The following is a 71,457-nucleotide window of genomic DNA, read 5'->3' as shown; positions in this document are numbered from 1 at the left end:
TGTGATTGCTTCTGTAGCTCTGTGTCTCTCTGTAGTTATTTTGTGGTTGATTTGCATTTTTGCATCTTGTCATTTTATGCCACTTTATCAGAATTTAGAGTCTCTCTGTGGTCATTTTGCATCTTATTGTAGATGTATGACTGACAAATGGTAACTCTCTCCTCAGACATAGGCTCTGGCCCAGGGACCCCCTGACCTTTTGGGCCCCTGTGCCTGTTACACTCATGCAGTAATCTATCCATCTCTCAGGACAACTGAGAGGTGGTGAGATTGTTTGTCATGTTTAAAATAAAAGTTCCAAAATGAAACACTATAGTTCGGTTCTTGTCAGTAAGTTTCGATGTATCCTTTCATCTGTTACAGACTATTTCTGTGTCAGAATAGCTGTGAGCTTTAAATGTGCCTCCTCCTGTGTGAAGTGGAAAACTTTATATCACTCATTCACTGACATTCAGTGGTTATTTGATGAGTAAGAAGAACAGCGGAGAAAGAACAAAACAGTACTTACATGGAGCTCAGTTCTTCAGTAGGTCTTCTCTACTGCTGCTTGGGCAGGTCTCGACCCTGATGGTGTGAGTGACCGTTGTTACTGGAGCAGATTTCACAGGTGAGTTTGGCTGCAGAGGCATGACTCTCTTTGTTGGGGTGGAGCCGCTGTCGGTGTGTCCAATCCCACTGCAACAAAGAGGAGGATGCAACTTGACACCTTGTGGAGGAATGAAAAAAGTAACTTTGGTGCACATAAACTAAACTAGTGAGTGTCAAGATTTTAAACGCAGTTCCTTGTCTGCAGGATCACAGACTTGCAAACAGCAGAGCAAAAGTTGAGACACTTGATTCACTTCCTGTAACAGTACTCTGCTGTCCATAAAATCTTAATTAAAAAAAATCTTTTATCCAAAAAAAAAAACCTCCTCTATTTTTTTTTATGAATCTACATATCACTCTGTTTGCAACTATTAGTTGCAAACAGAGTGATATGTAGATATGTAGACTTGCAACTATTAGTTGCAAACAGAGTTTATTAGTGTACTGAGGTGCTTGTAAAAGCACACAAATATTATGAATTAACTATCAAAAGTCCTGATGCAAAATGGCACCATTCAGAGTGTTATACAGTATGTGTCACATATATATATTATAACCCATGGTGGAAGTACTCAGATCCTTTACTACTGTAACAGTTGCCACACCACAGTGTGGAAAAACTCTGTTACTGTTACAAATAAAAGCCCTGCATTCAATATTTTTTGAGTAAAAGTACAAAATTATTAGCATAAAATTACTTAAGGTAATAGTAAAAGTACTCATTATGCTTATTATCCCATTTCAGAATAATTCATTCATTCATTTTCTTCCGCTTATCCTCTAGTAGGGTTTTCAGAATAATATAATATTGTATTATAATTACTGATGCAACATCACTTTAATGTTGCAGCTGGTAAAGGCGGGGCTAGTTTTAATTACTTTTTATACAGCTGAGTAGTTTAATATATATTGATAGTTTCTTTGAAATGTAGTGTAATCGAAGTAGCAGAAAACAGAAATGCTTGGGTAAAGTACTTCATCCTTATAATTAATTACAGTACTTATTTAGTTATTTTACACCATTGAATATTGCTGATGTATTAACTTGCCAGCAACATAATAATGTTGTCATGGTGGACCTAATTTAAACTATATATTATTGGGTATACTCTATGTTTTGCATGTATCATCTTAATCTGCAAAGTAACAATAAAGTACAATAAAATGGAAATATTCAGTAAAGTACAAGTACCTCAAAACTGTCCTTAAGTACAGTAAGTAGTTGAGTGAATGTACTTTGTTACAGCCCAGCACTGTTTACGCCACACAAACAAAAGTCTATTTGAGTTATATTTGGCCTCATACAGTAACATCTACCCCCTCTGATCTTCATCTGACCTGACTGGTGAAACCTGGAGCACAAACCGGTGTGGCTAGTCGGCTGGAAACAGGGTCTCTGCTGTCTCCACAGTGATACCATTGAGTGAGCACACAATGCATTCAGAGCGATGTGAGAAGCTGGCTTCACCCGAGGACGGCCTGACGGGGTGGGGAGAAACGGGAGGAAGCAATGAAACAATGGAGGGACAGAATGAAAAGAAAGTGAAGACCCCTGAGAAATGCAGAGAGAAATGCAGGGCGTAGGTCTGGTTGAACTGGAAACCTGGCTTATATTCACACACAGACACACACAGAAACACACACCTTTCTTGTGTGTCAACTATCTCTAAGCTCCTCTCTAGCTGTTATACAGTATGTAATCCCCTGTTACTGTATTGTAAAATTCATCTGCTGAGCATTATTCTCTCTGTAGGATCAGATCACACAGTGACACTGACCTGGTTTAGTGCCTTACATGTCTCTCACTCCACCCAAGCCACCCACCCACCCCTGCCCTGCACACTCACATACACAGCGTCACGAAAACCACTGAAAAAAGGATGAGAGGCAGAAAAAAAAGCTCTCCAAGCTGTTCAGCTCATCTGCATGATCAAATCAGGACTTTAACAGAAAATAAACGAGACGTAATTTGAGGGTGGTGAGCTGGTTGATTACATTTTGGACTGTTGAGTGTGGAAAGTTCCTTTTGTGTTATTTGTAATCTGAATATAGAAGTTATCACCTGTCTGGCTTCTACAGGAGACAGACACAATAACATAAATATCTTAAATCTAGGTAGGAGTATTGTAAGATTGTACAGCTGTTTGTGTTGTCCAGCTCTTAATGCTAATGAATACATATTACAGAAAACATCCCATACATAAGAAACACCACTCAGGAATAAATGAATAAATTCATGCAAATGTTATGCTTCCTCAATCTGTATCTGTGAAGGGTTACTGTTACTGAGTCAGATGAATGCTGGTGAAGGAATTTGTAACCCTGGTTTTCATAATCAACCTTAGCAGGAAGTAGCATGGATATACTGCCACCTTGTGGGTCAAAAAACACCCCACATTATGTACTGATGATCAGTGATCTTAAAACACACAACATAAAATCAAATTACAGTAATGTAACTATCTGCACTGCCATGCTTTTAGTATTTTTCATGAAAGCTGTAGTTATATGCTCTAAAGTAATCATCTAACTTAGCTAAACCCAAAGCAGTTTAGTACAACAGCACTGTATGATGATTTTGGAAGATATAATCTGTGGTGCTGTTGAACTGCTTTGCATTATATTGAGAGGTGTTTCTGTAATTTAACCTACCCTCATTGATTTTAATAAGGTGGACAAAATAGAATCACGCATAACGTTATACAATTCAACCGATATCGCCACATCCCTGCTGGCTTCAGTAACTGTACAATCTGTCATTCAATTTTTCTTTCATCTGTCTTTGTGGAAAAAAAAGTGTGTTTCTGGGGTAACAGAGAGTAGACCGACCATTAGGACCATTGTTAACTTAAGTAACTTGACAATTGATCACCTTGTCCTAATAATAACATTTAAAACAGGCAGTAGCTAATTGCCCCATTTCCCACATAACGACTATCTGTTCTGAACTAAAATGTAGAACAAAGAGTTGAGGGCAGAAGTCAAAATAATAACATAATACAGACTGATGTACTAGAATGACTTCCTGTGTATTTTTAGACAGGTACTGATTAGCTGATTTTTACTAGATAAGTTCAAACTGTCCTGGAGAGTCTGGAAAGTTGTTTTTGCAGTTTTTTCTGTCAGTACAGGACAATTTGATTATTCAGAGCTTTAAGTGCAAAGTATCTTCACATTTGTAAGATATTTTTGCCCTGAATTTGTCTTTGGAGTCATGAGGGACTGAGGAATTCCTAGTAAGATAAGTAGGATAATTTACATTACGCTACGCTTGCTGAAATAAAAGCTAAATATAATTGAAAAGCAGCTCATTTCAGGGGCTTTCCTCCTCCACTTTGACCATCTGACAACCTGTACAGTATGTTAACTTGACAACAATTCTAGGTTCAGTGATTTCCAGAATTTCCAGTCTTCCAGTGTGCTGTAGCGCCACCATCAGTCCCTAACATGCAGCAGACAGCCAGGCATTTCTGCCTCCAACACGCCTCAGGAGAGTAATTTAGATCCTGCTCCAGCTTCTTATAAATCAAACTGAAGTGCTGTGATATTTCAAAAGCCGCTGTCGTCCCCCCAAAATAAACACATTCTGGGAACCTGCTGTGGAGCCCCGTGTTTATTTTTGCATAGTGCACAGTTGGCCGTCAGCCTGGGTGAAGTGAATCATATGTTTCAGCTATTTCCTTGCTTTTCATCAGCCCTCCTCCTGCTCTAGTGTGCTACTGTAACAGTCATGGTTTACACATCAAATTTTTCTTTGTTTATTTCTCAGAATGCCCATAGTGCAGAGCCATAGTCCAGAGTCAGATAAATTCATTTTGTTTTGTTTTGTCTTTGTTAGGAAACTTGATACTGGATACATTGGTGTAGAGCTTTCATAGCTTGGCTTAAATGGAAGGCCTGTGCAATATCCACGTTTAAACAAAACACCCTAAGCCACAAAGTAAATTAACTGTGGTCCAGTTTGCCTAAAGAAAGGACGGTTTCACCTAAAAATGTTCACTCATGTGTTAACCCGCCCACTGTTGTTTGTTGACGTGGACCTGTTCTGAAGCCTCAAATAGTCCACTTCTGAACAACACATTTAGTCACCCTCAGTCTGAGAGACGCTCAAATTGCTGGTTTTCTCATGTGTCACCAAACAGCTGATGGATGACATGAAATTTAAATCTGATGCTTAAAGTGCTTCCAGAAATAAAGAGCTGTTGTGGAGGAAAACTCACCCTGCATTCTGAAGCCGGTTTACGCATCTGTTTGCTTTAACAAGCATATAAAGCAGAGAAAAGAAAAAGTTACGGTTATAGCTTATTAAAAGCTAAACCGAACAAGGGCCTAACTCTAACTGTCCTGAATTTATTGTTGAAACGATAATTTGCAAAACTTCTATGTCGCCATTTTGAATGAACTCAACTGAACCGTTAACCAAGCCCCGCCCCTTGGTTACTGTTACTAAGTCTAACAGCTTTCCGTCACATACACAGTTTACAATAATACAAACGCTTCTCTTTAATACATTCATGGGTTTTAAAATAGTAATTTGTAAATAATTTTAATGTGTGTTCAAGGTGTACATTAGAAGTTCCATGAAGATATAATTTTAAATTGGGGTACAGTACACGATTGAAAAAACAATCTTATTTTGACAGAGCGTGGAGAGCATGCAGTTTTTTCAAGAGGAAGGTTCAAAGAAAACATTAATGAACCTTTGGCAGTGAAGCATACTGTAGCCTAAGGTCCCTGCTCCACTAATATTAGTCACAGTCCCAAACAGTGAATTTAAAGTATGTATTTTATCAGGAGACAATGAAATGTAAAATTATGTATCATCTGCATAACTGATTTTGTGTTACCTGATGACTAGTTTACTCCTAAAATAGTTATACAATACACGAACAAGGCCTTTCTGGGCTTATATTTACCTCCACATAATCAGTTTGGTGGTAGGAGCAGGATTTGTTTATCTCATGAGATATTTTTATAGCATATTTTTTTTTAAAATCTATCATCCATTTATTTAAGAGCTGAAACTAAAACATTATCATACTCATCAGCCATTCAGTTACTTTGCATGGCATCATCAGTTCAGTCAAATAATATCCTCAAGTGAAGCAGGGGGGAAAAAAACCCACAAAAAATAGAAGACTCTGCCAGCATATGGTAACATCTTAAATAAACTTGAGGAAGAGGAGGTGGAGGAGGAGGAGGAGGGTGCTGATGAAGATGACTCTCATTGCAATCTTGCACAGAGGGTTTTGTTGACTGTTGTGCAGGGGAGAGCTCATCAGCATGAAGGAGAGAAATGTGAATACGCAGAGACGAGGGGCACTGCAGTGTATCTGCTCATTAGGCGGGCGACGCTGTAATTCAGCGAGCGAGCAGCTCTGCAATCAGGGGCCTATTCATTAGCATGGGGGGCCCGCTTTCATCTGCAACCACTTGAAGCTGCCAATCACCGAGGCGGACGCATGACAGGATGACAAAACGGGGTGGCTTAAACGCTCGGGGATGCTTGTGCATGGAGAGAGACATGCCTAAATGCTGCCTCGTATCTGAGAGGGACTTTAATGGGAAAGAAATGTGCGTTTTTACAGTGTAGTGCTGGCAGGTGGCCCAAACTGTGTCAGCCTGATAATCATCTCTCTGCTCAGCATGAAGAAAGCTTTTGTTCTAAGATTTCACAAGGAGCAGTACCATTTTCCTGAACAGGTTTCCTCCTGGATTGAATTGATTGAAAGTGATTGATTAGAATAAAGTTTGATTTAATGGTAAAGTTTAGGAGTGAACAAGAGTACTCAATCAGTCCTCTACTATGTCCTCTGATGCCCTACAAGTAGTGATCTCCACCACGCAGTTTTCCTTTAAACACACACATACATGTACTTAAAAATCAGACAGTGTTGCAGGTACAGGCCATCGCACACACCTGGTCCATTCACCATTTGGGCATCTTTAATTAAATCTCTCAGCTGTATAAGGGAACCATTGTGTGTATGTTTTTATCTGCTGTATGTGGAAGCAGCGCTGGGTCAAACTGTCGTGTTTCTGACATTCCTGCTCTGCCACAAGCAACAGGAGAAACACTGCTGTCATCTGAAACTGTATTAATGCAGATGTGATCCCACTCTTTCTGCATTTTTACTCAAATTGGATGTTTGTGTTCACCAATTTTAATTCCATGGAGGGGGAAAACTGTTAAAAACTAAACAAACAATTGACATAATGTTATAGTTCCTCATGTGGGGAAATACGCTTATTCCCATTCCTGCTGAGAGTTGATGAGAAGATTGATACCACTCTCATGGTTATATGATAGAAATTAAGCTGTAGCTAGCAGCCAGTTAGCTTAGCATTAAGACTGGATTTAAGGTGAAGCAGTAATTTGCCTGGCTCTGTCTGAGGTTGACAAAATTTACCCATGAGCACCTTTAAAGGTCACAAATATTTTTTTCATTAGCGGGGGGTAGGACGGATACTGATGATTCCTGCCTTTCAGAGGCTTGTTTTCTTTTTCCTAACATGTCTTCTTTATAAATAACAAGTAACTAAACAGTTTCCTCTTCCAGATGTCCAAGACCAGTTCTCTTTGTACATATGTTGCACTGGAATTACACCACTGACATATGCAAACCACTATTTATTTACTATTTATGCCAGAAATAAATAGCATCAGACATTGGGCTTGATATGGTGTAAATCTTCAGGATTACAATTTTAAAGCGGTGTTAAGTCATTGTGTGGCTCACCAAGCTTTAATCAGCGACTTACATGGCAACAAATAGTCAAAGTATGATAATGCCAATAATTCCTAAATTACTCAAAACAGCTACACTGTTTATACACAAGTTGGCAGTATAGGCAACAAACATGGGATCTATCCCAACTCGTCCCAAATTGTGGGCTGTGGTAGGATAATATGGGGGGATTAAAAAAATTACATATATACGGTATGATGTACTATGCAACCTTTTCATGTATATTTAAGTGTTAAGTAAATTCTGACTGAATGAAAAGGAAGGAAAGTGAAGAAACTGCTCATTTGTGTAGTAGTGTTATCAGTTCAGCTGTTAGCTAGCTAACATGCTAACATGCTAGCTAACACATATTGTGCAAACAATAAAAATGGATCGATTTCTAATCAAACAAAGTTGTAAAAGAGAAACAAGACAGTGTAGCAATTGAGGAAAATGAAGAGTCAGAGCATGCAGCAGCTGAAACTCAAACTGAAGACGCTGGACTAGAGACAGACTACAAGTGGTCTGAGTAGAAAATGAAAGAAATAGTGGAGACCGCCCCTTTAAGGTGTGAAGAAAAAGTATCACTGACAAGTAATTTTACTTTTATCAAGTAAACTGTAAAATGTCCTGCTGATTACATATCATGGTCTCAATTTGAAAAAAGAGAAAGAAAGAAAGAAAAAAGGATCCTTCCTTCCATCAAAAATGTTTGTGTTTAGGTGAAAATGTTACATCAGCAGATAACCAATCCATTTTTTTCTTTCATATTCTTTGTAGCACCCTCAGAAAATGTACTCCTGTGCAAAAAAAAAGGCCAAATTGATCCAGTTTGTAAAATCCAGATCTAGCGATATCCTTTAACTCAAAGTATCCCATTCATTCTTCCCATCACAGCAGCTTAAGTGCTGTAAATCAATGTAACAACTGTAGATAATCTGTATTAAAAGGCCTCACAAAAGGCAACAAACTGCCCAATCAATGGCTGCGCTTTTGAGCGAAAATCTCTAGAATCGTTTTCACAGTAGGACTGATCACATTTCCAGTTAAGTACAGCATGTAAATTGGAGATGATGTGTAGGTTTGTGGCAGGACATTGCTCTCAATAACACGTTAGTGCAGGTACTTGGCCTCTGACCATCGACCTTTACATTTAATAGCAGTGGGTGTAAAAATAGTGCCCTGTTGTAATGTGCCTCCAGTGGAGGTGTATTCACATGTCTCTCTAATGCTCCATCATTACACACACACACACACACACACACACACACACACACACACACACACACACACACACACACACACACACACACACACACACAAAAACACCCCCTTGCTTTCTCTGCATGAGTAAATCAACCTGATTAATTATTCAAACACTAAAATTTTCATTACAGATCTGATACATTTTATTAAACCATAGCAGTATTTACAATGTACAATCACTGAATTATTTCATTTCAAGACACATTTAAAAGTGCTTTTTAAAAGTGAAGTTTTGTTCTGAATAAATAAGAGTTTCCATTTTCTGACAATACAACAACAAACAACAGTAAAGCTGCAAATGTGCTCACAAAATAATAATAATAGAGACAAAATAATAAAACAAATGCTGAGGTTTTACTGTAATACTGCTACAACTTTCCTTTTTTCTCCTTTTTTGAAAGCTCATATTGCAGCAACATAATTAAAATACCTTGTATGAGTTGGGTAAACCACAGGAAAAAAAATCCTGACCTGATGTAATGTTTTGTGTCCAGTCACAAAAAGAGAAATAAAATAAAAGTGGTCTTCTTTTCTGCATCATAGAGAAAAAAAAAAAAAAAAAAAAAAAAAAAAAAAAAAAAAAACTCCCATGTTGGCATGGAGGCGGGACATTTCTCCCATCACCAGAATCTGCTGTATTTAAAAGACAAGTTTAGCTCTGCAGTCTCACAACGAAAAATCCGACTGATTGAAAACAGATTGTCGAAGTCCTGCTGCCCAAGGATCAGACTCCCAAACAGAGCAGATTACCAACAGTATGTCCCAATGGATTTTTTGTTTCATCCCAATGTCATCGGAGTGGTGGAAAAGTGGAAGCAGGAGGTCAGCGGCTTATGGGAAGCTGTGGTAAAGACATGGACGAATGGGTCAAGTGGCCCGGAGCAGCGAGGACGGAGAAGGGATGAGCTGCATGAAGAAGAGACGAGAAACAACATGAGTTTGGGAAGCAGTGTGAGCATGTTTAGTGCTGTAGTTGAAGAAAATGCTACCGATGAGATGAAGATTTTCAAAGCCTCCAAATGATGAGTTAAAAACCACAGAGACAGATTTTAGTCTGCAGAAACCATCCAGTGTAAGAAAATTGATTCAGATTCATATTTTTTAAACTTGGGCCTACAGCACTTATCACAATGTCCTTTCAAGTGCAGCCATTTTTATTTATATCATCCAAAATTATAAATTAAACATTTGCCTCAAAGGGCTTCACAATCTGTTCAACATATGACATCCTCTATTCTTAGCCTTGCGCTTTGGATAAGGAAAACTGTAAAACTTTATAATAAAACCCTCAGTTTACACTGTGTGAATCAGGAACCGATAAAATACTAACTGCTTCCTAAAATGAAGGAAGAGTGGCAGAAAATAAAATGATGGAGAACAAGGGAGTAACAGTTTGGCATTTAAGAGGAAAGAAGAAATAAATTATTTGAAGTTTGGGGGGGAAAAAAATTGTGTTGTTGACAGTGATGTTTTGCAGAACCTACAAAGTAAAACCTAACTGCCATGAGCAAAAGGCAAAAGTGTTTGTTTTTCCTGGACTGTAGTCAATCCAAAGAATATGAGCTGGCTGGCTAAATTGCCTATGCAGTCTTTAACCTGTTGAATCCCCAATGAGTATGTTGCTATGCTCCATAAAGTCCCTCGTTATTCCAAGATTGGAGTTTCATATCCTAAAACTATAAAATTGCTGTCCCCCAGGTTACATTTACAAGTACATTTACTAAAGTACTGTACTTCAGTACAATTTTGAGGTACTTGTACCTCATTATATTCCTCTTTCTAGTCCTCATTAATACACTTATTGAATGATTGCAATAATTCTTTATTGAATAGTAGCCTTTATTTTTCTAGCTAAGCTTTAAGGGTATGGTACCATGCATTTCACTACGAATATTATGATATGATTTTATGATATGAAATAAGATTTTAAAGTGCAACAGTGCATCATATTTTAGTGACGGATCATATGTTTTTCATGTAAAATAACCAGGGACTATAGCTGTCAGATAAATGTATGTAAACAAGTAAAAAGTACAATATTTATTTGTCCAATAGAAGTATAAAGTAGCATGTCCATAGTATTGGGTACTACTGACTACACTACTGTAGTACTGAGATTAATCTATGCATCTGCATCATATCTTATAAACTCTGTATATGTTTTGCATGTAAAATCTGAATTTTAAAAATTGAAAAAGTAAGTAAAGATGTCAGACAAATGTAGTGCAGTAAAAAGTACAATATTTCCCTGTGTAACTGTAGGAGAATAAAATAGTAGCAGTAAATAGAAATACTCAAGTAAAGCACCTTAAATTTCTATTTAAGTGCAATACTTGAGTAAAAGAACTTCCATCACTGCATATTATATGATACTACAAATACAAGCTTTAAATCTCTATTCAATTACCAGATGATTATGGAGTTAAAATGTTAGGAAAGAGATATAATCCTAGATAACATCCTGCAATCACAGCATTTAAAGCAGTGTACATTATTATTATCTTTCATGTGAGATAGTCTTCTTTTGTTCCCTAACAAAGTGCCACTAACGTGGGGAGCTAACACTCACTGTCCAGGTATCCTTGCAGGGCGAGTAGATGTGGTCGGTCTGGACTGCTGAACGTGGAGTAGTGGATATCTTCTGGCAGCGATGGAGGCATCCTGGACAGCGGAGCGCTCTGAGAGAAACTGCTCTGAGGCGGCTGCTTTTTGTGTCGCGCACGGCAGTTCTGAAACCAAACCTGGGAAATATTACAGGTAATGTGAACATGCAGAAGGAGGGGGGGGGGGGGGGGGGGGGGGGGGGGGGGGGGGGGGGGGGGGGGGGGGGGGGGGGGGGGGGGGGGGGGGGGTTGTAACAACACTGTAGAAACCTAGGTTGACCTTATTTGATTATTTAACATCCAGAGGAGCCCCAGGACAAATATTTGTTGTTGGGCTCCCCAGACACTCAGAAAACAACCAGTACACTAAAGCTGAAATTATAAGTTGATTAAATGTCAGAAAATGGGCAACAATTTTAATGACTGATCATTTAAGTAATTGTAATAAAAAAACGACCTCGCCTGATGATTTCTGCGTGTTAATTACTTAAAACACAGAAAAAATAGAGGCAAACTGTCAAAACAAAACTTGACAACAAATGAACTGAACTAAAACAATTAAGGTCTTAAAACTCGAGTCTCTCTTCAAGGTGCGAATTTTCCAACAAATATGCGATCAATCACAAATTGGCCTTCTTTGCCCGACTGGGAAGATTTTACACATCGTATTAATGGTGTTAATGTGTAAAAACTATAATGAAACTTGTCTTACTCTAAAGTACAACACTGCCACTTGTTTCCCAAAAAGAATTTAAAGAAAAATAAAAAAACTCACTTTTATTTATAACACTTTTATTTTGAAATACTGGATAATTTACCTGATTCACCTGGTCGGTTTCAGAAGGAAAATCAGGTTCTTCAAAGACAGGTCATTTTAAGGGGTTACAAGCAATAACATTGGGAACCACTGGTCTAAAACACTTTTTAGAGACTATTCCAACTCATCATGATGAATTCTAGGGGAAATTATCTGTATTTAGGTGGTTATTGTCTAAAAGCTCAACAAATTCTGTCAGTCCTGACCTTCAATAAAACACTGGGTGAAGTGCAGCACTGTCTTTGTCTTTGTCTGACTTTTTGGCTTACAATACCTTAAAACAAAGCAGTGTTGAAATGCAACCCCTTATCACAAGTTGCAAGTGGGATTTTCAAATTGTTTCATTTGAACTGTCCGAACAAAATAGAACTTCGTGGAGCATGAAAATTATGTTACAGCCCATTTTCTATGTGGTATAATACAATATAAACATTTGCCATATTGTTATATCATGTTTTATCATCGCCTACCTGTATGACTCGTCTGCTGAGTCCTGTCATTTCTGCCAGTTTCTGTAAAGTTTGAGCGTCTGGGTTGTTGTCCTGAGCGAACTGAGTCTGCATCACCTGTGAGGACAGACAGTATGAACCAACTCTTAATGCTGCACCACACCAGGTGGTGGAAAGAAACCACATACATCCACTCAAGTACTCTACTGAAGCAATGTTGAGTTTTTTACTTCAGTATTTCCATTCTATGTTACTTTATTCTTCTACTCCGCCACATTTCACAGGCAAATATTATAATTTTTTACATTTATTCGACGGCTTTATACTTTAAACATTCAGATTTTACACAACATGTGAAGAACTTTTAAAATATGATGCTTTGTTGATTAGTAAATTATCACAAAATGAATCAGCATCTGTGGAAGGTGAAAGGCTGGAGGGTGTGACTGTGTGCTCTGGGTTGCGATGGAAATCTTGTGAGCTGCTGGAAGAAGGTTCGAGAGACTTCAGATGTCTTAAGCAGAAGCATTTTATTGATGCATCGAGCGGAAAAATGATGAACAAGCGAACCAGTAAGGCCACTCTGAAATCTCTGAAGCTGTCGTCTGTGGAAGGGCTCATTTAAACCCTGAATCCTCACATGGCACTTGCTCATACATGTGTCAAGATTAATGGAAATCTAAATCTAAACATGAGCTCACGTCTTACCTAACTCACGTAACCTCTGTCCAACTAACAGAGACACTAAGTGACCATCAGACACAGAGACACAGGCTGTTTGTTAGCTGGCTGTTTGGCTATCTATCCTACCAGAGCTTTTACAGCTCCTGGAGAACTGGATAAGAGAATTAATGAGAACTAAATGAAATAGAATAGACTTAATGTAAGAAAATTCCTGCACATGGGTAACTGTGATGGACTTTTCTCACCAAAACAAACAATCGATGAACAGATTAATCCGTAACGCAAACAATCATCAGCTGCAGCCCTTAAAAATAAGCTTCACCTCAACCAGCAAGAGTTGCATCCTGTTTAAACTATTAATGCATGAGTAATAATAACCCATTATACTATATAATATATGATTTCACAAACACATACACATGTCAGAGCAGAATCTACCTGCAGTTGCTCAGCAGTGAATGATGTCCGCGCTCTCTTGGCTGGTTTTGGTTGGCAGTCCTGATCAGAGGGCAGTGCTCCTTCCAGAGTCAGTCCTGTGCCTGACGACAATCACAACAAGGTTATGTCTCATGTCACGTCAGCCACAAAATAAAAAAAAGTCAGCCATCATATTGTGAGGTTACGTAACGCAACACAGAGCAAGGTTAAAAGTTAACAGGCTAATTTTGTTACAGCTCCACAAAGTCTGTGTCACAAAACTGAAGATTTGTCCAGACAAGCCGCAAAACAATTAAATTGTTCTCCTGCCAACAACCGCACACGCCAAAGTATTTACACCATGATGGCCTACGTGTTCCTCACAGCAGAGAGCATAGTCTTCCACTAGATCAGTTACTATCAGTGTGAAAAATACAGGAAATAACAAGATTAATATCAATTTTAGGATCCATATTGAACATAATGGACTTCAAAGTGAAATACTCCTGCATTAATTTTGTTCATCCCTCTCTCCTTCTGAAGTTCTTGTTACTGTGATTATTTTTGTTAGCATACCCAAAAAACGTCACCTCTTCCCCAGGGTCAGTTAACCTAACCTCACAGATGTTGTAGCAGTTCCATCGTTTATATCTTTATCTTAATTTCAAGAAGTTAACAAAGACCAAATATTGGTATTTCATATTGAAAATAAGGCACAGAGAAATGTGGATTTTTATATTTGATGTAATGACGATGTTGCCACACAGAGCTGCACTGAACTCTGTGATGTTGTCAGCCAGCTACTTGAGAGGAAACTTAAAGGGAGCACTGGAAACTTCAGGGCTCAAGTGATCAAAAGTTGCTGGAATATTTTGTTCCATTTGTTACAGAGGCTCCGGACCAAGGCTGGATTACCAACTGAGTAAAGTGGGCAGATGCGCAGACCCCCAGATTTACTACATATCATCTGGGTCTACACAATTTGATTAATTGCAAATTTGTTGGAAACTTGCACCACTGAAGTAGATAGTCAGCTACATCGCATCCTCCATGTTGTGGCTCTGGTCTTGAAGAGGGACTTTTAACAGTTTGTTTATAACAAGGTCATTTGTGGTAAAATTGTGTTTTATCAAACTGAAAAACACAGAAAACCTCAGACAAGGTTGTATTATTCCACCACAGGAGTAAGACTACAGCCAACAACTATCTTCACTGTCAGACCCATTAATGGAAATGTTTTACTTTAAGAATTGATTGATTGCTTCGTCTATAAAATGTCAGAAAATAGTCATTAAAGCCCATCATGATTCCCTGAAGCTCAAATGTATAAATTCTAATCACAGTTTTAATCAGACAAACAGTTAAAACCCAAAGATCCAGAGTTAACTATTATAGAAAACTACAAAAACTAGCAAATATTCACATTTAAGAAGCTGGTACCAGAGAGACAACTAATTAATTAATCAACTAATCATTTCTGCTGTAGAGTAATGTTTGGTTTTTTGGGCTGCCTGGGGAAAATGACATGTAAAGTGGGGGTCAAAATGGGCCCCAACAACACATTTTTGCCCTGGGGCCCCTTGGAAAGTTAATCAGGCCCTGACTTTTGTATATTTTTCCTGACTGGATCATCAGAGACCGTCAGAGGTGCATCTTTGAGTAATATCTGTTACCGTTTTCGGCAGCCCTGCGGAGGTTGTCCAGCATGATGTCGTAGTGGCTGCGGCAGAGCACCCGGCCCTCCACCAGGCCGAACTCCTCCCCGGTGGACAGCTGCCTCTTACAGGAGAAACAGGCGAAACAGGCCAGGTGGTAGACGCTGCCCCGAGCCCGGCGCACCCAGTCACTGGCGTACACCTGCCGGCCACACTGGGCGCACTTCGTGCCGAACCTACTGTGAGGAAGAAGGAAACGGGCAGGTGAAGGTTGGCTGTTAGAGCTCAGTTAAAATGTACTATGTGTGCACAAACACACTTCATTTACACAAACACATCTGTATGTATCTAAACTAATACACACACTCGTGTTCACAGCTACAACACGAACTGACTGGCATGATCCATCAGTTGTGTTAGTCTGTAAACACGTTATCGCATTGAGCTCCATTGTTAAATTGTCCTGTAAATAAAGGTCCAACTGCTCATGTCTGCTTTAATCCTTGGTAGTTTCTACTGGTTTTTATCTCTACACCTTATATTGACTTTGTGTTTTAGCTTGTACCAAAAATAATTTGTCCTGAACACAAACTAGTGTTTGTGTCTAAACTAATACACATGTTTTTTCTGCTGTGGGCCATCCCATCACATAAATACAGGTCACTCACTCCTCTCCTCTCTCAAACCCACATCTTAGGATCATTGTTGCTGCCTTGTTTAATGCAATCTCTTCATATCTCTGTGAGCTGCATTGCCCCACACTACACAGCTGATAGGATATGGCTATATTAGCCAATGAGATATAAGTTTTAGAATATCTTTGGGTAAGCTTGAGATTTATCCAGCCATCCCTACCAGATTGTTTTGAATTTTGATTCTCAACAGTTTGACTTTGAATTTGAACATTTCTTTGTGGCGAATACAGTGGATTCATTTTCTATTGTCATACTTTTGGTTTTGTTTGCATTTAACGCTAATTTGGTCTTTTCCACACAATTGATACCACATCAATTCATATTACAGCTACACAGTTACATTTAATTTCAATACAACAAAATCAATAAAGCAACTTGATTCAGAGCAGCAGAAAATAAAAGCCTGTAAACTGAGGCTTTCTTTGATGGTCCCCATGAATATTTTGTATTGTTTGCTGTGGTATTTCATATGATATCCTAGTGTTATTTTTGCAGAACGCTTTGGACAGCCTCTCTTCATCTCTACAGTGAACCAAATATTGAAATTCAGCTGCAGCTTGTTAAGTATTTAAAATGGTCTAAATCAGTAGTTTCCAATCTGAGGGTTCCCCATCCCTAAATCTGAGAGCTCACAAGTTGATTTAAGGAATAAAAATGAAAAATTTATCAAAAATGTTGCCACTTTTATTTTGAAATACTGGATAATTTACCTCATCTAGTCTCTGAAAATCCTTTGAATCGGGCAATTTCAGTAGAAAAACCAGGCCACAGGTCGCAGGTCGCTTTTAGAGACTATTCCACAGCACCGTGACACATTCTGGAGAAATTGTCTTGATTTAGGTGGTTTGTCTAAAAAGTTAACAAATTTAATTGATTCTCAAAATACTGGTGTCAGTTTTGGCCTTCAAAACAGCACTGGATACTATATTCTAGATGAAGACATACTGTATAGTAATGTCTTTGTCTGTGGCTGCCAATCCTTTTGGCTTGTGCCCCTTTAAAACAAAGCAGTATCAAACTGCAACCCTTTATCACAAGTCATAATCATGCTATTTATTAACTCATAAAAGATGTTAATGTGCACTTTCACTATAGAGGGGACTGTTCTTTAGTACATTATCTGTAATTGAAGTTTCCAGTGTGTCATCTGTCATTTTCTCTGAAACATATGCAGCTGATGTTCATCACTTAACATTCATCCATCAGTGGACACTAAACTTTTGTTTTGTTTGACAAAACACAACTTTAAATGCACCATTTGAGCACAGTATCATCTAAAACACTAAGGTCCTAACTGTAGAGTTTGATGGCAGGGCCCCACTATGAGACAGGGTTGTGAAATTAGCTGATAATACTAAATCAATTCTCAGTGAATTGAGAAGACAAATTTTCTTATAGTTGACCAAAGTTGATCTTGGGGAGAAAAGATCAATAAGCTGTAAAAACACCCAGAAACATAAACCTAATTATGTCCAAAGATTTATCACCTGAACAAAAATAATCTTTAAGTCACTGTTCAATCACTCATTGTAAATTCATTCTTTTCCATTCAGGTTTTGAAGGTCAAGTTTTACAAATTAAAGCTAGAAATTAAAACCAAATTTAAAGATAAAGTCTGATTTTCGTATTTTTTCAGTTTTATAGTCTGTAGCCAATTTATTTTATGTTTGCGTGGCTTTAAATGACTATGTATAACAACAATAAGGATTCAAATATTGCATCATATTTATTCGTTCATAACGGATCGTTTACCAGAAAAGGGGATTCATTGGGAGACTAAAACAAAATATGTTATCGGGGTTTATGGTTCCACAGACGCAGTTATGCGTCGGGGAAGAGGAATATTTATAAAAACTATCTGGTCAAATTTTTTCATTTGTCTGATTTTTCGCTGTAATTTGTTTGTTTGCACTTTAACACATCTCTAATTAAATCGATAAACCAACTTCAATGATAAACCATACACTGGTTTGCCTTCACGGACAACGAAAGTAAACGGAGTAAACGAAATGGCACAAAGTGACCGGGGGGGAAAAAAAAAAGAATCGAAATAAAATAACAATAAAATAAATAAACATTTAAATCGCAGAATTAATCAATTTAATTTCGGTAATCTACAGATTTGAACTGAACATTAATTATAAAGATGGTAATTAGCCTAATTATTAGGCTAATTCTAGAAAAATAAACACATTTATTTTAAAATGATAAAATCATTTTTCAATGCGATGCTTCTATAACCAAACTGTGTTAAACTGCGTTAAACTGTGGGACTTATTAAAAATTAATTAAAAATTAACTCCACTGCTGATCTGAAAATAAAACCAAGCTTGTTCAGCGTCATAAAATAAACAGCAAACAGTTCGAGGTTTCGCGACATTAAAATCAGAGCCAGAACAAAACAAATCTTACCTGAAATAATCCAGTTTGCAGTAGATTTCCTTGTTTTTAACGTAGCAGCTGCTGTGTTGGCGCAGAGACGCTCTGCACACTGAACACTCCAAACAGCCCAAGTGCCAATTCAGGTTGTTGACCTGTGGAGATTAAACAATACGATAATCACACTCACACACTAATGCACGGCTGAGTGTGCATGACAGATAATCACAGCGACGACCCTCATCAAGATATTCATCAGCCTGACACACTTCTTATTGTGCTTAAACAGTTAAATCAAAATCTATTTATTTAGAGCTTTTATAGAAGAAAGAAAGAAAGAAAGAAGGACAGAAAAAACAGAAAGACAGAAATAAAGAAAGTTGAGGAGAAAATGTCACTAAAGGAAAATTGCATTGCAGTGCATTAGAAAAAATATCTCATGTATGTTTTTCGTTTGTTTTCTTGAGCTCAGTCTGTGTTGCAGTGAAAAATAAAAGAATTCAAGAAAACCTACAAACCAAATTCAGAGACGTAGTTGGAGCTCAAATCTCTTGAAGCTTTGAGGACACATTTTATTCTTTCAGAGAGACTAAAAATCTGTAATTTTTCCTCCGCGGCTCGTGGTTCCTCACCTTCAGCAGGTACCGGTCATGGATCTCCATGCCGCAGCTGGCGCACTGGTTCTTGGCCGCCGGAGGAGAGCAGAGACAGGCGGCCTCCGACGGACTGGACTCCTCGGACTCCTTCTTCACCTCCGATTTAGACTGCGTCAGAAAACACGAGTTAAAACCAAACAGAAGACTCGATTCATCATTAAAATTTTAATTCTAATAAAGAGTTAGTGCTGAAAAACAAAATAGTCCCTGGAATATTTCAGTGCTATCCAGTGATGTGGTGGAAACACGAAGATCCAGCCTTGGAAAAACGCACTGATTTGATTTGCAGAGAAGCTTTTTCTCCAGTGATTATTATTTATAGGCAACATTGATATTATTTTAATTGCACCTACTGTAGGCTATATCCATGCATGTGCTCTGATAATTCAAAATTCTAACTTTCATTTAAATTAAATAACAGAAATCTTAAAATGAGTCATTGTGTGAACTCTAATCCGCAGATTAAAGGTGGATAAAGTGAGTTTTGGTGGCTTCACTCTAAACCACTGACTCCCTGATGATAAATATCTCTAGGTGCAGTCTGTGGTCTCCTCCCGATGAAAACCTGTGCCTCCTGTGCCTGAGGTTACCCCGCATGCAAAAAGTTTAGGAAGAGAGCAAGAAAGAGGAATCGACGAAACCTTACAAAGACCGAAAGACAAAGAAATCAAAAGGTTGCAAACCAAACTCGCCCAGATGTTTGTGACTCACCATTTTCGGGTCTTGAACGCTGCCTATTTGGAGAGAAGATGGAGCTTGCTCTGCGCATTACGCATCTCTGCCCCAACCCACACTATATCCGGTCCAAAACAACGAATAACAGTTTCTCCTGCATTTAAACCCTGGCAACAAAAGAAATTTTGATGCAATTAGAAGGAAGAAAAAAAAACTATATATGATCGATCATTCCTCTTGTGCGCAATAGGAGGCTGTATTCCCATGCAATCAAACGCAGTGAAAAGAAAGGATGGCACTATATCTGCAATTAGCGGTGGATTGAAATGCTTCGCTTGATAAGAGGCAACCCGAGTGTCAATTTCATCTGTCAATCAAGAAAAGGCAACCGAGCCACCAAGCCAAGAGAGAAAAAAAGAGCGGCGCATCCTAATTTCAATAGCCGTATAATCGAAAATCGAAAAATCTCCAAAGTGAAGAGGCTCAACTGGAGATCAGTCTATTCATAACAGACAATGCGCAGAAACTGCAGCTGATCTTGAAGCATAAAGGAGCTTGATTGTCTTTTTCTCATGATGGACCCATTTAAGTACTTGAGGCTCCCCTGGGTGATTACAGCTGCATTCATAAACTGCCAAGAAATCTGCGTTTGGGTGGCAATCCGGAGTCCGTGTTGTCCTTCATTTCGTCGAAATGAACTGGAATGTAAGATATGTTAATTACCAGCTAGGGTATAAATATTGGAGGCTGTAAAATAAGACGAGAGGGCCTATGGGAATAAGAAAAACATATACTTCATACATGGAGAACCTCCCAAAAGCAGCGAAAACATCGTCCGATGAAAGTTTTTGCGGAACATCACGGGGAAAATATCCAGATAATTCCGTGGGACATGGTTGTTTTTGCAGGCTTTCCTCTCAGAAAGACTCTTCTCCTTCTTTCTCTCTCTCTCTGTCTACAAAATAATCCAACTTCATTAACTTTGGTGGAACTGGGAAACAAACCAGTGGCACCAGCACCACCCTCCCAGTCAGTCTCAGCACTGTTGGTCCGCTGTGGTTTCTTCTCCCCGCCTCGACACTCAAAGTTTACACCCAGTTCGGTCACACAGGATGTGATGTTGCTGGACCAGCAGTGGCCCGGGTTTACCCTCCTGTTCTGTAGCCTCACAATAAACCATTAAAAAATATATGATAAAACTTTGAAAACAACCAAACGTTGAACTTTGAAAACTTTCCTTTGTTCTGAGGAGGATGGCTGCAGATCAGAGGCCAGAGTCAGTTCATTATTGAAATCACTGCACTGCTGATTGCAGAGTGATAGAGGCGTTTATGACGCTCATGATACTATTTAAGGCTAATTATCTAGAGAATTTAATTCTTTTGTACATTTGACACTTTTCCTTGTCTTCAGTTTTGATGATTTTAGATTCACATGGCTCAAGACGGGGGAGTTATTTCACAAGTCTGCCTTTAAACAACACTCACGTGCTCTGAAAAGGTTGTGTTGTATGTTTGTGTTGTGATTTTGTGTTTTTATATCAAAAACAGTTTTTTTTTTCCTGCTTCCAGGTATTAAGCTCTCTTGTTAGTTTCTTATTAGTTTTTAATATGGATGTGTTGCACATTTACTTTTCAGAATAATGTGAAAATGAAGATTTCTTAGATATGAATAGCTGCAGTCAAGGTTTATAATGGATTATATCTACACATTTAATGCAGGTTTACCTTTGGAAAAATGTTATAAAATGCATTTTATCATAATTGAGAAGATGCTGTAGTAATACAACAACTAGCCAGTGTCTCTGACAGAAAGTATGAGCTCACGACAGTCTGATAACTAATAAATAACACAGGCAAAAACTAATAAAGAGGAACAAAGATTTAATCAAAGTAACTTTTACTCTAATTTTATTTAAATCAAACAAATGTCACTAATTTTTCAGGGGTCGAGGCTTGACATCTACAATGTGAATAGATTCCTAAATCTTAATAACCAAGAAATAAAGGGGAATTATTCAGTGAACTTTCTACAGCCTCATCTCCCATCAGGGAGAATGGGACACAACCAAAAGTGACAACACGTGGTTAAAAACAAGTGTGATAGTTCATTTTGTTCAGAAGGACCAGGGTTATTCAAACTGTCCGTTGGTCGACGGTCAAATCGACCAATCACTTGATCAGTGGGCGGGATGTCCGCATTCAGCTGGAACTGATGTAACTGTGTTGTGTTGTTTGGCTCCTTCAACTAAAGAAAAAGTGGATAAAAAGTGTTGCAGCATACAGCTTGTTTTTTAACATGTTTATTGCGTTTAAGTGAATAGTAATATCTTTGTAAAGTATGTGTTAGAGCCTTTATGCCTTTATGATAGAGTTTACAGCGGGGGGGGGGGGGGGGGGGGGGGGGGGGTGCCAGGGAACGAAGGACGAGAGAGACGAGGAATGATATGCAACAAAGATCCTCGGCTGGACTCGAACCAGGGACACTGAGGCTCTTGGTTGGCGCTTTAAACCTCTTTTCTTTTTTTTTTTACGTTTATTATCCTTGACTGATGATTCCTGTGTATTTGTTGTCATGTTAGTGTTTCTGTGTTCACAATTAAGAAATCCCAGCCAAAGATGTGGGATTTTTTCCCCCATATCTCCAAACAACTTTTTCAGCCTGTGTGTTTTATTCACAGGAAATTGAATATAACGGGAACAGGTCATATCGGGACAAACTGGCAGCAGATGAGAGACAATATTGAACTGTGATTGAATGTCAGCAGCTTTTCCTTTGATGTAAATGAATGAAACTCACCGAGTGAAGACTTCTCGGGTCAAGTACTGCTCACTCAAACTGAAAGGACTCTGCAGAACTCGTCTCATCCTGCTCACAAAAAGCCTGAAAAGTATTAAACACAGGACAGCCAGGCTCTGTAACAGTATTTATCCAGAGGCTTTTAGTGTCACTAACCTCTAAAACAACTGACAAAAACAACAACTGACACTTTAATGGTATATTACACAGTGATAGAAATTATATTTATGGATCTGCTTCATCCAAAACATGTAAATCTGGTCAAAAATAAGACCAGAATCTCACTTTTTGACATCGACATTTGACATAGAAATGTGTAGCCTAGTTTCAATGCCCTTTATGATCGTCCAAAATGACATTTTTTTTAAGTGGTTCAGCCTTCAAACTTCAATTTTGTTTTCCATACTTGGTGCTGTCTGCCTCTGAAAGACAGTACGGTAGTGCTTGTTTTGATTCATTAAAGTTTTATTGTTTGACTGTGGTCAATTCATGTTTTTACCACTTGTTTTATGTCTCAGTGCGGTTATGTGCAGTATGTTTCTGTTTAGTTTTCATTTTACATTAAGGTCACCAAATAAAACGCAACTGCACTGAAACGGCAATAAATCTCTGAATCTTTTAGTGTTTGAAGGACGAGACAAAGGATTCATTTTTTTTTGGATGCAATAACTTGAAAGTTTCATTGCAGCACCTCTTTAATAACGTGATCTGACTGGAAAAACTTATATGAGCATGTGATTATATGATGATTTAAAAGGTCATACCGTTTAGTAACTGATGAGTTTTTCTGTTTGGATGAGAATAAAAACTTTTCAAAATCATTTGTATTGTAATATTATAGCATGTGTGAGATATTATTTTCTTTTGTGACAAACATTTCACCACTTCAAGTGTATTTTTGGTGTCCATGCTAGCTGGATATTGTATGAGCGTGATACACTACATTCAAGATATAAGCAGAGCAAAACCTGAATTCAAATGTTTCAAATGCCCAGTCATTGTGGGTTTTTTGTTTGTTAAAGCTGAAGAGAACAAGGCTATGTTGTCTTCATAAGTTGACATTTTGGAGATTTCTGAGTGACGATTTGGGGAATCATTTCCTTTGTGTAGAAGGTCTCACACTGAAGCCGCAGCTTTAGACTTCTTTCACGAACTCCCTGGACCGACATAGAGGGAAGAAAATGATTTAAAGTAAAGGTTTCCATGAAATCAATGACACTTTATTACATATTGATCACATGAAAAGCATTTGTAACAGCAGAATTACCTTGTCTCTGCCTCTCTGTATTGTCAGTGTAATGCACTTCAGCAGCTCTGTGCATTAACTGTAATTACCAGATGGAGCAGGGTCAACTGGAAGTGGGCTGGTCAAGATGCAGCAGGACTTAAAGGAGGGAAGAGGGTTATTTCACCTCCATTATCATGACTCTTTAGTGATGATTTGCAAGAGTGAAGGTTTTTGACCACTTTGACCACGTTTTTTTTGGACCGGTTTTCGACCAGTGTACAGTTGGTTTAGTTCTACATTAAAAACCTAAAAGGCCTTTTCAGGGAGAGTTTTTGAGATATAATCCAGGGTAGATATAAATTAGGAAAGAAGCTGTTTGGACCTTTTTTGCTGTAAAAATGAAAAGTAGCAAATACATTTTCATCTTCCTGGAAGGTTATACACCATAAAAAAACCCAAATCTTTTATGTCAGGATAAGAGTTTCTTAAGATAGAGTAAGTTACTGCATATTTCATTATCTGGTTATTAATGACAAAATATGTTTGATGTCTAAATAAAACACTAATTAATACACCTGAATCCTCCAAAATACCCTAACTCTACTTATTCAAAAGAACCAATAGATATTGACAGAAAAATCTCTACGAAATGTCCACTTACTCACTTGTTTGGGAGTTTCAAACCATGTCATCAGATGTTCATTCATTTGTCACATAACTGTATCTTGAAACTTTCCATTGTTCCTCATTAACTATTACCATTGTTGAATAATGGCTGAGAAACCTGGTGAAGACTGTGTGATATGATCAAAAGCTCTAGAACAAGTGAGAAAGTGGGCTTTGATTGGAGTGAATGTTGTTTCCAAGGTCAAGACTGAAAGTTTATTTATTTAATGAATTAAACATTGATGCAATTTTTGTCCAGTGCATATAGAAAACGAACAGCACCTTATTATCTAGAAGAAACATTTATTATGCAGCAAGCTTTTAAATATCTGATGTCTCCTTTCTAGTTTCATGTACCCAGAGGCGGAGCCAGAGGTGGTGCAGGCCCACTCTGGTCTCTGATTGGCCCCTCCCCCTACCAGAGTAAGATGGTGATAGATAGTTGGATTATTAGTATCAGAGCCTCTTTATGAAGTGATTGGAAAGTTAATCACACAACGAGGAGATAAAAACACCTAGAGGAGATAAAAAGATAAGAAATCTAACAGATAAAATAACCACAGAGACGCAAAAATGACCACAATGGGACAAAAACGAACATAAGGATATGGGAGGAACCCCCCCCCCCTTCACAGTTTCTAAACCTGCCCCTGCCTGTACGTCACCCTTACAGAATTTCCCCTCTGTAGATTTGGCAGTGTGAAATTCTTAGGAGCCTCCTGACAATGGTAATATCTGAGGATGGGTCACCTGTTGCATCCTGCACAGCTCTGTGGATGTGTGAAAGTCACAGTCTTTGCTACAGCACGTGTGTATGTGACCGCTTTGTCCTCCAGCCCCGCCCTTCCTTTACGCACAGCTGTCTGCGAGCCACACAAACAATAAGAGACCAGCACACTGCCACAATTAAAAACAAACTGTAGCACATGCTAAAGCTATTATACTCATCCAATGAGCCCCAGTGGACAGTTTGATGGCTGGTATGTCAACAATGTATGACGTACGTTGTGGAGGTGCAGAGGGGTTCACATGAGGGCAGAATCTTATTTATCGTACAGTGCTGAACGTGGAAAACAACCGGCATTAAGGTGGGGACCTTTTGTCATGACTGAATAACAATGCTTGTATAACACACTGGCCTCCACTCACCAAGGTTATGAGTTGAAGCCATGCCTATACACTTAATATTCTAAGTGTTAATGTAGTGTAATGTAAGCTACTGCCGTCAGTAATTGTCAGTGGATTGATTTGGAATATCATATGTAGTTGAGCAGCTTTAAGGCATCAACTGTCAGCCTAATAATATAAGGAATTTTTCTGAGCTTTGAGTTGCGAGAAGCAACCTTTTTGTTGTATTGATATAAATATATATAAAGAAAAAAATCAATCAATAAAAAACAGGTAATCTCATTCAAAAATGAGCCTGAATGCATTTAATGTACTGGACTTTCTTATGGTTTTATGACTCATTTAATCAAAATATGTGCTGGCTTTGGCCATCAATAATCTCTACCTCCACTACGCCACTGCATCGTTTTGTATGAGGAGTATAACAGCCAAGAGCTGCTGTGGTCGCAAATGTTAATTTTACAATTGTCTCTTGAAATCACACAGTAATCATCTTCTCATCTTGAAATATCACTCATTTTCTCATGATTAAAGACCCTGAAAAAAAAACTTTTTTTTCTCAGCCACCATCTTACCCTGATTGATGTGGTATTTTCTGCCAAACCTAGACTCATTTTGGTTATTTCACAGGAGAGAAATTTGTTTACACAGGTTTTTTTTTTCTGTGGTATTTCCACTGTTTAAAGTGGGTGTGACTCACAAAGTTTATGACACATATTTCTGTGCCCCAATTAGGATTTTGTAAACCAGAACTGGATGGCAGTGGTGTGGTTGTTTGTTTATATTTCCAGGTCAGTATCCATGAAATCCTATGAAACCACACCCATACTTTTCTGATGATGCAGATTAGCTTAGTTTTGAACCTTAATAAATAAAACTTAATCATGTTTTCCCACCTCAAACTTTAATTTTGCTTGTTCTTTGCTTTGGAACTAGGTTTTCTGAGTGGGCTTGTTAACATGACATGATTAATGATTTTTCTCAAAACCATTGCTTATGTTGGTACAATAACAGATTTTATGTTTGTACCATTTAGTACAGTATAATCTAATGCATTAGTAAATCAAACATAATTCGTCATCCTGACATTGTCGATTTCAGTGTAAGCTACACACGAAGCCACGAAAAAGCACATTTGTCACCTAAAACCAAACTTTGTTATACAGGGCTTTACTTAGAGCTGTAACCTTATCATATTTGATGGTCAAAAAAAAACCAACTGTGATCTGGAGAAAAAAAAAAACATTCATGACTAGAAAAATCTTGATAATGAGGTAATTAAAATTTGGGATAGTGATCTCATAGCAAGCATAAAAATGGTTTAACCAACAACAAAGATGTGAACATTGAACGGGTTTTGAATGGATTCACTGGTCATGTTTGCAGACACTGTATCAGTGCATATGGTCATACAAGACGTCTGTTGTGTTCAGCTTCAGCTCACTGCGCTATATTACATTTCTTCCATTGCTTCTTTCTATATAACAATGTTTATCTGTATTTTCCTGGTTGAATAAATCAATAAAGGCGTTTGTGAAGATGAGATTATGAGGTTAAAAATGAACTGCAACATCTTCTCTTCTGTACAGATCGACTGCCTGCAGTTCATGATTTTCTCCAACTCTTGGATTTCTGTGATTCTTTTGGGCGAGGTGGAGACAAACTGTAATGTGCATGATTCATACCTCTTTCTTTCAGTGGTTGCATGTTACAGAGAACCAGCACAAAGCCACGTTACAGTGATGACTGATGCTCTGCTTGGCATGTTGGCTGAAAGAAAATGTTTGGAGAAGGGTGGAGCGAGCCATAAACGTAACAGCAAGGCCTTATCTTGTTTCTGTAGAACTTCTGCCACTGTAGTCCATGTGAACATTGTCAGATGTGTGAGATAAGATGGATCTGAGACCAGTCCATGTGAGAACATGGCTTGAAAACACTAATTGTTGCAGCTGTGATTTACCTGCTTTGTAAACCATTCCCAACTGATTACCAACCAGTGGTGCCCCAGGGGGAGGAAACCCCAACTAATTATCTCTCCTAAATGCAACAAGGAATAAAAATTGTGATTTAATTTAAAAAGCAAATAGAGCATATTATTATATATTTGTGTTGAGGAGGAAAAGAAAGAACCGAACACAGAACTGGTGTGAAGTTAATCTTTGGTTATAATAACCAGTAGCTGCCAATCAACCTGAATCATCTGTAACACATTTGAGAGTGTGTTAAAACTAGTCAAGCAAGAAGCAAAGTTGAAATAGTTAGCCAAAAGTAAAACATAATGGTTGAAATAGTTACATAATGAATACATAATAATAAAATAATACATAAACATTTGTTAACTAAACATAAGGATAAACAGCAGCGGTTAGCTGAAAGTAATGAATTCACATTGAAACAGTTAGCTAAAAGTATAAGATAACGTTGAGATAAAGTTTGTTCATGCAATTAAAAATAAACACTTGAAATAGTCAGCTAAAAGTAATGAGCAGTAGAAATAGCTAAAAAATAAAGTGTGCACAGTTAAAATAGCTAACTAAAAGTAGTGGATAATGTTAGCTAAAAGAATAAACTGTTGAAATAACTAAAAGTAATTGATGATGTTAGCTAAAAGTAAAGAATAAACTGTTAAAACTGTCAGCTAATTATTGAATTAACAGATTATATTGTTAAAAGTAATGAATACACAATTTTACTCAAATGCATAAGTAATGTATAAAGAGTTGAAATTGTTTAAAATGGCTAAATGGTTGAAATATCCATGCCTCTGCCACTCTACGCGTTAGCAGTACTACACATGCAAACCACAAACACTTTCAATTCAATTGTATGAAAAAAATATTGTGACAATAATCACTTTTATATATTAATAGTATTAAATAACATTTTATAATTGGTTTATAATCCATTTATAAGAATACAGTTGGAACATATGGTGCTGATGAAGGGGTACTGGAGCTCATCTGACAGGTCAGACAAAAACAAGTGTCCACCAAATATTTATTTAAAACCTTCATGATGTGTGCATAAAAATGTGAGCTTTTACAGTGGGACTAACTTCTGAGGATGTGAAGAAGCACATGAATAACACAAGAAAAACTGAGTCAGGCTCCAGCCAGTGAATGTTTGCCTATGGGAGCTTGTTGGAGAATCAGTTTGATGTTTGAAGACTCACCATCCAGCACCGTCCAACATTCAACAGGCTGCATCTACTCTGAGATCAAACCCATCTAGATTACAGTCCTGCAGCCAAGCTTTCAACAAACAAAGGAAATGGCACATTACACCATCCCTCTCTCTGAAAACTTGCATTGGAGAGAAAAAAAACTCTCCAGTTATTTAACAAATACAAGTTTATTTGAAGTACAGACAAAGAAAAATGAAGGGCTTTTTTCAGGGCTTGCACTCCATATGACAGCAATTTGGGGGTATTGTGTATTTTGGCCCAAGCGTGTGGTCTGTGATAGATGACAGGAGAGAAAATCACGAGCCGCTGGCTTGAGCACAGACATGCAAATTGCTTTCAGCTGATTGCCGTATTCTGCTTGATATTTATCAAGTGGATTACAGTATGCCTCTTTATTTACAGCCAGGAAGCAGCTGATCAATTCCACTAAAGGAGGGAGGAAGAGAGCTGATGTGTTTTCCTCTGCTGGGTGAAAGTACAAACCCCTCAACTGGCCAGTGAGCTCTGCAAAATTAAGTGTATCCTCAAATGCATCTTGTTTTACCACATCAAAAGAGACAACATGCAAAATACAGATGTTTCAAGATTATCCCAAACCCATACTGATACGTTTCTGCTGAAACTACTGAATTAATTGTCTGGAATGCTTATTGTTAATTTGGAGATAACATACATCGGTATTAGAGAGCAACTTTACATGAAAGTATCTCCATAAAACATCCTGTCAATCACTACTGCAGATTTTACCACAAACAGCAGCTTCTCTGAACCTTTTATTTAGTTTATATTTTCATGTGCATTTATTTATCGGATGGAAAAGTAAATATTTACCACACATGCTGAAGAGGCAGGGTTTCTCTTTAGTGTGGAGGGACACTGCAATAAACTACTAATACTAAATTGGTCTTTTTCAGACAAAAGAGAAAAATACCTTGTTACAAAAGTCAAAGAAAGAATGAAACAAACACAAATCAATAAACTATCTCTTTCTTTTCTATTCATGAATGGTCATTTAATATTCATCAACACTTTTCAGCCGAACTACTAAAGGCAGCATTTCCACATTGGAAACATTCATACAGAGGTTTCAAAGTTTCATTTCATTTTGCTGGAAGTGTCCAGGTGGTTTTAGGTCTAACTACACATCAAAGCTGCAATGATTAGTAGATGCATCCATTATCCACAAAAAAAATTCATTTAATTCATTCGGTTCATTGTTGAAGTAATTTTTCAAGCAAAAATGCCAGACATTTGCTGGTTTTGGTTTCTGAAATGTGATGCTTTTGTTAGTCACACTTGATAATAAACCAAATAATATCTGGGTATTGAAGTGTTGGCCACATAAAACAAGCCATTTGAATACATCTCTGTTGTGGGCTGTGGAAAATGATAATGATTTTTCCCTTTTTTCTCATATTTTATAGACAAATGATTAATTGAAAAAATAATCGGCGGATTAATTGATAATGAATAAGGTCCCATATCTCTTCAATTCTCTTCGGATCTGGTGACTGTAATGGCCATTATATATGATTCATATAATTCTCATACTCATGAAGTCAGTCAGTGACCCTCAGCCTTTTGTATTCAGTGACAGCTTCAGTGTCATCTTTGTCTCATGTTTCTATTGGTGAAAGCACCAAAGGGACACTGATTTACTACATGCATGATATTTCAGTTTACTCACATGAGTCATCATCCTGTGAAAACACTTGTATAATGTTTTCTATGGCTCAGGAAGAGCTGTCTAAATTCAGATTTGAACTGCCAGGGGCTAAAACTCAGGATATCTTAGCTTCTGATGGGAAGCATGGGTATGAAGAAAACATGCATCGTTATTGGAGACCAACCTTACACGAAAGTGGCTCCACAAAACATTTTGTTACTCAGTACTGCAGAGTGAGGGGGAGTAACAACTGGGCAATTGAGAGGAAAAAATTAAAAAATGGTATTAACAACCTCATTCTTGTGTAATTAAAGAGTAAAAAGGGTCAGGCAAAAAGTTGGACAATCCATTAGGAAGATGTTGAAACTCTACCAGCTTCAGGATCTCAGATCTGTGGCTGAATCTGACCTCTAACCTCCCAGAAGAGAGTTTCTTTGAGCAGCACATTAGATGTTTGTTTTCCTCTGTCCTCTCTGAACACACCTGTGCAATATCACTAAAATGTTAAATGACTCGAAACTGAAGTGTACGGTATTTGATATTAAAAACAAACAGGTTAGATATGACATTGATAAACTCCGGCCCTGAAGTACAGCCTTGATGCAACAAGTACACCTGTGATTTCCAATTAAGACTAATTGCATAAACACGGTTATAAATGAACCTGTGAACACAGCAGCTTCCTCAGTGCTGGCCTGGGTTTGTCGAAGGCAACATGACTTCACATGATAAGTGACTGCCAGAACAAGTAAGAAATCAGATTGTGAGACTTCATAAAGATGGGAGAAGGTACAAGAGCATTGGTAGGTCACTGAACAGAAGCTACAACACAGATGCAGCACTGGTTAGGAGGTAAAGAAGGTTCATGGATCACCCGCAGAAAATTTCGCCTCACACATTTTGCTACTTACACAACTTTGCAGTGAAAAACAGATGGGTAAGTGCTTCTGACTTTGACACTGCATGAGTCAACCTCTACTCTTCTCATTTAGGCAGGAAACAATTGCTCAAAAAATGGCACAAAACTGTAAGATTAAACTTTTCCAAAGAGACCTGATGAATATTGGCAGCATGTTCTTTAGTTAAATGAAACCAACATTTTGTTTGGATCAGATGGAGTCCAGCATGTTTGATGTGGACCCAGTCAGGACTATCAGTGCTGACCGTGAAACCTGGAGGTGGGAGTGTGCCGATAGGGGGCTACATGCAAAGACATTTATGGACGTCACTATGAATGCAAGTTTGTATACACAAGCACTGAATTAAAAGACAACTCCCAGTCTAAAGAAACTTGGCAGGGGAGGAATTTTCCAACATGACAAAGATCCCACAGTATGTATGTCCAAAATCATCTGTGAAGATCTCTGCACAGATTTGTGCAAGACTTGTATCATCCCTGCCCAGGAGGATCGAATCTGTCATCAAAAACAAAAGCAGACATACAAAATATTAAAAAAGAAATAACACTAATGAAGGGTGTATCAACTTTTGTTGCAGTTGGTTCTTTAAAGGGGCTATTTGTAAGTTTTCTCCGCCGCCGAATGTGGTTTCCTGTCGGGTGTGGGTGGTGGTGATTGTCGCTTGACAAGAACTTCAGCCATTGTTGTATTTACAGGACAATAGGTTATAATCTGCCTTCGGAGCAGTGTTATATCTTCAGGGAAGACTGGAGGCTACAGTGAGTCGCTATCTGAAAGTGAAAAGACAGGCTGGGGCTAGCTGGTTAGCATGCTAACTTCAATAGAAGATAAGACGTGATAGAGATGAGCATTAAGGTTGGTGCTGCTTTCCACCGTTTGAGACAGCTCTTGGTGAGTAAAATGGAGAGGATTATTAACTACTTTACATTTTAGTGATACTGACCAAGGGTGCACTCAGTTTTGTGGTGTAGTGTATGGTGTCTTCGTATCTGTGTCTCATTGACAATTAGTTGCGAAACAAAATAAGCACTGACAGAAGACGGAAGAAAAAGAAGAAGAAAGTTAGTTTAAAAATAAGTTTCACATAATTCAATCAGTTTCCTGTTGGCTCAATAATTTCACAGCACTCTGAGTAACAGCAAAAAGATGACAATAATAAGTACAAGGTTCAGTTTCATGAGCAGAACATATTGTTATAGCTCTGTGTAATTTAATTTAGCCCCGGTCTTGTCTCTGATCAGGGTCCAGCTCTTTGCCTCAGCTCTTGATATGTTCGAGGACTCGGGTCAGTGTCAGAGATCAGCTACTTACTCAATCAGGTAACCAGCTCCAGAAGGAAAATTACTTCCTTCCGACCACTGGCACTCACCTGCGTTGACCCAGAGCAATCAGAGGTGAACGGGGCTCCTAATCACGGAAAACCCTTTAGGTCAGCAGCACCGCAGCCCACCCAGCCTCCTCTGACACCACCTCCCCCGACAGGCCAGCTCTGAGTTCAAGTGTTTAAACTGTCACATCAAATAGCCTCAACGTGGAGATTACTTGTGCAGGACGCACTGTGTGTTTAGTTTGATGCCTATTGCAATATCCTGCCGCTCTGTTGATCCTAGCAGCTCTCAGTGTAGAACAGCAGAGTCGAGCGGTGTCAAGGAAAGGTGGCTGGTGCCGGGCACGCTCGTACTCCGGTCAGCCGGGGGAAGTGTGGAAGGTGGGACAGGAAACAGGGGTGTTTTAGCAACGAGCACTGGGAAGGATCTTTAACCTGGAGCACAAGCAGGACTCCCTCGGTGTTTGTTTTGATAAGAATACCTCTGATCATTCACCATATTGTGCAGGAGTGTGTGATAAAGCAGAGGGTGCAAAGGGGTGAGATGCTTTGGACAGAGACACTAGTGGCACATTATGAATATAGCAATATCAAGTTAGCTTCTGGTCAATGTGTCACATGTTGACGGATAGTCAGCTACGAATGCAATGACTGTATTTCATGCACCCTTAACATTTGAGGTCTGGACCCTAGATGCTTGAAACTCTAAAAACGTGGTCTGTGTGCAGAGTGACGAAATTACAGTGAGGGGACTCTGTGTTTTTCTATGGTGAACTGTGCCAGCTCTCTGACAGCTGATGAATGAGTCCAAATTTTGCTCCTCCCATGAACCTCAGATCATTTACAGCATGTAGTGTAGATGTCTGAGGACTGTGAACTCCTAAACCCTGCTCACAGAACAATATGTGCACCCAGTAACTGATAAGCTACAGTATGTGAGTGAATTAAGCTCAGCCAGCATCAAAACAGGTGGTGTACGCGCAGTAGTAGAAATGGTCAGAGCTTTTACTTTAGTAAAACAAGCAATGATATCATGCAAAATTAATTCATTATGTGATTGCACAGTACAATATCCACATTTAGCAACAACAGCATTATTAAAATGACGTATCAAAACATATTGCTTGACAGGCAGCATTCAGTCAGTTTTTGCTGAAAATAGCTACCTGCTGTGGTTGCCAGATTAGAGTCACGTTTTCTTGCCAAAAAAAAAAAAAAAAAAAAACCAATGAGCTAAAAGGGGTTAAAAAGCCCCACGACTGCAGTGCAGAGTCAGATGATCCCAGCAGGTAACGAACAGCAATGTAACATCAGAAAGATGATGGTCTCTAATGACATCAAAACCGAACACCGGCTAACTGACATTGTGATGTTAAGCAGAGCTTTGGCGTTGGCGTGAGATGTTTGGAAGAAGTTGGATTTTGGTTACATACAAAGACAATTTAATCTTGGTCACAATTTTGGTCACCTGTCACAATCTACATTCAACCAAATACCAGCATCTAACAATGTTGGTGGCCTGCTGGGATAATTATCTGTGTCACCTTTCACATTACACATAGTCATTTAATCCGTTGTTTGTGTAAAAAATATTGACGAGTGCAGCTTTAAGTACAGTCAGCCAACACGAATTGATGCCCTGTCACTGCTTACACTCAACTGGCAGTTCATTAGGAACACCTAGCTGAAACTAATACAGTCCAATGCAACAGTCCTGCAATAAATCCTCCTGTTGTGAAAGTTATAATGATCAGTTTTTTTGCTGATGCAACTTTTTGGTCAGTTTTTGCTCCCAATGTATAACCTACCCTCATTGATGTAAATAGGGTGGACAAAATAATAGAAACGCCTCTCTTCAATAAAAACTGAACATTTTAACCATTACGAAGATCAGATTTATTGCAGGACTGTCATATTAGACTGCATTAGTTTTAACTAGGTGTACCTAATAAACTGCCAACTGAGTATATATAGCCTAGAGGTGGACCACCAGCTGACTCCAGAGGAGGTCTGTCTTCTTCCACAATCAGCTGCTTCTAACAGGTTTAACAAATGATACCTAGTGGGCTGTGTGAGGACCCACCGCTGTGTGGCTCTGTCAGAAACCCCAACTGAGCTAACACATGATGCCCTCGCCCGCACGCCCATCGCCTCTCCGTCATTTGGATTGGCTTGCTCCACAACTGGACAGGAAGTCTGCTAATCTGTAACCTGATCCGGGGGAAGGAAGAAGTCAGGAACCAGCCTTCAGTGCTTTCACCAATCGTATTCATCACTAGAGCCGGACCGAGGCTCATTTAGAGCGGGAGCACGGCTTAACTAAACATCTTCTCCATAAAATAAATGCTTCCAGGTTACTCCCAGTCCAGGTTCCACTCAGAGGAGCATCTGATCTCAATTACCAGGAATGCCATAGGAAGCATTGAGCCTCGGTTTGCAGCCTGCGCCAACCGCACCATGGCAACCAGCAGAATGTCTATGAGCCCAGCGCAGATAGGGAGTCCTTTTCAGGCACTTGTAAGGCGGGAAATGATGATTTGATAATTAGTTCCTGATGTGTCCCATTCTTTTTCATATCAATCATGTCTAGGAAACAGAATGTAATTCACATACAGTTTGCTGTTTGAAGCTGCAGAGGCTGGTCTGTTGGTGTAGTGAACATCCAGTGGAGAGTGATGTGCTGATGCCCACAGCGGGGAAACTTCAAGAATAAACACCAGGAAAACGTAAAGCACTGAAAAGAAAGAAAACACCAAGAATCGATAGATCTGAGCATGTTTCAAAATTCAGAGTGAAGAGAGTGAAAATATCTGTGAGTGCTCTGATGCAGTTTCCAAGATGGATGGGTTTTTGTCTTTGCACTTGAGACATGCCTACAGTTCCCAGAAAACCCCAACTTAAGCAGTGGGAGGAGTGAAAATTAGTGCTGCATTCAAGTGCTCCTCATTTACTCCTTCAAAAGATCAAAAGTTTTACTTACTGGTTCTAAAACTTAAATGTTTGGGATGATAAAATATGAATATGGAGCTGAGAATTGTGGTGTATATAAGTAAAACAGATCTGGTATTTTACCACTTGTTAAAACTGTTAAAACTGGACGGTTTTTCAATCTGGATAAAAAAGATTAGTCCACTGTCCTGTCTTTATGATAGAAAGAATGACTTCCATTTTTTTGCTAATGAGAATACTTTGTCTGCTGTATATCATAAGTCACAACAGAGTGTCATTACTTCAGATAAAAAAAACCAAACCTATATAATGTAAATCCTATTGGACAACTGCCCTGCTGCAGGTGACTATCTCTTGAAGCTGGTTGAGAGAGCGCCAAGAGTGTGCGAAGGTGTCATCAAAGCAAGAATGGGTACTTTGAAGAATCAAAAATCGAAAACATTTCGCTTCGTTAACACTATATATATTTAAATTTGGAGGAAAATTATAAGCCATCGTCTCTGTCTTAAAGCCTTGGAGAATCACATAAACACACCCTATAACACATACGGACCAAACTTGGCACAATGTACAATCTAGTCCGAGAGTGACAAGAAGCTGAGCTCATATGGTTTTGGCATGTGAAGCATGACACATACTGTACCCTCCTTGAAGATGACAGGATATGGAAAGAAACCTTATCACTGCTGTTGTGGTTTCTGGTTGTCAAGATGAACTAGCTGCTGACATTTAATCAGAAATGATGATGTCAAAGAAACAAGGAGGAAGAAATTCATGATATAAGACTATAGAAAAGATGTGATTGGGAAACTAACTGAAATTACAAGGCCACTGGTAAGAAATTACTTATAAATGACGTTAATTATTTTCTGACGCTGACCGGCTTTAACTTCAAAAACATATTCAGTAACATAATATGAAACTTCAGAGAGAGATTGCAACAATCTGAGAGGTCTGCAAAGTTTAAAATAATTAGCTGAACATGTTTTGGTCAAGATTTAACTTATCTCCATGTGGACACTGTAGACAAGCTAGTCCTAAAATTGCTACAGTATGCAGGAAATTACTCAGGAGAGTTACTTCAACAGGCAAAAATCTCACAAAGGTTTGGCTCAGATAATGTCTCTGTGGGAAGATATCAAAGATCAGAACCTGGCAACTCAGCTGCACTGTGTGGTTTGTTTTTTGAAAGGAACCTCTTCAGCTGCAAACAAGCAGTTTTCATGTTTATTCTTTTCCACCCTTATTCCAAATCACATTGATTACCCACCGGTGTCAGGGGTTCTGCTTGTCTGTTACTTTTTGTGATAGACTGCTGACCTCTGCAGGGAGTTTTCTCTGCTTTCTCATCATCATATGTACGGATCATATGTACAGGAATGAGGAAAGACAGTAAGGAAGCTGACAACAGAACTAATCCATAGGACAGCGACAAAAGGTGGAGAGTGTTACACCTACAGTTGGTATATTTATATCCCTATGAACAACCACTTCACTACTGGTGACTGACTGATAATCGTTTTCTTTAATAATCAGCGTTCAGTATGTAAAATGTAAGAAAACAGTGGGAACATGCCCATCATTATTCTCTGAAGTGAAGACAAAAACAGTCAAGTTCACTATCATAGAAAACTGGCAAATATTCACATTTGAGAAGCTGGTACCAGAAAACTTGGGCATTTTTACTTAAAAAATTGACTTAAACAATGAATCAATTACAAAAATTGTAGACAATTTATTTAATGTCAATTGATTAATCAGCTATTTCATCTGTGTTGGTTGCTGTCTAGATGCCTGGTAAATAGTGAAATTTTCATAATAGTGGGGGTCAATAGAGGCAAAACGACAATTTTTGAGCCCTGTGATCCTGTAATCTGGCAAATATATAAATACAATGTTAATATTTTTCTTTAAAGCTTGTTTCCACCATAATGAATCCCATGACACCATCATATGATAGTTTACTTTCTCTGTATTTAACCAGTTCTACATGGGGGCAATAGAAAATGACCCTGTCTGCCTTATAAAATATGTGTATCTGAGAAGACAACAGGTTTCTATGATGTTTCTCTATTTCCAACAGTAGGTGCCCTCACTGTGTCAACATCCAAGGTACTTAAGTCCATCCATGGATTATTATAACTTAATACCATACACCAGTGGTGAAGGAAGAATCCATATCCTTTAAGGAAAAAGTCCATTTACAATGTTACTTGAGTAAAAAGTATATAAGTATTACCATGTGTAAGCAACATTTTACTGTTGTAGTTGAGGTGTAGCTAATTAACCTGATGATTTTTCTATCATTACCTTGTAAATTCTAATGAAGGGTAATGTGGTGTTTATTGGGTAAGTATCTGCTGATTTTTGTAAAACGCACTGGTTTTAATTTAAAATTCTCTGAGCTTGTTTCATAAGTAAGGCATTGATGATATTATAATTTGCCAGCAGGTGGAGTTAGAGTGCTGTAAAGTTTTCCTTTGACTATAATGATTTGAATGCCACATGAAAACCATTAATCTTCATCATCTGAAGACACAAATTTTTACTCCGACATGCTAGATGGGTTTAAAAATTATTTTAAAAAAGTTATGTGGAGCCAACTGAAGTGGGCTTCTGTTGAATTCTGTTGAAGACTAAATGGAGGAAGTTGAGGAAACTGTGGTACCGCCCATTCTTGACAGCTGATGTTATAAAGCCACTAACACCATGTCAGTTAGCGTTATTTTGGAGAGAGTTTTAAATATTCTTTCTAGAAACAGAGTAACGCTGTGAATTTTTTAAAATTTTATTTAAATTTTTAAATTCACCCATCCTTGGACCCTTGAGCCACTCGAGGAAGTCATGAGAGGTGAGTTCAAAATTTATTTTGTACAAAATCTGCCCACTGAAGATGATTTCTTACAATGCGGTTATGATATTCATCCCTTATTTATTTCGTAAAATAGAGTTTAGCGTCTTCTCCATCTGGGTGTCTCTCAACCTGCTGCTGCTGGAGAGCTCATCATGTGCTGGTGACTCAGGTGTTGGTAAGTAGGTTTTTCTTCCATCACAACTTAGCATAGTTTTAGACTATATATAGTTTAGACTGATAATCAGGTTTGAATTAATGAACTAATTGTGTATTTCGTGATGAGAACTGTTTTGTTTTTTTTTTTATAAAAAGCTTGTCATATTCAGATATTCATGTAATTGGCAATTAGCACAGCTGTGGTTATTGCTTTTAACATTTGCAACATTATTTTGTATTGAAGTCACCATCTATTGCTTAACCTTCTGGGGTAACCAAGGCGGTAAGGTGTGGATTTAGTAACCAAACAGTTTAAGCTCAGCTAAAGATCTTGGAACTACGCTAATTTGTGTAACTACTGACAAAAATTTGAAAAAAAATTATGAACTGCTTCTCAGTGAGAATTATGCAAATTGATTTTAAATCACATTTGAGTGAATCAGGTCCAAATCAACAAACAGTAGGAACATGAAAGAGAACTTGTGTAAATGAATGACTCATAGTTTTAATTGGTAAGAGGCTGAACGTGCTCATGTTCATCAAACAAACTCTTCTCAAATACTTGTTAAGGTCTTGTGGAACAAGTATTGAGAGCTTGACTTATTTCTAATTTATTAAACTTTAAATTTAAATTTACCTAGAAATCTTTTTTGAATTTACTGCCTTGTGGCAGGTCCTGTGAGTTTCCTTGCTTCCATTTTGCCCAGTGCATGCTGGGATAGGCTCATAATTTAATTTAAGCCACCGTCGAGTAGACTTTGGTGAATGAGTGATGATCTGCATTATACTCATTAAACTGCATAAAAAACAGAATTCAGGCTAATTTTGCATTTTCCCCATATTATACATTCTGCAGTAAGTAACTAAACCTACTTATTTTTTAGATTGGATTATAGTCTGTCTATAAACATGCACCGGCTTCCTTGGCTTTCCTGGAAGAGTGAGGCCTCGATAACATTATCATGTCAGTAACAACATGCATGCATTCAAACACCTTCTCCTTTTAGAAACCTACATTTATGTGTTGTTTGAGTACAGAGGGAATGCTTATCTATTGTCTCATTCACAGCTAATGAGGAAGAAGAAGTTGTAGTGTCACATTATCTCATTGAGCCTCTGCAAGTTCGAAGGGAGGACAGGAAGCTGTATTACAACTGCAGAGGATATTAAAGATATGGGGTAGTGGTTATGATGGGTGGTCAGCAGCAGCAAAATTTTGCTCAGACGCAGTGAAGTTTAGTTACAGTTACTGTGAAGACAGAGACTGCAATCTAAAGCTATAATGAAAAGGCTTTTTAACCTCCATGTATTCACGGTTACACACATTCACCCCGGGAAAGTTACCCAGTACAACCAGTGTGATCTGTTGGCTGCTGGGCAGCTCCAGTGAGTTTTGCTCATACAGGCCCATCAGTGGTGATGATGACCTTTAGGCCACAGCTGGTTACCCTTTCTGACGTAGTGATAATGTGAATTCACGTAAGTCTAGGGTTGTCTTAAGCTTTAGACTTAAGACTAACATTGATTAGGAAATGTAACACCTCAACACAGAGAGGTTCTGATAGCCAACTATTTATCACCTTCATACTGTGGAAGGGCAGGGCGCCAGGGGTTGCTAATCAAATTCCAGGGGGGGCCAGGTGCCACCCATCTGGTCATTAAGTTTAGGCTACACCACACCTATTATTCATTCATTCATTCATTCATTCAAAGCAAGATATTGTTTTCCTCGTTTGCAGTGAATCCCTGTTGCTACTACCCTTGTCAGAACTCAGGAGTGTGTGTGAGATTTGGTACAGACGGCTACAAATGTGACTGCACTCGAACTGGCTTCTATGGAAAAAACTGCACTGTTCGTAAGTGAAACAAAATTTGATTTGTCAACCTAAATCTATGCATTGACGTGTGGGTGTGGGTTCATTTCAAAGTCACAGCCTAAGTCTCCTCCAAGGAAAAGTACCTTTGTAAGTTCAACTTTCATTTTAACATGACTTGAGCATAAATAAACCCCAAACTTAAACACTGCACTAATCTGAACCTTGTCCACTCTCTCCATTCTCTTCCTATTTACTTTTATCTATTTGTATGTGCACAGCAATGAAAGCACCAGCAATTGAGATCAATGTAATAAAATTCAGAAACTTTTCAAGGACTTTTCTTTTTTTCAGAAGGTCAGAGGTCAAATGGCCTACCATCTCTGTACCCTCTATAAAGTAAAGAGCAAAAAAACATTACATCATTTTGGAGGAGGATAAACACCAGCCAAAGTGATGATTGTAACCAGTTAGTTACAACTTACAAACCCTTTACAAAGGGTGCTTTATTAAAAGTGGAGTTTATTTTTTATCTTTGTGTATAGCGGAGTTCTGGACCAGAATTCGTCTCATGCTGAAGCCCAGCCCTACAGCGGTTCACTACATCCTCACCCACTTTCAGTGGTTCTGGTACCTGGTCAACAACTCTTTCCTGCAAGATACCTTCATGAGATTAGTGCTGACAGGTAGGTGATAAGATTAAATCCCCCAAACAAGGCACTCAATCAGCAGAATCACAGACCACAACAGATAAATCAACAGTACTTGCTTGCAGCTAGTATTTTCCCATTACCTATTCACAACATGTATATTTCGAGGAGTCATACTCACAGTAGTTTTAGTCATCAGTCCTTTATCAATTATTATTATTATTATAGTTGGTTAACTCCTATGTTGTAAAGTCTTGTTTTAGATGAGGCATGGTGGGTTTGATGTTTGTATAATGTGAGAAGCACAGGTCATTAAAAAAGAAAGGCAAGTCTAATTCTCATGTATAGACTGTAATGAGAAATGAATCATCACATCTGGATGTGGAGTATTTTTTCTCTTGATATAGAACAAGTTCAGAAAATGTGCCTGACCAAATTTGTAACTGCAAAAGTTGGTTTGAGCCCACAAGAGGAACTGGTTTAAATAAGCATTGTGATTTCCTTTGCTAAATGTTGTTAAAGTTCTCACTTTGACCTGCTGCATGCCTTACAAGAACACTCAGACTGAAAGCATAGTCAAAGGTTAAGTCTGACGTTAGTCTATACTTTTCTTATCGACAAAAATCCCATGAAAAGAAAAAATGTGTCAGTCTCACTCAACCATAAACGCACTGGTTCCAACTAAAAATGTTATTAAAACAGGCCAAAAATGTATAGTTTCAATCATTTAAAAGGGATGAAAAATAGCTTTGCGCTGTAGTTTTTTTTTAATCAAACATCACTTGTGTATTTATGGGGGACTATTTTCAGCTGCAGATTAATACACATTTGTTGTGCTGTTAAGTATTTACAGCAAGAGGACAGTGGTGAAACATGCCGCCCAGAGCAAAGGTGTGGTTAACTGATATTTGAATAGATTTTGGACAACAATGGAGCTCTATCTCTATCTCGTTTTTCGCTAAGTGTGAAGACAAGTAGGGCAAGTGACTTCCTCTTACTTACAGCAAAAGTGTAAAAGAACCTTTTACGAGGAACTCTCAAGTGATCGCATGGTTGATCAGACAGAAAACAGAGGGGTAATCTGCTGTTTTTATGTATTGCAGTCATTTAGGATCTACTAATCAACTTAAGGTGACCTCTCAAGGCCACTTACATGTAAGAGCATTTTTAATCTAATGATATCAGGCTACTTATTTGGGAATTAATTAGATGTCCAAGCATGGTGGTTCATTCATTCCAATGAAAGGTTCTAAAACAGCAAATGTGGAAATTACAACAAAAAGAAATTTGTAGTAAACCACATATTTTCTTCCTCCCCCAAAGTCAGAAGTGACCTTATTCCAAGCCCTCCGACATACAATACCAAATACGGATACCTCAACTGGGAGTCCTACTACAACATCTCCTACTACACCCGCCTCCTCCCTGCTGTGCCTAAAGACTGCCCTTTGCCAATGGGAGCTAAAGGTGAGACTACAACACTGTTAATTTTCATATAAAACCACTATTCAAATAATGGCTTAGCTCCAAATAATATATCACTGTTGTTTGGTCAGCGTGATCAAATAAAGGCTGGTTAATAATGAAGGCCAGATAAAAACGGAAAAGGGAAAAAACGGAAAAAAAGGGAATTACGTATAGATTACAATAACTCACATGCTGAATTCAGTATAATGTCCATTTCCGCAGCTCTAACTCATCAGTAGAACAACACATAATGCGATTCTCGCTCTGCTGCTCTGAGTTTCTCCTTTTTAACAGAAATTATGTTTTCATACTCTAATTAATTCCAGTTTTTCACATTAAAAGCTTGAGGATATCTTGAAATGTTTCTTTATTTACAGGTAAACCTGTTCTTCCTGATCCCAAAGAGTTGGCAGAGCGATTCTTTAGAAGAACCAAATTTAAGCCAGACCCCCAGGGAACCAATCTGATGTTTGCCTTCATGGCACAGCACTTCACCCACCAGTTCTTCAAAACAAACCATGATGTTCATGGTGGCTTCACCAAGGCTTTAGGACATGGGGTAAGATACATACTGACATGGTGTGTCAGCAGTCAGGTACAACCAGAATTTAATTATTATTAAACAACTAACAATAAAACCTTTTGAGAATTAAGCACAAACCACATCGCTTTCATTGTGCATGTATTTGACTTTTAAATTTATTACTAAATCTACAGTACGTATTTTTCTCTTACTCATTCAGGTAGATGCAAGTAATATTTATGGAGATAGCCTCATGCGGCAGCTTCAACTCCGGCTTCATAAAGATGGAAAGCTGAAATATCAGGTAAAGAAACAGCTTGAAATTTTGGGAACTACTGGGGAACTTCTTCTTTGTAGTTGCATAACAATAGCGATGCCTGTCCTTCCTTTAAAAACTCCTCTCATGTCTGGAAGTACTGTAACTGGAGCCAGCAGCTGGTTAGCTTAGTTTAGCATAAATACTGTGAATGGGGGAAACAGTTAACCCGGCTCTGTCTGGTAACAAAGTCTGCCTAAGACCACCTCAAAATCAATCTAACTTGACACGGAAGTGAATAAGCTATTCCCCAAAATGTCTGTATATCTTTAAAAGCCCATAGACAATACACAAAGCTAGAGCTAGCTAGGGTTAATAACCATCCCATACAATTGTGCCATACAACTAAGGGGACCAAGCCCTCTTAAAATCCACCAGGTCGCTGACAACTAGTTTAAAGCTCCTGCAAAGCATTCAACTGTTTGGTTCATTTTACAGTAGCCATGTGTACAAAAGTATAATTAATTTAGATTTATCAGCATTATAAAGCAGCAAGACAGCAAAACGGTGGTAATTCCCTACCTTTGCAGGTGGTGAAGTCCGATTGTCCTCGAGTATTTATATTCATTTGGTCCATAAGGGTCCACAGATCAAAAGCTTTAACAGGGTTTTTCATTTTCAATTCAAGTATTCCAAGTTCTGAATACTGTCATGTGAAATCCATTGCAGACAGCGGGCAACTTCTTCTTCTGATGTTGTTTATTACTCCCCTCAAGTTGAATCAGGAGCACAAGGCCCATCCATGCCGTCAAATATGCCGTGAGAGCTGAATAAATAAAATACATAAATCATAAATTTGTACATTACAATAATACAGAGCATTCTCATAGAGAATAACCACCAAGCAGATGTATTACAACCATAATATACAGACAAAATATAAGTTCACAATCCATCAGCGTCAAAGGCCACACAGTGTTAAAATAACGGCTAATAACGGCTTGCTACATTCACTGAAACGCTAACGGATTATTGTTGCTATCACGTGAACAACATTAGCATAATCAATATGTGACCATAATAGAAGAACATAAAATAGCTTTCATACCTCATTGGCCGTCTTGACTCAAAGGGCGGTGAGGAAGGAAACTCCACGCTTTACAAATCTTCACGTAGTTCCAGTCTTCATGATATCAAACTTAAGTTTCCTTCTACCTCACTTGCTGATCATGGGGTGCAACACCATAACAAGCCCATCTCAAACAACACTTAAGGTTCCTATGAAATATCAAACAGGTCTTTTTAAATATTTATTCTTGTGTAGCTATGTTTTAACTATTTATATTAATCAACAAAAATGTCCCTCTATTTAAAACGTAATTTATCCTTATATTTTAAATCAAATTGCTAAATGAACTTAAAAATTTATAACTGTCTCTTATGGCAGCAGCATTGTTTTTAGGCAGTTTTTTTGACAGCTTTTAAGTGCAGTACTGCCACCTTATGAAATGGAGTGTGCGCTCAGAATTAATCTAATGAACTGTATTATTAGTCTTCTGCTAAGTCCAAAAATGTAAAAAAAAAAAATAAAAAAAAAATAATATATATATATATATATATATATCAGAGCATGTGGGGTATAGGGATATATATAGGTATAGGTATACCCCACATGCTCTGAGTTCCATTGTAGCAATTACGCAGTTCAAGTGTGATACGATTTTTTTCCAGTCTGTATTTGAGAATCTGACCTCTGGCCTTGAGCCTTTGGTAAAGCCTGGGGAATGATTTTCGGTCCGACCCACTATAAATAAAAATGTGAATGGTTAATTCACCTGCCACTTTTTAAACAAACACAGGCAGCTGTGGGGGCTTCAAGCCTTCTGTCCTGGTTATGAACCCCTAACTAATGAATAAGCCAGCTAACTTTTTCTCTGGCTAGAGACAACAAACGAATAGGAAAAAAAAGTTAAATTTGATTGGATAACTATTCTCACAGTTTTAGGACAATACATTTCTGAGGCAAATTTGATAGAAAATTAGGCTTAAATTAGAATCAGAAGAGAATGTGTTTGGGCTTCTCTGAAGGTCTAGAAGGCCCCAATGGTAAATGTTACACATTTTTTGGCAATAAGTAAATTTTCAGCTGACAAAAATGCTACATAGCTCCATCCACTCTGTGAAAGTAAAAAATAATATTTTTGTAATTAGAAATTTAATAATTCAGCATGATATCAGTGAAATTACACAATAATTGCAGTAGTAGTCACTTTGGAATCCCCCCAGTAGCTGTGTATTTTGTATCTCAAGAGTAATGAGCCTTAACTTTCACTTCCTGTGTCATGATAACATTTTTTATAAGTGATTGAGAGGAGTCTCGCTCATATCTCAAACCTTATCTGAAAGCCACATTGCTTGACGATGTTGTTTTATGATAAAGACATATTAGCTATTTGGCACATTTGGTTTTCACATCTAACCATGATCTGTACTGGAGCAGACGCTTGGGAGAATTTGTCCAGTTGAAGAAAACGGGATATTCGAAAGTTTAATTAGCTCAGAATCGTAGTAACTAATAAGACACATGATTCATCTTTCAAACTTTCCCCTGACATATGGTGTATGGTTTTTGTTTTTCCACAGTTAGTAAATGGTGAGATGTACCCCCCTACAGTATCTGAGGCCCCTGTGCACATGGTGTACCCTGAAGGTTTCCCTCCACAGCATCGTCTGGTCACTGGTCAGGAGTTATTTGGCATCCTGCCGGGTCTCACCATGTACGCCACCATATGGCTGAGGGAGCACAACAGAGTCTGCGATGTCCTTAAGGCTGAACATCCCACCTGGGACGATGAGCAGCTTTTCCAGACCACCAGACTCATCATAATTGGTGAGGGGCTCAGCAGCACATGCATATATGGTTTAAGTCACATTTTTGTGTCAGCGTTGGCAAATCTTCTTTGTCTGTGACAGAATGATTTAAAAAAATATATAGTACTGCTTTGTCACCAAATAATAAAAAAACTGCTATTTTTTAACCTACAGTACATCAATCAGTTTTGACTATTAATAGGTTTGTGAAAGAACTCAAGTTTAAAATTTACCTTTACTTTTACAGATTTTTTTTCCCTTTTAAGTGCAGTCCACATAGTAAGTAAGAAAATAAATTATATGACATTTGCTTAGTGAAGGGCTTCACAATGAAAGCATTCAATATCAAAAACAACAAAAAAAATAGAAGTTATTAAAAAGAGAATACCATCAGTAATTTATCAGTATCAGTAAAATCAGTAAAAAATCCTTGAGCTTTGACAAGTTTTTTTATGACTCCATGTCAGTTGTCTGTCCATCTCATTCTCATGAACAAGATATCTCAGGAACAGCTTGAGGGAATTTGGCACAAACGTTCACTTGGACTCAAGGACGGACTGATTAGATTTTGTCGTCAAAGGTCAAAGGTCAAGGTAACTTTGACCTCACAAAACATATTTTTGGACATAAAAAGAGTAATAATAGGATAAAATGATGAAGTGATGGCATTTTATATCCAAAAGGTCAAAGGTCAACTCCACTGTAACATCTTATCTCTGTTCTGCAAAAACACTTTTCTGGCCATTATTCAATGCCGTAACTCAGGAACAGAACGGGAGATTGTGACAATTTGAAAAGGGAAAGAAAAGGGAGAAAAATGACACATCAATGTCAAGGCACAGGATCCTAAACATTCTCCTGAAAAGGTTAACTATGTATATACGTTTAACATTGAAAATAATCGTTAGATGCAGCCCTACAATCAACCAATCGATTAGTCAAGTAATCGTTGCACACACTTTTAACAACAGTTCAAATTTCCATCCTTGTGTTTCTTCTAAATGTTTTTTATGTTGATAAAGTTTGACACAGTGTGTGACATCAAGTTATGGTTTTATTTTTTGACCCCCAGGGGAAATCATCAACATTATAATAGAGGAGTATGTGCAGCAGCTGAGTGGTTACCAGCTGAAGCTGAAGTTTGACCCCTCCCTGCTCTTCAATGTGCGTTTCCAGTACAGCAATCGCATCGCCCTGGAGTTCTGCCAGCTCTACCACTGGCACCCTCTGATGCCTGACAGCTTCCTCATCGACGGAGATGAAATCACATACTCCCAGTTTTTGTACAACACCTCACTCCTCACGCATTACGGGGTGGAGAAACTGGTGGATGCTTTCTCTCGACAGCCTGCAGGACAGGTAGTGGCATCACATCCTGTACTGGTGTACAACAGGTCAAAACTAGCTACAGTCTTCTTAGTTTAATTGAAATAAGTTATAAACATAAGCATACATTTTATCCTGAACCTCAGAACACATTGTCGTTATTTTTTAATGCAAAAAGACAATGATTGTATGTGGTGTCAGTTGAACGTAATACTTCAAAGTGGATAAATCACATCTGTGCCGTAACTGGTCGATGAAAATTAGGCCGACATATATCACATTGAAAATACATATATATGACGGGAAATGCCATGGAGGAAGTTGACCTTTTCTTTATCATGTGTCCCTCTTTCTTGCCTTAAATATGTTGCATTATGGGCATGCCAGTATCTCACCTTGTTAAGCATGTATGATGTATCAGGATTGAGGCCTCTCTCACTCCGCTGCCTTCCCTGTCGTAGTTAGAAAAAAATAAAACAGCAGAAATGCCCAAAAATATCTAATATAATATGCAGTGGGGTTCAAAAGTCTGAGACCACTTTCCCATTCACTTGAATATGTTATATTCAGTATGTTGTATCACAATGATCATTACAAACCCCATTAACCCTCTGGATGCAAACACTTTTAGTAAGTTAACTTGTCCTAAAGAAAACACAAAGGGACATATAGTGAGTACACCATGAACCCAGAAATAAAGAATTTATGAAGAACAGAATATATGAGCAGGAAAGAGAACTCCTCTGCTCTGTCATTTAGTCTTTCTGCTCACTTCTATGTGAAAGATAGAGGAAAGATCTCTCACTTAGATCAGTGATGGTGTTACATGTCACCCAACACATATTTATAACCACTAAACCACTAGGTTTTTTTTTTCAATTCCACATTAAAGTGCACTTCCTCTCAAAATTACTTCCTCGAGATTACACTCATATACAGCCTTTCAGCAGCATCATATGCATGCAAAGTGATGCATCCTTTTTGCTGAGACACACAGTGTGGAGTGCTTCTGCCAGCTAAGCAGCAAGAGGAGGGACTGTTTACCTCTACCTGTTTGTTCTTTGGTTCAAGATATTACAGAACAGTTGATTAAAATTATATTGTAACTTTCCTTGTCTTTCAGATTGGTGGAGGTCACAACTCTCATGAAGCTGTTCTCAAAGTGGCAGAAATGGTCATCAAAGAGTCCAGAACAGCACGTGTGCAGCCCTTCAATCAGTACAGGAAGAAGTTTAATCTGAGGCCATACACCTCTTTTTCTGAGTTTACTGGTAAGCAGGAATAATGTTGCAACAACAACTTCCTTCTGCAAGTTTCTTGCCTGTTTATCTCGTTCATGTGTAGATAGGGAAATTTGGCATTTGCAATTTTGACTTGATGCTCATTTACACTGGATTAACATCTTAACTGTTATTTTCTAAGGCATGAATCAGCAGGATGTGTTGGCAACATCTTGACCACAGTTTGGTATATAGTCAAAAAATGTCATTATCATTGCAGAGATTAAATTGTTGTTTTGTTCTGTGGTAACTCTTGTTTCCTTTGAGAGAATGTTTCTGTTTCTGTTACAAACACACTTACTTTTTCACAAGTTACATCAGTGAAAAAGAGTCACAACCTGAGCTGATGTGTGGAATTTAATAAACTGTAACGTCCTTTTGCATCTGATTTGAGCAGCACTGGGTAAAGAAATCATTATTTTGTAGCAAAATACTGATATTACTTTGTATTATACGTCAATTAATTTCTTAAACGGTTCCTAAAACTTAAAAACTGCAAGTTGCTACTGATAATTCTTCTCATACTGGCTAAAACAAGCTGGTACAAATGTCCTTTTATTCAGCCACATCCTCCAAACTGCAAACTGCACTATGGGGAATTGGCATTAGAGCACATTGCAGTCAGACGTAGCAAGTGTTTCATATTAGTTTTAAAAAAAAAAAGTAGAAAAAAAGTGAAAATCCTAAATTTACAGCCCTGTTTGCAGCTCTATGAGGCTGCTCTCTTTCAGGGATGTCTATGATACAACAACAAACAACCACTAAGTTAATCAACAGTTGTTTTATCTTTTCCGTACAGATGACAAAGAAATGGCAAGAGGTTTAGAGGAACTCTACGGGGACATTGATGCTTTGGAGTTTTACCCTGGAGTCATGCTGGAGAAAGCACGTCCGAATGGTATATTTGGTGAGAGTATGGTTGAGATGGGTGCTCCCTTCTCCCTGAAAGGCCTGCTGGGAAACCCCATCTGCTCCCCTGAGTATTGGAAGCCCAGCACCTTCGGGGGAGAGACAGGCTTCAATATCGTCAAAACTTCCACTTTGAAGAAACTGGTGTGTCTCAACACCAAGTGGTGTCCGTACGTGGACTTTCATGTTCCACGCAATGAGGAGGAGGCAAAACCGAGGAAACCATCTACTGAACTTTAATGAATATTCACCTGGTGACTGCATTAATCACAGTCATTTTTATTATATGTGTGTTGTAAATTCTGTCATAATCCCACTCAGACTGGAGGAGAGAAAGGGTGATTTCACTTGTGCACTTGCCTGTAGTGAATAGTACAGTGTATATATACCTCCTGAAAATACAGCTGACAAATTGTACACACTCTTTTCTGTTGATATCAATGTATACATTACCATTTAGCAAAATCTCTGGACCAATGAAATGAATTTGAATTTGATTATGGTATACCTGAGTGATTGATTTGTTCTTTATCTTACTTTTCCTTTGTCTTATTTCATTTTCAAAATAAATTACACGTTGAAAGAGAATTCACTGTATTTTAAATGCAAACAATTTTCAGTCATCCCATGGATCTGTGATAATCTGTACAAAAGAAAATGTTGCAATTTAAAATAGCAGTTGATAGTTGGGCACTGAGCAGCTCCACTGGGGCAGTTTTGGGGTTAGGTGATGTTCTTAAGAACTCTTAAGCAAGGGAGTTGGTTGAAGTGGCTGCCAAAACAGACACACCATTTTATTACAGGTTTTAACCATCACAGGTTTTAATAGCTTTTTAAATTCATGTACAGTTTCAGCTATGTTAGCAGCGTGGCTCTGAGGATGGCAGACTGAAATTGTTCAGTATTTAGTTGACAGATTGACGATGAATCCCTTTGACTTTTGTGGCTCCTGTCACTTTTCTGTTTGCGCCACCAGTGGGTCAAAGTTTTCACTTATCCTGCAAAATATCTCAACATCTACCAGATGCATTGGCACAAAATTGATGAATCCTACAGACTGTACTGACTTTTCTTATCAAGCATGGTACCGTGCAAAAATGAGGTAAACATTATATCTGCTTAGCGTCAGCATGTTAGCATTGTCATCGTGAACATGTTAGCAGGTCACATCAGCATTTAGCTGAGGTAGAGCCTCATGGGGCCACTATCATAGTTGTCACATAAGTTTCTGTACAAAATGGCTAAATGTGCTGTGTCTGAATTCACACAGAGTAACAGGAAACAGAGGGTGGTGTTATGTATGATTATGTGGTCACACACACTAATGTGGTTTTGTTGCTGTCCCAAATTTAAAGAGGTGTTACATACATAAATTTACACAACTTTAGTGTTGAGTTGCTGCGTTCGGTACACCATGAAACCAAAACTGCTGTGTCATGGAGGCAATGATGAAGAATGTACTGTGCAGCCGGTATAGTACCAAACAACAGATAAAATCATTCATTCAGTCGTGTAAGTTACATCTCTTACTATAATAATGTTCAAAGTCAATTAAATATGATTCAAACAGCAGGATGCAAACATAACATACTCGAGTGGACTTTAGAATTTACTACTGTTGCTACATTTTTAAAGACACATCTACCTAAAACATATTTTTGGTTTACTGTCTGGGCTAGATTCAGTCTCACAGTAAGGTTAAGTAAATGAAGAACAAGAAAAGTATGGCTGTACTGACCTCTATGGGTTTCAATTTTAACATTGCTGAATGCTGTCGCTGCACTTGTTCACTCAGCAGTGATGAAGCAGCACATCACTTTGAGGGTGTGAGCTTTTCAGCTTCTAGAGGGCAACAACACAAGATTTTCAGCTTATGTTTTTAGGACTTGACAATGGAGTCCTATTTAGTTGCATGAGTTGCAGGTTTGTAGTGTAGCGCATACCTTCACACTGTCATGACTTACAGTCTATGACTAGGACTCAAAAACAAATGGGAGCATTTGTGAATGGTATTAGAAAAAGCTGTGTATTTCCTACCATGACAAGTCAATATGTCTGCTGTGAAAAGGATCTATTACTCTTCAAAGAGTGATTCAACTATTGACTCTACAGACTATAGAGAGTTGGTGCTTGATTGTCTCTCTCTTGATGGCTACACAGTGATAGCAGTCCTCAACCTCTTTTGTCACAGAACAAGGTAAGAAAATGGCACTTATTTCCGTCTGGCAGGAGTATAAAAGCATCTCCTGAAACTAAACTATGACCTGTGCTGATCTTCAAAACAACCATGAGCTGGAATGAAGTTTTAGTTTGAAGTTTTTTACTTTGGGCTAATTTATTCATCCCATTCATTATGTTTTCCAAGCGCTGTCTGTCCTCATCTGACCAGCCCACCTGCCTCTCCCCTGTTGTCTGATTACCTTGTGACTACACACCTGCCTCTCCCCTGTTGTCTGATTACCTTGTGACTACACACCTGCCTCTCATCATCCCATTAACCCCTCAGTGTATCTGCTCACCTGTCCTTCTCTCCAAAGTATTCCAGCCCTTTTCTCAGCCTGGCCGCCTGTTTTCTGCCCCAGTCTGTCCCTTGTTTGTGCTTGGATTTATTTGCTTCGCTGACCACCTACCTGTTGTCAAACCTGTTAATACCATATTACTTGAATAGTTTCCACTTTTTGCTCTTTTATACTCCCTCTCACTACATTTTAGAGGAAAATAATGTACTTCACTACATTTTGAGAGCTACACTTAATAGTTAGGCGACATTTGATGACTTAAAAATTAAATGTGATGCATTATTACTGATTAAACTAAAAAGCTCTAATTAGCTCCACCAGTGACAACATAAAAATGTTGCTTATAACAAATCAGCAATATGTATTGATCATTGACATGGTCCATTCTTCATAATGCATACTTTTGATACTACACTTTTTTTGCTGATTATACTCCTGTGCTTTGATTTAAATAAAATTTTGAACGCAGGACTTTTGTTTGTAATTAAGTATTTTTTTTGCATTCTATTGATGCTTATTTTAAACAGCTAAATACTTTTCCCTCATTGACATTCACATAAACTTACACCTATAGGTGTTCAAAGAAGACAATGAATTGAAAATACTTTCAACTGCCAAAAGTAATAGCCTTTAAGAAATAGCCAGTTAAATAATTTGTGTCTGTTTGATGCCAGGGGAGAAATGTCTCATTCTGTTTTACATTAAATCACATATAGCAGAGCAGTTTCTATATTTTGGTTCAATTATAAAGATGTGAAACACTAGTCTGTGTGAGTACCATGTGAACTGACCACTCAGTAGACACTGACACAGGCTCTGGAGTGATGAGGTCTGGGGCACATGGTTAAAGTTAGAGCTTTTTAATCAGGTGCAGCAACTAACATTTTTCTTTGTCATAAAGCATGTATTCAGTAAATGAAAGCATGCTTTATTTTGAGAGTAAGGGTCACATGGCCATGTCTGAGGTACATACAAAAATGTCACCAAAGACTTTGGCTGTCTTGTCTAAATGTATCTTCCTTTGGTTTAAAAAAAAGATTTAACAGTCAAGTAGCTTGATATCAAGAGAATGAGCAGGTCAATGAACAAGTTCTGTCACAAAAATTGCAATATTTTCTGACAAAGTAATGTATCCTTGGCTGTTTCACTAAAGATGTCTCTACTGTACAACACATTTTTACTTGAACTAACCTATAACCAATTACATAATTTGAATCAGAGTGAAATGTGTCTCCTACGTAAATAATAATAAAATTAATACTACACGTGTACATTTTCTCTTTCATGTTCCATTAATAAAATAGAGAATTAAAACAATAAAAAACAAGACTATTCATTGTAAAACTGTAGTTGTATTCAGAAGTAGCGAGTAAAACATGTAACATGACATGAGACATAAAATGCTGTACTAAATCTATGAAATACACATTAACAAAAAGATGTGGATGCTAATACAGAATGTAGGTGTTTTTTTTTTAAAGGAATAGTTCAACATATTGTTATTCGCTGTCCTGCCAAGAGTTAGACGAGAAGATCAACACCGCACCAAGATAAACTAAGCTAAGATAAGCTAACTGCCTACATACTGTGCATTAAGTTTTGCTATCGCTACATGGCAAACATTAACATTAACAGCTGTTTCCTTACATCTTCCTGAAAACTATAGCCATCAGTAAATTTATATGACAAGAGGGAAAGTTGGTAACTACAGGTACAAGAAAAGAAGCTGCAGACAGCTCTTGGTAAGTAAAGGAATGAAGTTTGATACTAAACTCACAACATCTCTTCTAAACAGCTGTTAATGCTAATGTTGGTTATGTAGCAATAGGAAAACTTTCAAATAGCTCCTTTGGTAGCTGAAGCCACGAGGCAGTTAGCTTAGCTTAGGTTATTTTATCTTACCTTAGCATAAAGGCTTGAAGCAGGGGGAAACAGCTAGCCTGTTTCAAAAATAAAATGAGATAATTAAAAATAAAGTTAAAAAATTGCCTCATAGCAGCCCCTCTAAAGCTCAGTAATTATCATGTTATATATCTTTCATTTAAGCTGCACACAAGCAAAGATGTTAAAACAAGTTTATGACAATTTCTTAGTGTCTTTTTTTTAATTTTTTTTTCATTTTACTCAGAAATATGTCACATAACTAAAGTTAATTTGTCTTATAATCATTTATCTTTCATCAAGAAAACAAATATGCATACTTCCCAAGATGATGAACTATTAATTTAATATAATTCCTCATGTTATATCAATATGTTTCTCATCATGGGTGCAGTGGTGAAGTCATAGTTGGAGGTGGTTGACATGAGGATGTCAAATGACTTGATGCCTTAATCTGTAGCTACTTACACTGATGACATCTGGCAGCTGATTGGTCATTCTCCCGACTGTTAACTAATGGAGGACTGAAGAGAGGCCCAGCCACTGAAGTGGAATTAGAGACTGAATTGATATGAGTGGTAGTGTCTACTGCCATCGAAGCAGTGGCCGCTGGGTAAAAATGGACATCCACAGCAACCGTAGTGAGACCCAAGGAGACGTGGTGAGACAGGAGCAAGGGTGGGTTGCCATGTGAGATGCTGAGGCTGTGGTGGATTGGTGCTACACATTGCTCAGCACATTGCAGGGTTAATGAGGAGTGCAGGCCCTCCTCACGTCTGGATGGTGGAGAGGGGGAAGGTGAACAGGAAGGTAAAGATGATGGAGGAGGCAAGGCATCCTGACACGCGCTGTGGTTGTCTTCTCTGTTACTGGTCCAGTCCTCAGAGCATTGCAGCTGGATGCTGGGCTGGGACAAAGTGAAGCCCTTCTCCTCCTCCTCCAGAGAGGGATCAATCTGAAATAGAAGCAAAGGGTGGCACTAGAGGACATGTTGCTGCCAAGTTGTTATGTTAAAAGAGTGCTCCTGCGACTTTCACTTTCACTTCTACTACATTGTTGGACTCATGATAGACAGTTAAAACAAAAAAGTATCAAACTGTCAGCCTGGGTTAGTTTTATGCATGTTACATACTTATTGTAACGTGTTAGCATGTTTTAGTAGCATTAACTTTGATCAACAAGGTCACCAAAGATTTAAAATCTAGAGACTCCACATATAGTTGAGATATAGTCAGAATTACATTTAGTTTGGCAGTTTTCCAATATATTTCCACAGCCAAGATTACTGTTTATGTACTGTATGTACTTTTGTTAAAAATAAGTTAAAGTTGTTATCTGCTGACACAATGTTTGTGTTTATTATTTCACAGACAGCAGGGAAAATTGTACCATTATTCTCTGCTACCACAGTGCTAACTTGTCAGCTCAATCTGTTCATGCCCAGAGGACTGAAAGTCCTTCCAAAAATATCCCTGAGTGAATTTTCCACCTTCTCACATTTATGTTTTTCTATGATATCAAACCTTTGTGTCAAGAATGGGTTCAGGATAAGTTTCTACGGTGACCGAGTGGTTGTTCAGAGTGGGTGGTGTCTCCTCTTGAAGATCCTCAAATGTGGGCTCCATCTGAACCGTGACCAGGCTGGGTCCTGGAGGCCGGGCTCGGGTGTCTGACGTGTTGGGGCTCTGCTCAATCACTGCCACACAATCATCGTCTTCAAAAGCTCTGTGCAAGACACACAACACTCTGGTTTCATGTGCCATTTACCAAGAGGAAAAAAGATCAATTGTGAAGCCTTATCGCTTTCATTTTCTATTGTCTAATGGCGTATTCACCTGTTTTCATATGTACGTCCTGCAGCTCGTCGTTCAGTGTGTCGTATGGGTACGCCCAAATTCCTCTGAGCTGTGAAGGACATGTCATTTGGCTTTAAAAGAATAATTTGACATTCAGGTAAATATACTTAATTTCTAGTGAGAGTTAGATGAGATTATCTTTGCAGAGCAGAAAGCCTAGAAACACAGGAAACAGTAAGCCTAGCCTATCTTTTTTTGTTTAAACATATATTAAACACTAAGTTTAAAATGAGATTTTGCCATTTATGGGGGTGTGAATAAGTAGATTTCTCAAAATGTCAAACTAGTCCTTTAATTTTTTAGACTTTTAACATACTCAGAATTTAATATAGGTGTGCTGTCATTTGGAGCAGCTAGGGTTTTCCGACCTGCTCGACTAGTTGGTGCAGGTTCATTCTTCTGGACCACTGAATAGAAGGTAACAGTGATGAAGATGAAAGCCAAAGATACACCCACTCCCACCACGATGGGGATGTCATGTTTCTCCAGCACGGGCAGCCATGATGGAGACTGCTGCGTCACCCTGAAGTGTACAAGACAAACAGAAGTGTCACTTTGCTGTAGTAGCATGAAATACCAATTGTTCCATCCTCTTTTTATTTGACGTACCTGGGATCATTACTGGTCATAGGTGATTGGGAAGTGTTCCTCTTCAGCCACTCTGTAAGCTCAGTGTCGTTGGCTGATTTAGCTGACTGAGCGGGGTCACCTTGCTGAGTAACATTTAGCTGTACCTGATCGGACATGTTTACCTGATGGACAACGGGATTCTCAGGGTCCAATGTTGACAGATCAGAGGTCTGATCATGAAGATGGACGGTTGAGACTGAAGGATGTGGATGTTGTGTTGGAGATGACTGAGTGTGTGTTTGGGGAAGTGTAGAGATGGCTGAAGTTGGTTTAGTTATTGAAGGCTGACTGTGAACTTGGGATGGCTGAGGCGTGGTGATTGAAGAAGGTGGAGGTTGTGTGGAAGGCAGATGGTGCTGGAGCTCAAGGTGGAACTTGGGTAAAAAACTTAAAGTGGAGGATTGTTGAGGATGAGTTTGAGGTATTTGTGAGGGGGTCGGTGAAGGCTGCTGATGTAGAGGGTTTGTCTGGGAAGTCTGGGCTGAGGTCGACTCATGGTAGGATGGGTAAAGTTGACTTTTTGTAAACAGTTGGGGTGACTGGGTTTGAGATTGGTGCAACTGGGTGACTGAATCAGAGTGGCTTGTCGTAGTTTGGGTTACAAGACTCTGCGTTGGAGTCGGCGAATACGAATCCGACTTGACAAAGCCAAACAGTCCAGCCACTGGAAGCCTTGACGGTGGTTGGGTCACGGGCCTCTCAGCGAGGAGCTCTGTGGTTTGACTAGCTAGAGACACAGCACGGATGTTAGAGTCCTGAGAATCACCGGCTTGATGCTGAAATTGTGTATGTGATGATGTTAATGTCAAATGGGATTGACTTTCAGGGACCTGATACTGAAGGGTTGTACCCAAAACTTCACTGGTGACTACCGATGTCTGGCTGTGTGTTATTGCTGGTTCACTATGTGAAATTAAAAGCGTAGCACTGGTCACTGGCAGTTGTGGAGGCGGAGGTGGGGGCAACATAGGAGGCTGCATCTGTGTGATTAACGGCTGGTTTGGATTGGTTGTTGGCTGAATCAGGTGGTGGTGTGAAAAACGGCCGAGTGACCGTGGTGACACCTTCAGCTCAGCCACTGCTCCCCTTGAAAATGTAGAATATGTGGCAGCTCCATTTGTTGTAGCATCACAGTTTGATGAGAAACCTGAAATAGTGAGAAGAAAAAAAATCAAGGAAATCCCTTATTTTGTTTGATTTCAATGTGATTTGTTTTTTAATGGGAAAAGTTGTTTTCTTACATCTTTGGTTTTATTTTCATTGCTCCATCCATTGATTCTATTAACAAACTTCGCATTTAACATTGGAAAATGTGTGCACAGAAAACCCATTCCCAGTGTCATGATAGTTTATATTTATTTATATATAGACATTTTCAGTATTATAAAGCAACTGGCAGAAAAAAAATGCTTTGTAGAAGTGAATTTGTAATTGGCACTCATCCTTGCATTTTGTCCGCTCTTGATTATCAGCTTGCTAGCTAACATGACACATATTCCAGTGAGAAATGGCGGCTAGCAGTGATGCTAACACAGGCTACAGCAACCCATAGAGGCAGTGAACTGTGTGTGTCCCAAACCATCAACAGGCAGCACGCCTTAAAAGTATATTCTAGTATCTGCTGCACAAGATCACAGAAACAATTATTCTGGATATTATATTTGTAACATAAGTGCATATGAAAATCCTGCCACGTCCTCAAAATATACTAGACTACTAATGGCCAACTCTGCACTCTGAGCTAATTGGTTTCCTTCTTAAGATAATGAACATTTTCCATCCATTACTATTGTAGTCCATCCAAACAACTCCTTATGATAATGTCCTCATAAGTTGTCAGTCATCTAGTTTTTACACCCTCTGCCTAGGAACTTGTCATCCTGTTGAGATTGTTTGTAAACCTGTCTTTCGGTTAACATTGTAGTCACCAAAGTAATTGCTGAAATCTCAGAGCACATAGCAACATTGCTAAAAGAGACAGTTAGTCGTAGAGACAACATGAGGATTTTGTTTTCAACGTGTATGATTGTCTGTCTTTTCATTATTTTATCTATCATAGCAATTACCTGGGGAGTTGAAAGTTACCATAACCTATAGAAATGATGGTTGGAGTTTTAAAAGTACATACATGTGGCTTCCTTATGCTGTGCCTGTACGTGTAGATGATGTCTTGTCTTAAGGTATTGATCACCCATAGAGTCTCTGGATTGGGAAACTGGCAGTTCTTTGCTAGTGTTGATGCGCTAGAAAATATGAAAACAGAGATTCTTAGTTTCAGGACAGACAACGTTTGAAAAAGAGGTAAAAATGAACTAAGCCACTAAACCAGTCATAAGCAGGTAAAAGGCCAGAAATATCAGAGCTGTGACAATAGAAAGTCACTACAAATAAAGTTGTCTAGAGCATGCACACTCAAGAATAACTCATAGCTTCTGAACTGAGACCACACATGAAAACCAGATATAGAGTCCACACACTGTTTTGGGAGCAAACCAATGTCACCCAGTGGTGGAAGAAGCCGCACAAATATACAAATGTACTGAGCAACTTTCCACCACTGGTGTCACCACACAAGCCATAGCAGAGATTTTCACAACATCATTTTACTCACAGCAGACAAAACCAGCCTTGTCTGCTTGCCTCTATCAGCTGGATGATCTTCAGCTTTAGGACAGAGGACAGCATGAAAGAGAATCAGCAAGAAAAAGACACTCGTGCAAATGAGGTCAAGGAAGCATCTTGCACATTGCAGTGTGTGACCTGTATGCAGATTGTTATCAAATAAAAATCCAGGATTGACAAATGTTGACTCATTTCACTGGGGTCGTCTTTAAGTGTAGTCTTTTGTGCAGTGTGCTACAGGCAGCCTCACTTTTAGGTCCATTTTCTTAAATCTTAAGAACAACAACAGCTAAATATGAAAAAAAGAAATGACTGTAAAACAGTGAGTCGATGTCAGAGTACCTGTGACAGTGAGGACGGTACGTCTCTGATGTCGTCCTGCTCGGTTCTCAGCAGTACAGTAATACTCTCCTCTGTCAGACAACTGCACACTCGAAATATGCAGAGCTCCATCTTCTACACAGCAGTAAAACCAGGCAGACATTAGCGATGGGCTCACATCGAGCTTAGGTATACTTAGACTGAGGTTTTTCGTTTTTTCCAGGGACTGGTGTTTGCTGGTGAAAATAATTCCAAGTGGCTCCAGTCCTGATACTCACCATCAACTTGCCTGTCTTCAGTGAGACTGACGGGGGACTGTGTCTCCCCTCTGCCTCGGCTCCAGGTATATGTGATGGGCAGAATCCCTACAGCCTTGCAGGGCAGGACTGCTGAAGCCCCGATCCTGCAACTCACCTGACCTACGAAGGTCAGTATGATGGGGCTCACTGGAAGGAGACAAAGGAATATCAACTCATATTCTGCATTTGAGGCATTAGGAATTATAATTTTTCTTGCGGCGTGGTATCTTGTTGTGAAAAGTTACCCGCGACTCTCAGCATTGCTGTGCTGCGGCTTTGGCCCAGTGTGTTTGAGGCCTCACACACATACACTCCTTCATCGTAGTTCCTGGCTGACTGGATGTAGAGCGTGGCGTTTCTCAGTCTGCAGAAAGATGTGAAAGGTCATACACTATAAAGGAAGCTGTCATAATACCTCATGAGGTTTCGCTAATATTATGACATTACATACAACATACTTACATTCCCCCTACTGCAACACGTTAACTTACCCCAAAGCAATCTTGCCTCCAGTCTGCTTGGAGTGGCCTCTTTTGATCCAGCTGATGGAGGGTAAAGGGTGACCTGACACCTGACACTCAAGCACCACCCGAGCACCCACAGGCACCGTCAGCAGCTGAGGCCACACTTTCAATGATGGAGGTGCTGCCAGGAAGGGAAAAGAGTAAGAGGCGTTTACAGTGGCCATCAGAAAGCAACACTTTGAATGATGAGTGGCACGATAAACCAGAGCTTCTATCGTAGTGTCATACCCAGCACAGTTAGTGAAGCTCGTCTGGAGGTGAGAAATCTTTGAAGGTAGATATTGGAGGCCCTGCAGAAATAGCTCCCACCATCAAACTCTTGGATACTGCAGAAAGAACAATGTCAACAAAACTTGAACATATTTGGTTTGTAGCTTGTAGTGGACAAAAACTCACACTGGTGACATAAACGTGCCTGCATACACACATGCATATCCTAAAATACAAATATAATGCTCACTGCATAAAACACACACACACCTGTCAAAGAAGAGGTCTCCACTCGGCAGTACTGTGACATGAGTGGTCGGAGTGAGGAGCTGGTTGTCTTTGAACCAGGAGACCTGGGCTGCTGGTCTGCTGTATGGAGGTCTGCAGGTGACTGTAACGTTCTCGCCTCTCCTCACTGTCAGGTTTATGGGCTGCTGCACAAAACTCCAGTCCATCTCTGGAAACACAACATGTGTGTTGCTATGCTATGCCATGTAACGTAATGACATTTCTGGCAGATGTTGGCATACAGTACCAGCTGGAAGTAGGAAGGCTGGTTGGGACTTTATTGTCTCTTTCTGGTTTGATGCTTCACAGTGATACGAGCCCTCGTCCTCCTTGGTTACATTCCTGAGGAGCACAGACAGAAATTATTAAATCATTATAAAAGCACTTCTAATTAATCAAAACTCCAGGCAGCGTGAATCACAACTTCCATCACAACTGAAACTAAAACCAAGGCTCAGTACTGCTGAAGTGATGGGCTTGATTTGGATAAGAGTTACAGATTGATGTATTTCTAAACACACTTTTTTGGTGAAAAAAATCTAATCGACAGTGATTGTGGTAAACATAAAGTGAAATTTAATATAGACCATACTGACTCTGTTCATTTTTGGCTATGTAGATTCATTTTTATATAAATGTGGTGATATGTCTGTACATATACGAAGCCCAAAGTCTACAGAGGCAGCACTGTTGATAAAATGTCTAATAAAACATGCAGTTTTTATGTATTCAGCTTTACCTTCAGATAAACTGGCAGAAACAAATACTAGCCTATATTTTAGCTCTGAGACCAAATTTTATCTTTGGTCTAAGGAATTTTAACACATTTCAAAATGCCATGGATGGCAGAGCCACATGTAAATTATGTAAGTTTTAGCCTAGACTTCAAGCTGCTGAGATTTTGGATGAACTGACAACGTATTCACAATCTAAACAGTTACTTTCTCCCCTGAAAAACTCAAAACGTAAAGGTTAAAGTTGGGTACATGAAGCTTGACAGGCAGGTAAAAGTATCTGTAGCGAGCCCATCAGTCCGCCCTTGTGTCCTGGAGCACTTCCGGCAGTTCTAGCAGATCTTGTTGTTGTATGTATTTTCACCATTTCTATGTGTTTTAGTATTTGTTGTGCTTCTGGATTTGGAGCATGTTTCCATTAGTGTTTGTACTCTCACTCTTATATGTGCTTCGTCCTCAGGGCCACTGTAGCAAATCATAAACACTGACTATTGATAGATCTTTTTACAGTGCATACTTCTCAGTTCATCATTACAAATTGGCAAAAAAAAAAAAACGAAACAAAAAAACCCGAATAAAGAATTAATATTCCTCTTGTCCCACCTGAATGTGAGCAGCTGTCCATTGTTCTGCAGGCTGAACAAGGCCGAGCAGTTCGTCAGGAGGCAGCCGTTTTTGAACCAGTGCACCATGGGAACAGGGAAGCCACGAACAGCACAGTGCATGGAGACCTCTGTTCCCATAGCAACAGTGATGTTGTCAGGGCCCTGGATGATCTGCAGCCGTCTGGGAACCCCTGCAAGACAGAAGGACACTCAGAGTGCCAACACTGTCACTGTAATAACCCCACTGCAAAAAAATATGTGAATAAGTCATTTAATGTAGCTCTGGGTCTTGAAACAAGAAAAAAAAAATCAATCTGATAATTTCTCTTGCTTCTAACTAGTGTCTTTTCTAATTACTGTTTCTATCTTCTCAAATGTGAGGTTTTGATGCTTTTCTTTTTTTAGATTATTTGATAATGAAAATAATAATCGTTAGTTACAGCTGTATACTGGTGTTTATTTATTCAACCCGTTAGATAAATCGGATGTAAAGGAGAAAGGAAAGAGGTGTAGGAATGAAATAAACTCACCCTGCACAGTTAGTTTAGCTGGTTTGCTCCTCTTGCTGATGTTCAGTAAAGGATTGTGTGTGACACAAATGTATATCCCGTCATCCTCTAATGTTACGTTGAAAAGATGCAGGGTACCTGAAGTTTTCTTCTGGTGACCACCTCCATACTCACCCTGAACCAGAAAACACAGTTCATGACGTTATTAGTACTTGATTACACTGTAAACTGCGGGCTGTATTTTAATGTGTTACTGTTTTTTAAAGGTTTTGTGTCTCTTTGGGATGGTTTTGCTGTTTGTCTTTATTTTATTTTTCTAATCTGAGCTCTGTAACAGTCTGTCAGTCAAGAAATAATAAGTCACTTCATACAGAGGCTCTGGCCCAGGGGCCTGAGGGGGTCAGGGTGGTTGCTAATCCACACATGAGTCTAGGTCATGTTAATTTAAGTACTGACAAAAATGTCAAATCATAGACAGGTGCAAACAATTATTTATTTGTTTTTCTGTCATTCTTTGACAGGTGCGACCATGAAAATGTTTGAAATTGCATTTGATGTGGTATAAAAAAGGTCTTGAAACGTCATGAATCTAATTTGGTGAACCCTGCAGAAACCCTGTAGAGAGCAGTTTAAGTCTGTTAAGTGAATTAGTGTTTACCTGAATCCGTCGACCCCTTGTGACCACCTTTCTATCTTTGAGCCAGCTGATGCTCGCAGGAGGTGAACTTTCCCCGGACACACACTGGAAGAAAACTCCCTCTCCTTCCCTGACTGTTTGGTCCTGGGGACTGAAGAAAACATCCTCCAAACCTGGAACACAGTTTAAATAAGAAATAGACATTTGAGACAACATATATATTTCATTGGGTATATCTACTGTATATACAGAAAGGTACTTAGAGAAACTAGAGATGGATTCATCTAGTGGCTGGACTAACTCACAGTAAGAGGCACATGGACTCACCCAGTTGGGATGAGACTGCCAAGCCGGACAGGATGAGTAAGCAGAGGCGGGACGTCATCTGTGGGAGCATCCAGATGGAGATACCGACGTGCATCCTACTGCAGAGCTCCCTGGGAGGCTTGAGGAAACCACCATACAGCCTCATCCATGGTGTCAGCTGGGAGAGTGTGCCCACATAAAAGACAGGCAGAGTTTAAACAGGAAATGTCAACTTCAGCTGTTATTTCACTTTACTTACTGTCATGAGCAACGACGCAGACTGCTTCCTTTCTGACAGCTCTTCAGTGTGTCTTATCAGCAAATTAACAAGTTTAGAAATGACATGACATGTTTTTGAAAAAAATCTAAATCTAAAACTAATAAAACAACCTGCATGGAGAGAGACCACCAGTGGTTAAGTGGAAATATCTTTTTGCAATTTGGGTGAATTGATTCTTTACAGTCTCCAGCTGCAGCGGTTTGATCGGTTCATACATCATCATATACTAAAGTGTCAGTGTGTTTAAAACTGTTCTGGACTCTGCTCAGCTCATTTGCATGACTCCTGTTTCCAGCATGTGGTTAAGAGCGATTTTGTAATCTAATAATAACTTAGATACCCAAATATTAATCAGGATTCAAAACAAATAACATACATATTACAACACACATATTATTAACAACCAGTTAACAATCAGTAACTAATAGTGACATATACATTTTTAAAAAAAAGCCTATAGTAGATTACAACAGTTCACATCTATATAATATCACAGTTTGTTTAAATAACCCAGCAGAGAAAAACAACAACACCACTAACACTAACACTAACTGTGTGCTGGGTCAAGTTAATCCATTATTGTGCTGGTGCTATACATTACTTACCCAAATTTTAACTCAGTGCCCAGTGACTTTAAGTGTGGAGCATGATGGGAAAAGATGGGAAAATGTTTCACAGATATTCTTTAACGACATGACTTCATCTTTGGTCTCTCTCACAAGCACTCGCTGCACCATTACCACATCCTATACCACAGCTGTCATTTCTACACACCAACACTGAACCTGCCGTTTGCATAGATTCACTTTTGATCAGTTTCCAGCAAATGTATTCAGCAGATGAATTTAACATTATTCTCTCTGTGTCTCTCTTGCTCTTAATGCCCTCCCCTCCCTTTTCCTTTTGCTTCATTCCTATTTTGGTTGTGAGTCTGTGGCACCGCAGCGAGCTCAGCTTTGTCCTCTTTAGTCCCTTGAATGGGCCCAGCCACTTTATAGAGCTCGCACTGTGACCCTCCACTCAATGAAAGTGACATGAAAAGAGGCTGCGGAGCTTTGTACTGTGAAGATCAGTTAGTGGTCCCTGCAAGGACAGCTACCCGTCTGATCATATAGGCTTTCATGATCCTCAATATGGCCATATAAGGCCTGATCCTTTATTGTTTAGATGTGCTACACATTTTTGCTTATTCATTGCTGAATTTGCACAAGTAAATATTAGGGGATGTTGAAGAAAAACATGCCAGAGACATAGATTTGATCCCAAGAGATTTATAATTAAAGGGTTTAAACTGAATGATGAAAAGGTCTCAGTGTGTTTTGCAGGAATGTGAACATCACACAGAGAATGGACAGAAACCTAAAGAAATGTTTTCTATCAGATTTATCAGTTTAGCAGATTTTTAGGAAAAATGATATTATGAAAACAAGACTGGACATTAGTCAGTGCATGTTACAAATCAGCAAAAGAAAATGCTTGTATGTTTCCATCCACTACTGTTATGTGATTATTAGGAGTTGGGGCACACTGAGATAAACAGCAGGTGGTGCTAATACTCCAGTCCATCCCGTACTCCGGTCCATTAAATTACTGCAGAAGAAGAGGGTGCAACAACATGGGGTGATGAGCTGAAGTAAAGAACATGATGTTTTTCTATGTAGTCATTTGAGGAATGTTTTAGTCTTAATGGGCCACGTTTCAGTCACTATTTCAAATTTGTTCCGCTGTCTGACGCTATGACGTCATGAATATGCTAATTGGCACATTTAGCAGCATTTCCCGCAGGCATTAGCTACTTTCCATTCAAAGTACTTGTCTACAGCGGTGCCACAACAATTTACAGCTATATCCTAAATTTCGCACACTGAGCACATACAGCCCAGCCTTAGACTAGATTTGGACTTTTTTCAAATTTCAAGTGTTTCCACTCCAGCACTGAAATTGGACACACAAACAGTAGGATGTAAATAGAGTAATTATGTGTCACGCTAAACTAAAATGTTATATTTTTGTTTTATAAAAAATACTTAGATACAGTTTGCTGTTACAATTTTCCATTTTTTTTCAAAATATCAGAGTAAACAACATGAAATGTGATTTGTTCTCATCTACCCATGAATTAGATTAGATTCATATTATTGATTCAGATTACTTGCACTACCCAAAATACCATCATGTTGTCAATACATCATCTTTTTTTAATTTTTTTTTTTTATATAATTGTCACTGTGGCCCAACTCATATGCGCGGTATACTTTGAGAGGACAAAAGTAATCAAAAAATTTAAAGAAAAAATGCATAAATAGATGGAAATAGTGAAAACAATCTCCCACCAGTAATGACATACTAAACTAAAAAAAACAAAAACCCCTTGATTTAAGACATTAGTAGATTAGTCATCACTGTTGAACTAAATGCATCAGTGAATTGCTTGATTGACTCAGCAGGGCTAGTGGCTGGTTGTACTAACATAATGCTAAGAGCCCGGGGGTGTGTATTTGTTTGACTCACAACAGATCATTTACACTGTTTAGCATGTCATTAATTTGTTTTTAGCCCACACACTTTCTCTCAATGCGGATTGTCAAAAGCTTAATATTCAGTGTTTTTTTTTTGTTTTTTTTTACTTAGTGTCTAAATTAAATAAAACAATGAGTGGACATACTGAGTTTCAATCGTCAATAACATTTATCTTTACATGGGACAAAACTTAATGCTCAGCATTACATTCCTGCGAATGTTGTTGTAGTCAAGGTAGAAATTATGCCAAATAATGTGAAATGTCACTGTTCAGTCGACGTAAGTCTCTGGCAGTGACCAAGATCTACTATAGCTCCAGTGAATGAGCTGAATATCACTTCAGATCAAGAGGCCAGTAATCTGGAGTTATAGTTTATGTTTGTGCGTGATTAGAGGATTGAAGATGAAAGTTAGTGAATTGCAACCAGCTGAAATTCTTCTAATGAATTCTTTAAAAGCAGCAAGATTTTGGTTATTTATTCTGTTATTTGTTCATACAACAAAAGCTAGAATTTGAATTGGTAGGTCTTTTATTGCCTCTTTACTTAATCTGGTAATTATTTGTCTTTTAGCTGACTTGAACAACATTTGGAAAGAGTGCACTTTCTGATGGTTTGCAGTCTCTCCATCTCCCCTCATCATCCTGATGAACATCCACACTAATATTACTAAGCTCAGGACCAAAAAATAATTTAGCACTGTTAACTGTTTTCATGCATTCAACAGATCCACACAAGATGTAGAGAAATACAAATTGAGTGCCTCTCCAGTTTCTATTTAGTGGATGCTATATGGTGCGACTGATTTGAATTTGCATATGATTGAAAATGGAAAATATCAACAGCTTCAAAAAAAACCCAGCACACTGCACCTCAAAGTGTCCCAATGAAAAGGTTTGAAAAAGCCACTCGGATTTACAGAGCCACATACAAGACAAAACGGATGCAAGTTCTGTAAGATACTCACAATGCAAAGAATCTATATCCATTTCATTAAAAGATCACTGAGAGTATTGATACTTACTCTACTCGTGTCCAAGGATGGTTTCTGGTTTGGTTCATCAGCCCATTAGTCTTCAGTCAGTTTCTGTCTGTCTGTAGTCTGAACAGATCCTCTGTTCTCCTGATGCATTTGCAGGTTCCAGCTGGGAGAGAACAACAAGCAACAGCCGGTCCCATGGACTGGACATCCCACCCCACCCCACCACCACCACTTCACACACACACACACACACACACACACACGTGCGCACTGAGCATTCTCATTCAAAGCTAACAGCTGTAATGAAGCACAAAACCCTTAATTGTGTACCCATTATTTAGACTGTATACAGAAGCAAATACGAGCCACACACTACACTCTCCACACAAACACAAAACAATAAATTCAGATGTGAAGCCAAGTGTCCACTGATTGTAGTGACTGAAGAAGCATGACATTAGAAAATGTGAAGCCATAAGACTTTCAAGGGCTGTATATCACTGGAAGGCAAATGGTGTTTCTGTACTGCGCTACAATCTGCTGCAGGGAAAGTGCCAAAATTCAGACAATTGAGAAATCGGATTACAGAAATTGTGGATATTGTTTAACATGGAGGGGATATTTCCCATGACACAATCTGAGTTTATCACAGTACACCACAAATGATTATTTCACAATCACAATCACTAGTGGCCCGTAATTATGTCAGATTAAACCATATATTCAAGTCATATTGCTGCTAACCTTTTCAGAGTGTATTTTTTCAAAATAATAAACCCACAGAAATATTTTTTGTTCATATCTGATTTATGAATTTTTTTATTCTTTAACATTTCTTAGTGTCAACTGATAAAGGAAAAAAAACGAACAGAAAAGAAAAACAAGAAAAGAAAAACAAGCCTGTGTGAATAAAAACTGAACAAATGAAATCAGTGGTGAGGTTAAGACACTGTGAAACAGTACGTCACACTAAAGGCTGCTGAGCGATGGGTCTGTCTTACATTGATCCTTAAACTATTCGACTTCTTTCTTCTGAAGTAACATCAGTCAGTCTTTCTCAGATATACATTTAATCAACCCCTCACTCTTGTGGTTGTGAGTCAGTCTCAAACTACTTCCCACATTATGAGCGCAATACTGCAGAAGCTAACATCACAGTGACACTAAATAAAGATTGTTTGTGACTGAAGCACTGCCATGTCAGCACACAGTGATCTACACCTTCAGCAGATTGAACTGTGTCCTGTTAAATGTAGGTTAATGAGGGGTAATAATGACCATCACGGCAACAGTCAATCAATGTAGAGCATTTGAGGACAAACATTTAGCATCTAGTGTCTCTTCAGCATCTGTAAAGAATGTCTATCCTAACAGGTCATTAAACATTGTATGAAACATTATCATCATTTTCATAAAGTAAGTGAAGAAATTTCCACGAGGCGAGATCATTTGCTTGTATTAAAAAGGCTGACTGTAAAGAAAGTACAGCTGTAAGAAGACAAGGTCCACTTGCTCGTTCTTGAGCTTTTGACTGACAGTCTTCATCGATAGTTTAAACACAAAATTTCACATACTTTTGTAAAGACGATCATGGTTGCTAATGAATCCTTAACACTTTGATGATCCACTGACTTTGCCACTAGTGCCACCATGAGGTTTCATGTAAAATATCTCAAATACTATTGGATGGATTGAAATTAGGTACAGCCATTCATGTTTCCCTCAGGATGAACTGTCGTAACCTTGGTGATCCCTTAACCTTTCAACTAGCACCTGCAAAAACAAATGATATTCCCATCAGCCTTAGTTTGTTGGTAACTACTGTAAATCTGAGACACTAAACAAATTATACACATTATACGTTCAAGATATTAGCATGCTTGTATTGTCATTGTGAGCATGTTAGCATTCAGCTAAAAGCACCACTGTACCTAAAGGCAACCTCACAGAGCCACTGGCTGTAGATTCTTGATCTAGGTTCAACCATAAACTGACCTCTTTTCATGTTAAAAGGGGAGAAGAGTACGCAAACGTACACAGCCGTCCATGCAGTGGCTACTGTCTCACTTACTCATGTGCATGGCTGTGGCTTACATACTGTACTGTAGACTTGCCACATGTCTACTGGGGCCAGATGAAGTCCTTGCAAATGTAAATTGGCAATCCATTCAGCATAATCAAATGGAAATTAAAGTACAAATGCACCGATTTATAATCTATGCAGGAAGGGTCATTTTAATTAAGCAGACAAAGACTGGTTTAGCAGGCGTAATGTAACATTGTTGGATTCAGGACAACATCAAACACACAAATCCACCAAAGGACATGTAGCATCCCAGTTCTCTCAAACAATCTGTGTGAGACCACGGTGCAGTGTAGATACTGAAAGGGGTTTCTTTGTGGTAAAGACCCACTGACTTTTATCACTGCTGAGAAATGGTACAGTATAGAATTATCTGTTATATATCAAAATATATCAATTATTGTATGTCTTATTCCCCATTTGCTATTGTAACTTTCTGTATGTAATTTTATTTTCTTTATATATATTTATCCTTTCTTTTTCTTCCTTTAGAGATTTTATTTTTCACACCAGTCTTTTAGCAAAAGTTTATCAGCATGTCCATTGCATTTGACTACACATACATATTAATTATGTATTTTCATTTTAATCATGAAAATGTTTTTCCATGACAAAGATAATAATGCTAAAAACCATTTAAATGAAGAAAATACTGTGGATGCAAGGGCATAACTTTGGTCTCAACTTTGGTAGGGATGCAACAACCCCGCCACCCCTCCAAAACAAAGAGGACTTTTTAATGCTGTCAACCAAATGGTTTATTTACATATAAGATCTGAAGTTACATTCAGAAATGTACTGACATTTAAATAAAACTATGCAGTATCAGATCAAAGACTAAAACTTTAGGAAATTCTCGTCTGATTTACAATAACTTACAAGTTAATATAAAAATAGGTGGACTACTTTACGTTAAATATAATTTAATAATTTACATTTAATGCATAATAGTTTATATTTCACGCTATCATTTTAAAACCTCACCTAAAACCCTGCAGATGCAGCTGTTTCCTCATCAGCCTGCTCTACTTCTCCTGTCTGCTTGCTAGCGTTAGCAGCTAGCTTGCTGGCATTGTTCAGTGATGAATGAATTTAACGATTTCGTAAGAATGCTAAATAACAAGTGGGGGATCACTAGCATTAGCATTTTCTTTTCTTTATTGGTGACAAATGGACAAACAGAAGGTGACACAGAAGACATTTTAACCATGAAGGACAATAGACAAAATGTATATAAAGTGACATTTTGTCTGTGATTATGTATAATAATAATGACAATAATAGCAAAAATAATAATTGTGAAAATAACAATGATTATTATGTAATTGTCACTGTTGAAGGACAGCCACATTTCTACAACATTTCTATCATTTTTGTTGTTGATTAAAGCCAACATGGAAAGTCTTGATTAATTACAAATTCAGGAAAAAGTTCAATGTGTTGTGTGAGTTCTATACTGTGAGTGCTGCTACTGTTAAAATTCATACCAGACATGCTCCATAAAAACCATCAACAAAGCAAAGCTTCATAAAAAACTTTATTTCACATTAAAACTGCCTTAATTTCAACAATTTACACCACTGGAGAGGTGTACAAAAGAATGTAATAAATGGATGAATTAAATAATGTGTGCAATTTAGAATCAACGAACTGACAAATTAAAATTAAAAGTTTTGCATAATAAAGAGAGGTGGATAAATCTTACTTAGTAGCAAGTATAAATTATAGTAGAAATGTAAAAATAATACTCCATAGCTAAGTGAGGATAGTGCAACAGTCTGACAGGTTGACTGTAAGCTATTGCAGCCGTCCATAAGTGATGGAGGTAAGGTGCAAAAAGTCCAGGAGCACTTTGAACTCATCATTTTTAAAAAAAAATCCTGGCTATGTACCTGCTTCTGAATCAAGGTATAGGATAATAATTACAATGGTGTCCTAACACTGCAGTCACAGGAACTAGCCTATATTATCTAGGTGAAATTTTTTTAAGCTGGATGTTGTTGGTCTTTAGGAGCTGAGTCATGACAGCAGTGTGAGAATCAGAAGAGGTGAGAGGAGGAGGAGGAA

General features: G+C 38.5%; 3 protein-coding genes across 4 annotated transcripts in view; 1 reads left to right on the top strand and 2 right to left on the bottom strand.

Annotated features, from left to right (window-relative positions):
- LOC111236504 (keratin, type I cytoskeletal 18-like) overlaps positions 1-575 on the bottom strand; it is a 7,775-nt gene extending 7,200 nt beyond the window's left edge. Inside the window, exon 1 of the mRNA XM_022765258.1 lies at positions 509-575. The gene's annotated coding sequence lies outside the window, so the exon portion shown is untranslated. The remainder of the gene's footprint in view (positions 1-508) is intronic.
- An 8,665-nt stretch (positions 576-9,240) lies between these two features.
- LOC111236445 (LIM/homeobox protein Lhx6-like) lies at positions 9,241-19,706 on the bottom strand. Its single transcript, XM_022765178.1, has 8 exons — positions 19,698-19,706; positions 18,914-19,045; positions 18,315-18,436; positions 15,226-15,446; positions 13,574-13,674; positions 12,473-12,568; positions 11,152-11,323; positions 9,241-9,488 (listed from the first exon to the last, which is right to left on the bottom strand). Exons 1-8 carry the CDS (start codon positions 19,704-19,706, stop codon positions 9,406-9,408), a joined length of 936 nt encoding a protein of 311 aa, XP_022620899.1. The 3' UTR covers positions 9,241-9,405.
- Positions 19,707-38,190: 18,484 nt separating this feature from the next.
- On the top strand, positions 38,191-50,155 carry LOC111236442 (prostaglandin G/H synthase 1-like). Of its 2 annotated transcripts, XM_022765171.1 has the most exons (11): positions 38,191-38,330; positions 38,428-38,508; positions 40,229-40,345; positions 40,849-40,989; positions 42,277-42,420; positions 42,798-42,979; positions 43,164-43,247; positions 45,843-46,089; positions 47,143-47,429; positions 48,520-48,667; positions 49,476-50,155. In XM_022765171.1, exons 1-11 carry the CDS (start codon positions 38,324-38,326, stop codon positions 49,823-49,825), a joined length of 1,788 nt encoding a protein of 595 aa, XP_022620892.1. In that variant the 5' UTR covers positions 38,191-38,323; the 3' UTR covers positions 49,826-50,155. The 2 variants fall into 2 exon arrangements, with proteins under 2 accessions (XP_022620892.1, XP_022620893.1); XM_022765172.1 differs by lacking the exons at positions 38,191-38,330; positions 38,428-38,508 and adding an exon at positions 39,385-39,453.
- Positions 50,156-71,457: the final 21,302 nt, after the last annotated feature.

Source organism: Seriola dumerili, unplaced genomic scaffold (genome assembly GCF_002260705.1).
Source record: "Seriola dumerili isolate Sdu_G_001 unplaced genomic scaffold, Sdu_1.0 BDQW01000668.1, whole genome shotgun sequence".
Taxonomy (NCBI): domain Eukaryota; kingdom Metazoa; phylum Chordata; class Actinopteri; order Carangiformes; family Carangidae; genus Seriola; species Seriola dumerili.
This window is presented reverse-complemented; position numbering and strand designations above follow the sequence as displayed.

Excerpts from the sequence above, each read along its gene's own strand:
- LOC111236445 (XM_022765178.1), bottom strand. Across the intron at positions 13,675-15,225 it reads CCGCAGGGCTGCCGAAAACG|GCACAGGACTGACTCTGGAA; the intron begins GTAACAGATATT and ends GATTGTCGTCAG. Across the intron at positions 9,489-11,151 it reads CCTGCAAGGATACCTGGACA|CTCATCCCTTCTCCGTCCTC; the intron begins GTGAGTGTTAGC and ends TTCTTCATGCAG.
- LOC111236442 (XM_022765171.1), top strand. Across the intron at positions 40,346-40,848 it reads TGGAAAAAACTGCACTGTTC|CGGAGTTCTGGACCAGAATT; the intron begins GTAAGTGAAACA and ends CTTTGTGTATAG. Across the intron at positions 42,421-42,797 it reads TTTGCCAATGGGAGCTAAAG|GTAAACCTGTTCTTCCTGAT; the intron begins GTGAGACTACAA and ends CTTTATTTACAG.